Source organism: Lepisosteus platostomus, chromosome 13 (genome assembly GCF_059453375.1).
Source record: "Lepisosteus platostomus isolate fLepPlt1 chromosome 13, fLepPlt1.hap1, whole genome shotgun sequence".
Lineage (NCBI taxonomy): Eukaryota > Metazoa > Chordata > Actinopteri > Semionotiformes > Lepisosteidae > Lepisosteus > Lepisosteus platostomus.
The window spans coordinates 18,282,560-18,354,648 of NC_142623.1; the positions used below are offsets into that span (position 1 = coordinate 18,282,560).

Consider the following 72,089-nt stretch of genomic DNA (forward strand, 5'->3'; position numbering starts at 1 on the left):
GATACTGTAGGTTTAATAGGTTGACCTTAAATCCACAAATCAGCACATGACCATTACATATGGATAAGATTAGAAGAAGCCAATCTCTCTATTGCACACCACTTCAAACTCAATTTAAATTGCCATTTAAAATTTACACAAGCGAATATGATGCAACACCTTAAACAGCAGGAAATCAAGGTTTTCCCGAACAGGAGAGGTGTACACCCTTTGGAGGAAACAGGGCATCAAATATCAGAACGGTTATTATCCCAAATGTTAAACGGAAGACATAAAACTTCCTAGTCAATTTAATTTTTGCAAAACAATTAATAGGGCTCTATGTATAAGTAATTTACACCATTAGCAGTAATTTATATTAATATTACATCCATTTGGTTTCCAGCAATATTCTTCATTGTTTATTAAGCTTAATGAATTTTGAAAACTTAAATTGTACATGTACAAGGATATATTGAACACTCAATATATTGTAACAAAAATGGTAGTTTAGGTTGCCAATGAAAAGTGGGAATACTTATTTCTGTAACTGCTCAGATGATTTATTATACACAATGCAATATTTGTGAATAAGATCACTAGAGTTTAGGGGTACCAGTATTTGAGCCGGTCATTATCTGGCCTGGATTACCCGGATTGAATTGACCTGTTTAACTGAAATCAAACCAGACACAAGAAGTGAAATTAGGTCAAATTACCATATCTCCTTTATGAAAAAGCAAGTGATATATACTGTAGTACAATTATTCACACATGACTTAATGTACTCCATAACCTATACATGTATGCAATTTGACAGTTGTTGTGTTTTCCAGTACTCTTCCAGTTTGGAATCTCCTGCCGCTTATTGAGCCAGCACACTGCTATGGAACCTGTAGCACATGGGGAAAACCACACACATGCCCACAATACCTCAACAACCCTCATCTGCCCAGAGGCCCTTGTCATCCAATAGGCTACAGGCTCCACAGTGCTTTACAGAGTCAGCACCGATTGGATTAGCGATGTGTCTCACGCTGATGTCAGCGCACAGCTGAAGCTCAAGCCCAGCAGACATCATGAGTTTACACTGGGAGGATATGGAGGACAACTGGATAGCATCCAACCATGGCCGTGTAGAGCTTGCTACTCTTGGGAAAACTCTGGCACGTTTCTTTACTAACAAAGACCCAGTTACAGCTAGAGTATAGGGCTGAGCCTGTACTCTGAATGAGCATCTCTTCTGCTTGAGACTCCTTAATTTACTCCAGGATCTAAGCCTATAATGAGTTCCTTATTTGGCCGCAGGTCAGCCAGCATCAGCTAATGGCAACTCTTTCAGATAAAGTCAGTTGATGATAATGTAGTTCACTATAGCACTCTACTTAGTACAGGACTGCATAACTCATTAACGGTGACCTGGGAGTTTTGAAGAATTCCATCTGACGTAATGCAGTGCCTGCTAATTAAGAGCCATCTCGGATAATGGCATAATCCCAATGAATGACACTCAAGTACTTTTACTGCAGAAGCTTATTTCTTCAAATGAAAAAAAAAACCTTCTGAGAAATAAGCTCTTCAAAAGACAAATCACAGATTTTCATCTCTATGAATATTCGCAGAAGTGACCCCATCAAGTCAATACTGTATATTTCCAAGCAGAATAAATAATATGGTCACAGGAAAAAGATGAAAACTTGAGCATAAATGGACAAGAGTTTGGGCTGGGAGGAGCCACTAAATAAAGTAATATAGATGTTACATTACAATGGACAGAAGAATAAAGTGTTTTTATTCAATCAACAATGAACTACTGTATGTTCTAAAAAATGATTAGGCTGTAGGTTATATGTCTCTCCAGACTTTTACATTAGTGATATTTCTTACTTCTAAACATTCTGAACAATTTCTCTATGAAACCCTCATTGCAGCATTATAATCACTGCCAGCAGCTATCTTACCCTGCAACTCACAGCTGGCAGCCCACAGAAGCTCAGCAGATGTGGGCCTGGTCAGTACCTGGATGGGACAGATCCTGTGTCACGACTATAGTCCCCCCTCCTTAAGGGTGCTCCAGCCCTTTCAGTAAAGACTTCATTCTCTGCACCTGTTTCCCATTCCCTGCCCACCTTAAAAGCCAGGCGCTGACGCTCTTCCGGGCTCTGCATCTGATTTCCATATCGTGCGAGTCCGGGACCAGGAAGCGCCTGGTCCCGTTAAGGTTTTAACCTCGGTTCCCGTTCCTGTTCCCCGTCCGCCGGTTCCGACCCGGCCTTCGTGGTTTTTAATTCTTGTTCTGATGGATCTCCTGGTTTTGGACTTACTCGTGTGTTTTGGATTTTCCCTAAGGATTACTCTTGGATTGTTCGCCTCGGCCACACCTCCCCCGTGCACCAGTGCACCTTGGACACGCCCCCCTGTCTTCAGCCCCGTTTTCCTGCATGACGTTTCCCTAGTGTTTCCCCACTCCGTCGGACTGTGTCGTCCGCATAGGGTCCGGAAAGAACTGTTCGTTACATCCTGCCCGTGGTCTGTGTGCACCCTAATGCCCCAGTGCAGTGACAGGGGCACTATACTGTAAAAAGGTGTTGTCCTTTGTAAAACCTAGTTCCTGACTCTCTGTGGTCAAATCCCAGGTGTTTCTCGAAAAGAGTAGGGGTGTTATCCCGGTGTCCTGGCCAAATATACCCCCTTGGCCTTTATCAGTCCTGGCCTCCTAATAATCCCCTTGTATGATCTGGTTTCATTAGCTTGTTCTACCATTGATAGCTGTTGTGTGGGGAGTGTACTGGCACACAATGGCTGTCGTCGCATCATCCAGGTGGGGCCACACATTTGTGGTGATGGAGGGGAGTCCCCATTACTTGTAAAGCACTTTGAGTAGAAAAGCACTATAAGTGTAAGGAATTATGATTATAAAATCATAGATGATATAGAGGTATACTGTATAGCTAGGATAGTTCAGATTAACCCAACACTTCACAAATTACATTATTTTAATTCAAATCAACTAAGCTCCGATTCTGTATGAGTAATTCACTTGCTTTCTATCCCATCTTCTGAGGATCATTTTTGAGAAGCAAATCTGAAATTTCTAAACAATACCTATGATGCACCTGTTGCTGCCAGACAGCATTTACAATTAGTCAAATCACTGGAGTAGTAGAATATGAAATAGGTGACGGATGTGGTTGCCATTGCGTGTTTTCAGAAGACCGTATTCAGCTCATCCAGCAAATCATTCGCAAGCTAAATTAAATTTCTTTAGGAGTAACACCACCCAAGAATTAAGCAAATTGAAAGGTTTATAAAGTGTTTTAAGCACAGTAAATTTGGCGAACCAACCGAGGGCTAAACTCCTGGTCACAGAACAAGAAGGCTAGAAACCTCATCCAAAGGGAGGAAGGATGCAAAAGATGATTGTGAGGGAAGGGAAAGGGATTACAGATAGCATTTATTCCCCCAAATAATTTTATCAATTGTTTCCAGTTCCACAAAAAGTAATAAATGGGCATGTAATATCAATGGCCTTTAAGGGCTGTTATCAAAATATAATAGAATCAGAGATCATTCTTTAGATTGTTTCCCACATCTCATTATCTGGACCATAGGAGAGGAGATGGCATCAGGAATAATTATGAATTACTGACAGCTGAGGCTGATGGAACTCAACTGTTGGCATCCCTCCCAAACATGTCATAAAGTTCATATCTCAGGAAAAATAGAAAACTGAAGAAGTGGATATGAGCACTACTGTAATTATATAGTCTTTAATAATGCACAGTTTATTATGATACAGGTTTTTAGTTCTTTAGATATACAAGACACTGTTTTGAAAACACTTGCAGCTTCTTACTAGTAAAGGTCTAATGGGGTCTAAAACCCCTCTCGTGGTCTATGCACAACTCATGCATGCCCAGCTAGGTTGTTGGAGGGTACCACGTGCAATAACAGCACAGGGAGATGACATGCCTCCCTGGAATCTATTTTCTTGCCTTGTCAAGCTCCATTGCCTTTCCAGCCCCCTGTTAAGACTTGCTGAGCTGGAGCAGGTTTTGATATTCACTGCCAAGCAGGAGGCTTCTGTCAAACAGTACTGGCAATCATGAAGTGCCGAGTGCACCTTTTAGTATTCACAAAGGTTCTCCTCAGAGTTTAAGATTCCCCTGCAGTCTGTAGGTTATTTTTTGTCCTGTTTGCAGTTTATTAAACTCCTGCTTAAAAGACGTGGCCACAGGAAATCAATTTGGCCCCTGGAGTCCTACAGAAACTCTGTCTGTGTTTTAAACCTATCTACTACTTCTAACCGTTTGAGAGATAAAACATATTCTGAGAAATGTTTGTGGATAATGAATCATGAAATTAACCATGTTTTAAGATACCATAAAACATCCTGGAAAAAATAAGAACATAATGTAAGAAACATTACAGACAAGTGGAGACTAGTCAACCTATCGCTTGTCTGTTAGGACCTTATTGACCCAGGGATCACATTAATGCGTTAGTTGAAGGATCTTAAGCTGTCTGCTTCACCAATAGCAGTTTGATTCAGATGCTCCCAAAATTCCATGTATAACTTTCATTTTCAGTCCTAAATATTATTAATAATAATTCCTTACACTTATATAGTACTTTTCTGGACACTCCACTCAAAGCACTTTACAGGTAATCCAGACTTCCCTCCACCACAAGCAATGTGCAGTCCCACCTGGATGATGAGACTGCAGCCATAGTGCTCCAGTACTCTCACCACACACCAGCTATTAGTGGGGAGCAGAACAGACTAATGAAGCCAATTCATCAGGAGGCCATGATTGGTAAAGGCCAATGGGAAATTTGGCCAGGACACTAGGGTAACAGACAGGGATCTTCAATGACCACAGAGATTCAGGACCTCGGTTTTACGTCTCATCCGGCGCCTTTTTGACAGTATAGTGTCCCCATCACTATACTGGTACATTAAGACACACAAAGACCGCAGCGTGAGTACCCTCTACTGACCCCACTAACACCTCTTCCAGCAGCAACCTTTTTTTTTCCCCCAGGAGGTCTCCCATCCAGGTACTGAACAGACTCATACCTGCTTAACTTCACTGGGTGAACAGTTGTGAGTTACAGGGTGATATACTGTAGGTGCTAGCGTGAAATACACAACTTTTTTTAGTTTTTTGTTTCTGGGTCCCCATTCATTTTGAATCAAGCCTCCTGATACTATGCTTTGCCAAGAGCTGAAGATCCTTTAACCAGTACATACAAGGCATTTATCACCAGAAAACCTTTCTTTGAATAGAGGCCAAAGCAGTCATCTTAGTGGGTAATTCCTGTGAAATATGTACCCACCTTCTAAATGAAGTCCTACCAATTTGTATCACTTCCATTCTACAGATTTAAAGTGAAGGAGTTCTGTATGCCCATGACCTGTTGATGAAATAACTTGTACAGCAAGGAATGAACTAGAAGAGTAGCTTACTAGACCGAGGCCAGGATGTCAGATCACCTGTCTATCTTCTAATTTGCCTCCAAACACAGAGCTTGATGAGTTTTCCATGTGGTAGAAGCACAAACTCTAAGCTACCAAGAGGGACTGACAGGTAAGACTGCATGGCGGCTCACATGGCTAATTTAATCCAGATATTGAAATGTGATCACTTGCATGGTTGCATGTGGTATGGCTGTGTAGTTTCCATTCTCTCCAGCAATTAATAATAATAATAATAATAATAATTGCTTACACTTATATAGCACTTTTTCTGGACACTCCACTCAAAGCACTTTACAGGTAATGGGGACTCCCCTCCACCACCACCAATGTGCAGCATCCACCTGGATGATGCGACGGCAGCCATAGTGCGCCAGAACACTCACCACACACCAGCTATCAGTGGGGAGGAGAGCAGAGGGGGATTGTTAGGAGGCCATGATTGATTAAGGCCGATGGGGGAAGTTTGGCCAGGATGCTGGGGTTACACCCCTACTCTTTTCAAGGAACACCCTGGGATTTTTAATGACCACAGAGAGTCAGGACCTCGGTTTTACGTCTCATCCGGAGGACGGTGCCTGTTTACAACATAGTGTCCCCATCACTACACTGGGGCATTAGAACCCACATGAGCCGCAGGGTGAGCGCCCCCTGCTGGCCCCACTAACGCCTCTTCCAGCAGCAACCTTAGTTTTTCCCAGGAGGTCTCCCATCCAGGTACTGACCAGGCTCACACCTGCTTAGCTTCAGTGGGTTGCCAGTTGTGAGTTGCAGGGTGATATGGCTGCTGGCCATAGCTTGCATGGCTATCTACTAGAAAGGACTGCTTGGAGCATGCAATTACAACATTACGTGTAATGCAAGTTCTTTTTTTAAACATTTCTAAATGATCACACCTGGTGGTGCATGCTCCAAGCAGTCCTTTCTAGTAGATAGCCATGCAAGCTATCTAATAGAAATCCTGCCATCAAAGTAAAGCTTTTACAGAATTTAATATCTTAAATCCCTCCTTACCCATACAGTATACTTGATGGGATCTTTTTATTTCCCCCTATTACAGTGCAAAATGCTTTCATTATTTCATTATTTAGCTTGGTACATGCTGATGTAATTTCTTAAAATGCACTTGATGACCTCCACATTTGTGGTCTTAATAGATACACAAAGATGACAGCAATGATAATGATAATGCTTAGCAGCCTTTTTCCATTAAAGAATTATAGTTAATTATTTTAACTTCAGCTCCAAAGGAAGGGAAAAAAAAGCTTTCCATTTTGCCTTTTCAGGAAGGAATTTTCTAGGTCCAGAATGACTCTCGGTAGCCATATGGCAGCTTTACCTCTCAAGACTGAGACTTGTAACATTTGTAGAACATTAAGAAATACGCCAGAGTTCAGCACATTGCAAAGAGAACACAAAATAAGAATACAAAAGTATTACTTAACTTTCACAATTGGGTTAGCCATGAGGCCTGCAGGTCATCTTCTCCCTCTGCGATCTTCAGTAGCTTTTCTGAGCACTCCTTTCACAAAGGTCAGGCTCTCTACTGTCATGACAGCCTGCAGCCAGAACCTGTGATGATCGATCAGCCTTTTCCAACCACAGGCTTAGATCTCTGCGTTTTTCCTTTACCTGCCCATCTACCACAGCGCACACCTTGCAGCTTCAAAGACTCCAGCGCAACCCAACAACACTCTCAAGAGCCAGTGTACCGATTCAGCTCAAGGTCCATGCAGAAAAAGCCCATGGATGAGAATTTTAAAACATTCAGTTTTTCCATTCGTGATGGGATCTTCAGTCTTGCTCACAGGGAACTACCGGGAGCTGTCCAGCTGATTTCTTAATAACAGCCAGACTATTTGGTTATTTGCCTAATTGATCCATGTTAACATGCTTTCCAGGTGACTGCTATCTGACAGTTTATACAGTAGCTGCCTATAAGACATACTGCACTCCAGGAACAAGGGCGCAGACAATTGGGTTTAGGGGGACCCACCCCAGACTCTTTAGTCAATATGAAAGATTTCAAAGGGATCAGCAATAGCCCCAGTTCTCCCTGCGTTACAAGACATTTATTTGCAAATCTCAGTTTTGCTGCTTGAGAAATGTGATAACTCACAAAGTGGGGTATGTGGGGAAATGAGAACTGATGAAAGTAATGGTTATGGGACAGAGGAGTAACCGTTCCAGAATTTGCATCTGTTGTAATAGTCAAATAACCTAAAGATGTACAGCCAATGGAAAAAAATCACTTAAAAGCACCAAGGCGGCTTAAAGAAAAGGTGTCATTCTGAAAAAGAGGGTTTAGAACAATGCAAGCCAGAGGTGATGCTCTTTTGGTTTCTAGTTACAATAAAGAGATTACAATATGGCTAAATAAACTGGTTCTTTATCACACGAGCAGTTAACTTACTGCAATGAAGTCAGCTCTTTGCAGATCTCTGAAGCCAAGTATAGGGAGATGATATGGAATTTGCTTTGGGAAAATTAAGTGCAAAATCAAATGCAAGGTGAGACTTGACCTTTCCTAAGAGGAGTCTTGTATTGCCCTGTGCCAGTATTCACTTTCAAGGGGGCGTGTCTCACAGTCAGCAGCCAGCAAATCACTGATCCACAGTCAATGTGAAAAGGACAGTTTGTGAAAGAACTACCAATACACAATATGTTCCATTTGTGCCAAACAAATTATGATGTTGGTACAATGTTGGGAAAGAGGCAGATAGGCTCATGACAACATTGGGTCAACATCAGTTGACATCGACTGTATAAACAAACCAAAACTACAGTTCAAAGGTCTTAAAATGATTTAGAAATTAACCCAGAATAGTTTCAGTCATCATCAATTCTTAGGCAACTAAATTTAATACTAAGTCGGCAAATCACTGAAGTTTTCACAGGAGTTTTGCAAATCTTACATCTCAAATGCATCACAAGAAACCCCTGCTCATTTAAACAGATATATACATCAAACACTTTCCTATTCATTTATGAACTAGTGAGGCAGGCAAGAAGTGACAATGACTCCAGGATAAAACAGAAACCTTGAAAGTGCATTTTGTCACCCAAGGTACTATATGCCTGTGTTCCTAGATTATTCTGAAGGTTCTCATGTACTATTTGCATCCATCAAAAAGCAGATTCCTTGGACCAATTCACTCCTTGGAACTCTTTGTATTTCATTCATATGGGCACCCTGATTGTAGGCCTTGCATATAAGCTCTGCATTTACAATTTTCCATTCTATAAATATTAAGGAAAGAATGGGAGAAACTAAGAAAAGGAGAAAACCAAAAACTAAGGGTGAAACATACAGTAAGCTGAATATTCTTAACAGACCACAAACTTGTTCCGACTGTGAGCTGTCACATACTGTAAGTAGGCACCTTACTCCCATCTGTTGAATTCTTGATCAACCAGTCTTGTCAGCTAGATCAGTATCCATAACCAGAGCTGAGTCTGACAGACCTTGATCTAACCTATTGGCTCAAGAGACCTCAGCATATGGAAATCACAATAGCCAGCAGCAAGACAGCTTTATTCAGCCATAAATCCTGTCTAATCCCTGGCCAAACCCCTTAAGATACCGAACTAGCCTTAATTAAGCCCATGTGAGAATGTGGTTCTCAGTCCTTCAGCAGTTAACTTATTAATCAATTAATGTACCACATGTGAAATGATATACAAACAGTAGAGTCTCTAACGCCCTCTAGTGGCAGGTCAGCTGTAACTACCATCCTCATGACTGCTGGCCTGCTTCAGCCGTGTAACATTGCTACAGCAATAGAGTTGAGGCGAAACACAGGAGGGAAGCTTAAGTAACCCAGACTTGGAAATGTTTTCTGTCTAGCTGAATAAACAGACAATACATTTCTTGAAATGGTTTTAAAATTGTTAGCAATGAATGACTGTAAGAATGCACTGTATAATATTACCCATTGGTTTGGGAAAAACTCATCAATTATGAACCGTTCTGCAAGATTTATCCACTTAAGTTTAATTACAAAGAAGATTTTGTTATCATGACTCAACACAAGACATCCTTCCTGGCAGAAACAGATATATGGGACAGACTCCAATCATTTAATTAAGCAGTGAAAATAGCACATGGCTCTCATAACTAGTCCAATCTGTGCTGTGTAGGTAAATATGATTCATAGTCAGAGCCGAAGCCACATATGTTGACAGAATAAGAAAGGCTATTGTGTTCACCTTATGGTGCTAAGGATATTGTAGTAAATTGCAGGAAATTGTAAGGAACTGTGTTGGGGTTGGTGATGAGGGTCTCATTAGCGTGTTGGGGTTGGTCGAGGATAATAAGACCTTACTAAAGTGGGTTGCAGGTTCAGATTAGGACTCATATCCCGAAATCTTGGTCAAGGATAGGGGCTGGTCTTCAATATCAAACCTGTGCACGACTCTACCTTAAAATATCAACCTACCTAAGAATATTAATCATCTATGAAATTATAAAAAAGGAAGCGAAATCACTTATAACCACTGTGATCACTTGTGTTAAAAAGCGCCTCCTGTTCTCAGTTATAAGAGAACTGATTCTAAATTTGGATCATTTATAATTATTGTATGTAATTGTTTCTGTAGCATTTCAGAAGGGTAGATTGAACCTTTACCTACTATGATTGAAATGTATGAATGCTTCGAAAATGAACACCTAATCACCCCCTACTATCCTGTTTCGGTTATATTAGGTATTCAAAATAACACCCTGTTTAAGCACTTTCAGGGATATTCTTTCAATGACTTTTGGACAGGGTCTAATTAAATTCTTCTTGTGAGTCAATTTTTTCTCCCTGTCATGGCTAAACTGGACCATACAAACACATGTCTGTTGTTTTATAAGAACGGAAAGCTATGTGGTTTCTTTTACTTTAACATTGAAAAAAGGATGAACTCAAAATAAGAATCTGCATGGGCCCAAATTAAATATATTTGTCAGATCACTGATGTGAATTGTAATAAAAAAGATGCATACATGCAGACACAAACGCAAAATAAGGTGTCTTATTAGGAATTTATGCAGTTTTCCTAGTTAGGTCTGAAATTATTGGCAGCGACACTGCTTGTACAGAAAACACATCACTTTGCTGTAGGATTATAGAAACATGAACGTCTTGAGCGTTTGACGTGTTTAATGTCCTGACTATGCAGAGTGTTACATTTTGCCTCCCCTGCTGGAATCTGTCTCTGTGTGTCAAACAGGAACATTGTGCTCCCAGGTCCTGCTTGGAGCAGACTAATATGACTCAGAGCTCAGGCTGATCTGCAGTTTCAGTCAGCAGCCGGGGAGCAAGATCCCTTGCCTCTGACAACAGCTACTGGGGGGAAATTAAGCATCTAGGTGCCAGTGAAGTGCTGTTACCCAAAGCACAAATCTGTTCCTTTGAAAGCAAAGCATGAGTCAAAGCACGAGATTTTGTTGTTGTTGTGCACTCAGTGTAGAGGTGAAAATAGATGGCAAATCTGGACTGCTGTTGCACCAAACACATACTGGCTGAAGGTTTCTGATAAAGATTTTCATTCCCTCTGCAGTCCCTATTGTATTAGCACAGGCTGATTTCGGTTTGGAAGAGTGAAAGGTTTCAAGCATTGACATTAAACATGACAGAAAGGGTTACCTAAAACACCCTGTTTTTTTGGGGAAACTCTATCAAAGATAAATGAATCACAGTTCTTTTTTGTCCTTGTAGGCAACCTACTATACTTAGTCCATAGTAAATACATTTTATGCAACAATTTTCCCCTGGTAAAATCATACCCTGTTTGCTTTGTAGCTGTGATACGGCAGACTTGAGGACACAAAATGAGTCTCTTGCATTTTAAGATGCATGGTGCTCTCTGGGACCCTGCAAAATCACAAAACTGCACACATTGATCCATTAATGCAATGTATAGCTGAAGACATGATATGCAGATGTAAGCTTCAGCTTTCACAGACACTAGGAACTTTTTTACAATGGGCCACTTGTGCAGACTAGAGTTCACTAGGAACAGCAATAAAGGTAGAAATACAAACACACAAAAACTAAAAGGCAAAGGGGGTAATCTGAATAAAAAAACAGCATGAAAGATGTATATGAAGAAGAGAGTCAAATGGTGACCCAAGGGAAAAACAAAACTTCAAAGAACAATGATTTACTGTAAGTGCTTATACCTAAATGCCATAAGTGTTCCAAACATGACACAGGAAATAGAGGATACTTTATTACTAGACTGTGATGTAACTGGACTAACACATGCAACTCACAGGGAAATGAGGGTGATGAATAAGACGTTAATTGGTATTCAGCATTTGGGTGAGATAGAAAAGCTTGGAGAGGGGGGTGTAGCAAGAGACATCGAAACAGAGAATTCAGGCACAGGGACCTAACCTACAGATAGATGACTCAGAGGTCTCAGAATCTATATGAGTCAGACGTCTAAATAAACCACTCAGAAGGCATTGTGCTTGGCGCATGCTACCGGCTGCCAAATTTGATTATGCATATGATAATAATGGGCATAAATAAAGAGAGATGATGGATATATTAAATGAATATTTTGCTAAAGTGTGAAAGAAAGGAAGAAATCAACAAAATTTCTCTGGCTGAGTGAAGATAACAATTCCATATGAAATATTAATAGCATAAAAGAGTCAAAAGTGCTAGATCTCCCGGTATCGCTTAAGATAAAGACCTCCCAGGGGTCTGACGATGTACTACATGTAAGTAAGTAAGAGATGTCACTCATAGGCCATTAGTAAAACTCTCAGAAAAGTTGCTCTGTAGCCAAGGACTGGAAACTTTCTAATGTTGCACCTATCCACAAGAAGGATGACAAATCCCAACCAAAGTTCTGTTACTTCTAAGGCAATGGAAGCAATAATTAGAGCTAAACTAGATGATCCTCTGCATGGTAACAATATTTTAAGAGACAGGACATTTCTTAATAATGGATATTGGATTTCTTAACTTCCCTGTATGAACAAGCGACAGCAGTAATGAAGCTCCCCAAAAAACACGATACTGTATATTCCCATTTTCTATGTATAATATTAGTTCTGAAATTGGGCCTCTAAAGTACCCAGAGTATCCAAAGTACTGTTCCTAATTTATATCTGTTGATCTGGATTCTGGCAGCCAGTGATTTAGTTATTTAGATAATACCAAAACTGGGGGGATTAGCAAAGAAAGGGGAAGACAGACAAAATTCACGACAAGTGTAGATGGCAAAAAATACAAAATACAAATTTAAGATGGGAAACACTGAGCTTCAAGGAGCTAACCATTTAAAGGACATAGGACTTTCATTTTCTCCTCTGTGTAATGTTAGAAGCAATACAAAAGACAGAATATTAATATTTACAGTTAAATGTATAGCACTTTAATCAAGGAATGTTGTAGAAGTGTCCAAATACAATAATAAGAACTCCTTAAGAAAACTGTGCATGGCTTGATGAGATCTGTTGACCAACTGATTACTAGATACCAAATTAGATGTATTCTTAGCTAGGCTTTATCCCACTGGTAACCTTTCTTATGTGCATTTAAATAAAAGAATACAACAATTTACAACATATCTGTATTACACAGCAAGGCAGTAGTAATTACACATTTGCTTTCCTACTGTACCTGTCCAATTGCTGTGCAGATATGTCAACTGGCTTTCTTTAACCCCAAGCACAGCAATGCTTTTTACTGAGCAATTGTAATAGCTGTGTTTGGCAGTGTGTGGAGTCCTGTGATGATGCTGCTCTCATAAAGGCTACAATATGACTGTAATTACTGTAATTAGTGCAATGTTGCATGCCACCATTTTGCAGCATTCTTAATTTTCAGACAGCAGATGTGTAGGCGGGCTTTCAAAAATGAAAATAAAGATTTGGTCTTAGCCTTTGTTAAAATGCATCAAACCGCACCTGCTTCGGTGGAGTCTCAGCTTGTGGAAAAGATACAGCAGGATTACAAGCATGACCTGAGAAAAAGCAGATGCTTTTCAGAAACAGCTGGTGATTTTTGTGGCTTTTGCCTCTCTTCTTTTCGAAGTCCATAAAAATCACTTTTTTGTTATTTTTATGGACTTCTTGCTGGGCTGTCTAGGGCACAGCGTGCATCCAAACTGGTATCAACACAATGCCACAAAATGTAATGAGTGTGCCATCTGTCATGTGTCAACAGTTAGGACTTGTAATGCTGGATCCTTGTGGAGTTTGTGCAGTAGCACCTTCATATAATGTAGTTCCTACACTGTGTAAGCTGATACAGAGTGCATAAATATACTATTCTGCTGACTGGCCCCGCCCAAACCAGCATGACACATTGTGTTAATTAGGCAGGTGCAAAAGGGAAATAAAAGAAAATGAATAAACAGCTGTATAAAAACAATTTGCAGAATTGCCATGCATATTATGCATATTATGCTGTCTGATTACATATTATGCAAGCAATATGCATCCCTACATGCATATTGCTTGGGGATAATAATTAACAGTATTATAGTTTATATTTTTATAAAGGAGACTTAGAGAATCTAGTGAACAAAAAAAATATTGCTGTACCCGTTTTTATTTCCTCATTTGTGGATTCTAGTCTCGGTGCACCGAATATACATTTTATCAAGCAAATATGTTTTGGCTGTGACCAGAGGTGAAATTCCATCAAGGCAGATCTTTGCACTTTAAATGAAGACTGTAGGCAGACAAGTCTCTGTGGAAATGTCTCTTAATGAAATTAGATTACCAAGGCGCCATGTGCAATCTCAAAAATAATTGTGCCCTTCTGATCCTTTTTAAAGAAATTTCACCCTTCCAAAATAATACAATAACACACTGATAGGAAGCAGGAGAGAGGTCACTGGACTAGGCTTTATTAACATTGATCCTGAATACTGTGGCATCATGGGATTTGCAATTGACCTTTATTACATAAGTACAATGTGGGCCTGACAATAAAATGGTGTGCATGCCATTAAGTTTGACCACAAACTTTTAAAATGCTGTTTACTGCATTTCCAGTAAAAATGTTTTTATTTTACAGCAGTAAAATAGCAATATGATTTATCAAGACATGGCTGTACCCCACTCAAAGACAAACTAGTCTGTTTCTTTATGCTTTATGTAGGGTGGAGGACTAACTTCTGGTCTGCCACTAGGCGGTGTTGTGTATTAGGGATGACATCACACACCTTCACAACTGGTGCTTCCTGCCACACTGTGGCCAGAGCTCCATCTTACTGTTGGGCTTTTAGAAAGAAAGTAATAAACTTGTGTTTATATTTGATTTTTTTGTAGATTTTAAACTAGCAAACTGAGAATCTCAAAATAATAACATAATGCAAAGGACTAATTGTAAATGGTGTGCTGTGTTTGCTTATCTGTATGAAATCTGTACTAATGAGGTGAATGATTGTTAAAGGAGTGCAGGTGGGACTGATTTCCTACCAGATCAAGCTGTCAAGGTAATGGATTGATTGATGGGTATGGATGAGGCTACACTGGTTAGCTTACTCAGGAGAGTCTCCCAGTGATCTGGTGGGAGAGAGGGAAAATTGTTTTACAGCTGTAGACAGTATAAAGAAAACCCTCAACCAAACAATACACATGTACATACTGTACACAAATGAAAACCGTATTAAGCAAAGTTATAGCCACAGTTATAAATGGGAACTTAAAACCTCTTTGTTATTAAATGAGGAATTCTGTATTTGCGCTCTCAGGGGAGTAGTTGGAACTTATTACACAAAGGGTGTAAAGGGTCCTCTAGGATGGAATATATTTTACGCCAGACTGATAGACGTGGGGTAAGGGCAGAAAGATCAACACCAATGGCTTTCTGACATTCTGTAGTTTGACAGTACTCCCCAATGTTTTCTTACTCCTCAGATTCCCAAATCAGGATAAAAGGTTAAAGCAGAATCAACGAAAGACTGAAAAAAGTGAAAAGGCATGATCAATGATTTACCAACCTTATAATACTAAAATTTTTAAGTTTCCTTAAGAAAAATAGACTCCGTGGCCCTTGTTGGCAACCAGAACCGACGTTTGCCTCAAAATTGAACTTGCAGTCCAGAACAGCCTTCAGATGATATTTTTCTGCCATCTCCACTCATTCCCCCCGATGCAGGTTCGATTGGAGGTTCTTCCTGAACTCAACCGCCATGTCTGTGGTCTTAGAGACATTCACCTACAGACAGGTTTTGGAGCGGGTGTGACAGTCAACCCTCGTGACCTCCTGAGCACCGGCGGTATACAGTGATGTCAGGGGAGCTCACCACATTGCTCCTCCCGTCCTCCTTCAACCCCTTGAGTCCTTGGCGTGCCCCAAGATGTCAGAAAACCACCGATGATGCCAAATTGGGAGGGTATAGAAGTGAAAACATAAATAAAACCCGGTGAAGAGCTTGGTCCATGTAAGCCATAAAAGGAGAGTGAATTTATATACTGTATTATCCACCAAATCCCACATGGCAGGCAGGAACTTCATTGCTGATAAAAAGATTCAGAGGTTGGAGCAGAATTATCTCAGAGGCCACACATAATTTCAATATGAGAACCTTTATAACACTGCAAAGATGCCTGCAAATTTTATTCAGTGTAGTCCCTCTACTTTGCGACTTATCCTTGTGTATGTCTGTCACATCCTAGTCTAAAATGTGACAGTAAGTTATGCACAGTACCATTCAGTTTAAATATTCCCCCTGTGAGACAATTAACCTTCTCTTGCTGAGGGCATTCTGCGAGAGTTAAACTCACTCGTTGGCATTCTCTTGGAGAACAGCAGGATCACCAGTCACTCCGGGAACAAAATGTCCATATTCTTCATCATTAGCGGATATGTGCAGGCCAGGGTATTTGTATGTGCAAGAGAGAGAGAGAAAAGCAATTTATTTTACTTTGTGTCATTTTCTTGATAAAGACTTGTGGAATTAGTCTGGCTTTCTGGAGAATTCTAATTTTAGATATGGATATTTTGTTAATAAAAACCCTTATTCGAATTATAGGCACGCATTTTTTATTGCTATTTTATTCCTTATCTGCTTATTTAAAAAAACTCTCAGAAAAGGAACAGCTTTTTATGAACACTGTAAGAGTTTGCATCTCACAGCTTTGGTTGATTTATTTGTGTTTAAAAAAACATTCTGGTGATTTAAAAAAAAAGATGGCACAAACTGAATCTTTTAACTATTAAGCAGGTAAATGTGAGGTATGCAAGTTGGTCATGCGAGAGGCATATTTTAAGAAAATAAACAATACTACATAGTGCCACATACTGGAAGAGAGAAGGTAATGTGGGATATTGTCTCTTGTATTTATTCAACCACTTTGAACATTTTTTGGGGTAAGGCTGGGAGAAGCTGTAGTTTGTCTTCATCTTTTTTACCCAACAGTGACCCCCTGTGGCTCCCTAGGTATTGCAGTCTCATCAATTGGAGCTTCACCGTCATTCTAAGCAAAGCTTACTTTGCTGTAGGTGCTTCTGGACTTCGGAGATGGAATAAATAACAGATGGTGCACCCAGTGTACATTTAGGACAAAAATGTACAGTTTTCACCTCCTCCCTTTCTCCTTCTAATCTCATGGTTGCAGGAGTGCTGAAACCGTAAAGGTGAGTTGATTGACAATTCCTGACTGTGGTTGGCAGTTTGCATGAACCTTCCTTTTGCTTGGCTTGCAAATAAAACCTCTCCACCCATCATTATCCTTTCTACAATGTAAGTGACAATTCCAATAAACAAGTTGAGAAATCTGGGACCCATCACCTTTCCCAGGATGGCCTAGTGATGTGGTTGTTCACATTGCTGCTTCCTAGCATTTCTATCCCTATGGTGTTTGTGGGATCCAGTGCCCTTTCTACCCCCTTCCCTCTCCTTTCTTTCCCCAAAAAATGACTTGATAAGCTACTGTCCATTGTTGCTTCCAGAGTGTGATCCCTTGACTCCATAAGTTGGGTGCTTTATCTCATTCCACCTGGCAGGCGTGGCTCAGATGCCTCAGAATTGAATGAACATTGCATACATAGCTAGTGCATACCTTTCGCTTGGGACGTGGTTGCAGGCAGTTCTGTTCCAGATAACTGAAAGACTGAAGTATTCCAACCCTAACCCCATCCTCAACTCTCACCAATCAAACCTTAAAACTATGCCCTTGGTAGTGTTTAGATGCACTATGAAAGCAATTGTTTATGTGCTTTCAGATACAACCTGGCCCCTGAATTTAGAACATGCCAAACAAGATGGGTGTCCCAGGTTTTATGATTTCCTAAAGCAGACTCACATATCCAGAGTTGGCAGCCTTACTAAAGTTTATGAGTCAAACGTAGTAGGATTTTGCTTGATGAGACAAGCACTCAGCACAAATGCCTGTAATCCCACCTCATTTGACGTGCCTTACAGTTTCAGTGCAGTTTGAATGTTGATTAGCTCTTTTATAGTGGTAAGCCTTTACAGTGTCCCTGCAGTTCAAGCCAAGGCAGTGCAGTTCCTGTTATAAATAGTTGAGTGACATGAAAAAAAAAGATTCAAGCTGGTAGATTGCATCAATAGAAAATACTTTTAAATTATAACATTCACATGTACAAGCATACATAATGAGACAAGTGCTGTATCAAAATAAATGAAAATATTATACATCGAAGCAGAAAGCAAACAAAGCAGTTTTAACTTTAAATTATAACATCCATTAGCTTGACGATAAGACAGTATAAAACTGAACAAAATATGTTACATCAAACCATCCATGACACAAAACAAAAAGCAAATAATTTTTCTGATGTACAAGAAAATATTAACATCAATTTTTACATCCAACATTGCAAGTCGTACGGAGAGCTATTGCATGGCAATACTCATTTGCACAACCCCAGCTTTTAACAACTGTGCAATAGAGAGTTTTGAAGTGTTTCAAAAACTCTGCAAAGGTTTCTAATATTTCTTCACTGATATCATTTGGAATGCATACTCCATCTTAACTTCTGTTCCTCCATTGAAAGGTCTAAATACTCCTTGTATTTGACATTGGGCTGGACCTGTACTTCAGACTTTGAACTATGTGTTAAAATGCACTTAAAACATGTACAATAACTCAACAGGAGGCCATTTGCATGTTAAGATCTTCCACCACTGGTTCAATTAAACAGAAGGAGAGGGCTGTGCTGAGGAACATGCTGTTCAAGACTAGATCATCCCAAAGTGACCATCCCTGAACTAAAGTGGCCTCATGTGGTACCTAATTCATTATTCTTCTTAAACATTCAAATTTCACGCACAGCGCGGAAAAAGTGGATGCACGCCTCACCACAGATCAAATTTATTACCATCCTGAAGCTTATACCTGCTCTACAAGGATGCTCAGCTCATTCATTATTGAAACCTGATCAAAGTTAACTAGACATATCTTCTAGGAAGATATCAGCAACAATGTAAGCGTTTTAAGATCAGCCAGCCCCCACGTACCTTTGTAAAAAATACTGTCATTGTCAAAGACTTGTCAGTTGGCCCATTCTCTGTATACGATATATGGTGTATGCAACAGATTACTGACTGTTCGGATTGTTTAGATGTGTGTACACGGTATATGAAGAGAACACAGATCCAGCCACATCAGGGCCCGTTAAGATCCACTGGGGGAAACAAGATTCTCAGAAAGTGGGCAAGCAGTGCATATTGCAATAGATTCTCAGAAAACTCCTTGAAATTAGTCATGCTCAGGTTTGCCTAATCCAGAGTTTAGGTCTTTCCAGAAAAGTCATTCCTCAGGGCAGAGAGAGAGTGAGAGAGAGAGAGTCAATCCTGGTGCTTACATTGCAGATTTGGAGCTAGCATAGGCGCTTCTGTGACAGCTCTACCATGGAGGCTCTATCATTGCAGTATCCTAAATTATAAATCTGACGTTTCCGGCCTATGAGCACGTCCTTGAGCTGGGTGGATTGAAAGCGACCGGTCAGTACTGAGCTGGGTACCTTCCACCAGTCTTGAGTGGTGGCTGGTGAGTGTGTTATCGCCCCCTAGCCTTTAAGAAGCCAGTCCGCCAGCATTTGCAAAGCATCAAAGTACAGTAGGTCGGCGTCATCACCCCTTCACATCTGTGACTCTCCCGTGTTGCGGCTGTTCTTCAAGGACTAGAAAACAAGAAAAAAAAGAGTGAGAATGCCTTGTCAAACAGTTCGGGTCATGTCCGATATATTTCAAGTTAAATAAGTACATTCCAATACAGTGTGCAAAAAATATTGAAAAAAAAATATTAGCTGTGGACATAAAGTTTGAATCCTAATTCAAAAACCTCAAAGGAGGCAGATAGTTCTGTACCATTGGAATGCTGTAACATTTAAGCACCTGTAGAGAACAGCTCTGCTATGGGAATACAGACTGAATTCAGAGAATACAGACAGCAGACTATGTGTTGGAATGACATTGGTTTGATCAGACGACGGTTTTATGAGAAGGCTCATATTTAATTTATTAAAGGAGTAAGATTGATTTTGAATTTCAAGAAAGGAAACAAAAGTATGGAAGCCAGAAGTAAGGAGTTCTTGTGTATTCCAAGTATTACCTTGACACCTGAGAAGTGTATCACAGTGGACACCCTAAATCACCCTATATCAAAATTGTAAATTTTATTTCTTTTGAACTAAACTTTAAACTCTAGAATCTAGAATTATTGTCTGACCATCATACTGGTTTTCAGCAATAACACATCCATCCTCTAATTTGGTCCATCCATTCATTCATTTACTAACTGTTTCATCCAATTCAGGTTCATGGGGAAACCAGAGTCTATCCTGGAAAGCAAAAAGCACAAGGCAGGGTACACCCTGGACATAACACCAGTCCATCACAGGGCAGACAGACACAGGCACACACGCACTCACACCAGGGCCAGTTTTCCCAGAAGTCAATTAACCTACCATTATGTCTTTGGGTTGTAGGCGGAAACTGATCACACGGAGGAAACCCACACAAACACAGGGAGAACATACAACCTCCACGCAGACAGCACCCCAGGAACTGAACCCAGAGCACCAGCACAGTGAGGCAGCAATGTTAACCACTGCATCACTGTACCACACAGAAATAATACAATCAGGTGATAAACTGTATTATATTAAATGTCTACGTTTCAGGATGTCCTGAGTGCATGCCCCTTGCCTGAAGCCTAAAAAGGGTGATTCTCTCAAGGTGACTGTATGGTTACTGTACAAGACAGTTCCAAGTGATTAGGGTACTTCATTTGCTTTACCTGTGAGTTGGCGGAATTGTTTGTTGAGCTGCTGAATTCAGAGTACTTGGGTTTCTTTTCGGTTCTGCACACAGGAGGCAGGAATTTACGGTACTCATCCCGCACCTGCAAAACACAGCACATTACAACAGGCCTTGCCACCTTCCTGGATCTGATGTAGCGCAGAAAATGTGAAGTCTGTCCAATAGGCATGGCCCTGCACTACATTCTCTCATTCAAAAACCCTGCCAGCTAAGATCACTACGTGATATTACATAACAGTCAGAGCAGGTGACTTTCTTTCACTGTCTTTGAGAGGAATCATTAAAGCATCTGCTCCATTACCTTTTGAATCTGGAAAAAAACAAAAAGCAGGACTTGTTTGTCTTAAATGATCCTATTATCTCATTCCAATTTACACAAATTAATTATGAAGTCCTTCATAAACCTTCATTCACCACTGAATGAAAGCTCTGTCCTAACACCACCCCAGAAGATTTAACCTGTATCACCCAAGTGCCAATCGTCATTGAACGCTCTGCTTGTTGAACACCTGTAATGCATAGCATGTGTGGCCCTTGTACGTTATGTAATCTGCTGCACCATGACTGATATTTTCAAAATATCTGTGCAACATGGCCTGAACTCCTGATGTCCTGATCCTGTTGGATTTTTCTTCTCCTTAAAATATATCATTTAGGTAACCAGGATGACACTGGTACTTCAGCAGTGTGTGGTATGAGACTTGACTGCAAATACGGCTGGTATTTGTATAGTGTTTCCATGCTCAGGCAAAGCATCCCCTTTGTTTTGTTACAGCTTCCTACCATTTTGCTTCACAGTTTAATGCGCCCTGGAGTGATGTCACCATGTTTTACTGTGTTTGGACAATAGTACATTGCAGTCAGCTTTTACTAAGGTTCGTCAAGGGATGAAACTGAAAGCCTGTGTCGAAGACTGTTTGCGCGTCTCACCGGCTTGGACAACAGGCAGTGCATGACGAAGATGAGCACGCCCTGAATGCTGTTCAGGATGGTGAAGAGGTAGGACATGACAATGGTGTTCTCCTCAAACTGGAAACAGCCAAAGATCCACATGGAGCCCAAAATGCACAGCTGGGCGACGGCAGTAATAGTGAATTTCCTGCAAAAGTAGCACAGCAGCTTGTATCCAAGATCCACAGACTTTTCTTCAAAACACAGAAACCAATAACCAAGTAAACCAATATTCAAGCCTTCAGTATTCAACATGGCACTTACTTTAAAGAAATTTGAAATACCTAACAAAAGGCGTACTGTACTTAGCTTGTTTGCTTTTGTGATCTTTGCTGTCAGTTACAGATGGACCAGAACACATTCAGTGGTAAATAGTATTGATTATTAATAATAATAATTCCTTACACTTATATAGCTTACACTATATACATCCAGGTGGATGCTGCACATTGGTGGTGGTGGAGGGGAGTCCCCATTACCTGTAAAGCGCTTTGAGTGGAGTGTCCAGAAAAGCGCTATATAAGTGTAAGCAATTATTAATTATTATTATTATAGCACTTTTCTAGATGCTCCATTCAAAGAGCTTTACAGGTAACGAGGACTCCCCTCCGCCACCACCACCTGGATGATGTGACGGCAGCCATAGTGCACCAGTATGCTCACCACACACCAGCTATCAGTGGGGAGGAGAGCAGAGTGAAGAAGCCCATTCACAGATGGGAATTAGTTGGCCATGATTGATAAAGGCCAAGGGGAAATTTGGCCAGGACGCCACGGTAACACCCCTACTCTTTTTGAGAAACACCCTGGGATTTTTAATGACCACAGAGAGTCAAGATTTACATATTTTTCAAAAAGAATGGTACCTTTTTACAGTATAATGTCCCTATTACTATCCTGGGGCATTAGTACCCACACAGAGTGCAGGGTGGGCGCCCCCTACTGGCCCCACTAACACCTCTTCCAGCAGCAACCTTGACTTTCCTAGGAGGACTCCAATCCAGGTACTGGCCAGGATCACACCTGCTTCAGTGGGTTGTCAGTTGTGAGTTACAGGGTGATATAGCTGCTGGTGTACTATTTTTTTTTTGGAACTTGACACTATGGGTCCACCTACTGTGCTATAACCATAGTAGTTAACATGTACTCCATTCCAGGTTTATAGCACAATCAACTGACTAATTAATACTCTTTTTCCACTTACAATATATAATCAAGCTGTTGTTTGGACCAATGGCCTCTAGTGGAATGGATTAAAAGTGCTGATATATGACACCCTCTGACAGGATGAGTATAGAAACATATCTCCTCCAAGCAATATATGATTATTAATAATACATTTCTGTGGAACCTTTATGTTATTTCTGTGACACAAGTGCATTGACGTAATTGATAAACTGAGAATGAGGAGACTAACAACATGTGAGGTATTAATGTGTCTGATTGACACTTGCTTATTCTTTGCATTGCAAAAGAAACAGTCTGAGAGTATTTGCCTCACTGATCTTGACATTGCCATGAATCAGAGCCAAGGAACACATGGACCCTGCTAGTGGTGCAAATCAGACGTTGAATGCATTCTTCAGAGCTCTTGGTGAAACGCCAGGCACTCACTTGATCTTCTTCAGGTTGGACAGGTCTGGATTGAGACTGCTGAACTTCAATGCCAGCTTCCACACCGTGATCATGAAGAAAAAGGCGTTGATCTAAGAAGCAGCAGAAAGTGCAGTGCATGGTGTGAGACCTTCATACCACTGTTGCTTTCGCTTGCCACCTGTGGTCTTAAGATGAAATGCTAAACTTCCTAAGTATAAAATGCAGAGAGGTACTATATCTACTACATCTGTGAAATCAATACAGCTGCCAACAATCCCAGCCTCTCTGTAAATTACCTTGTGCTTTAGCGACATTCATTTTCTAAGACAGCAAATGTTGTTTATGTGCCTGGGACAATCATTTTTTTGATTGATGGAAACTTTATTGTCCACTTCTGTGGAAATTTGTCTTTGGCTTTACCCATAAAAGTACAAAACACACAAGCAAAATATAAAAGACACATAAAGTACATGAAATCATAATAACAGTATATACAGTGCCTTGCGAAAGTATTCGGCCCCCTTGAACTTTTCAACCTTTTGCCACATTTCAGGCTTCAAACATAAAAATATAAATTTTTTATTTTATGTGAAGAATCACCAACAAGTGGGACACAATTGTGAAGTGGAACGAAATCTATTGGATTTTTGAAACTTTTTTAACTAATAAAAAAATGAAAAGTGGGGCGTGCAAAATTATTCGGCCCCTTTACTTTCAGTGCAGCAAACTCACTCCAGAAGTTCAGCGAGGATCTCTGAATGATCCAATGTTGTCCTAAATGACTGATGGTGATAAATAGAATCCACCTGTGTGTAATCAAGTCTCTGTATAAATGCACCTGCTCTGTGATAGTCTCAAGGTTCTGTTGAAAGCGCAGAGAGCATCATGAAGACCAAGGAACACACCAGGCAGGTCCGTAATACTGTTGTGGAGAAGTTTAAAGCCGGATTTGGATACAAAAAGATTTCCCAAGCTTCAAACATCCCAAGGAGCACTGTGCAAGCGATCATCTTGAAATGGAAGGAGTATCAGACCACTGCAAATCTACCAAGACCTGGCCGTCCCTCTAAACTTTCAGCTCAGACAAGGAGAAGACTGATCAGAGATGCAGCCAAGAGGCCCATGATCACTCTGGATGAACTGCAGAGAACTACAGCTGAGGTGGGAGAGTCTGTCCATAGGACAACAATCAGTCTTACACTGCACAAATCTGGCCTTTATGGAAGAGTGGCAAGAAGAAAGCCATTTCTCAAAGATATCCATAAAAAGTCTCGTCTAAAGTTTGCCACAAGCCACCTGGGAGACACCCCAAACATGTGGAAGAAGGTGCTCTGGTCAGATGAAACCAAAATCGAACTTTTTGGCCACAATGCAAAACGATATGTTTGGCGTAAAAGCAACACAGCTCATCACCCTCAACACACCATCCCCACTGTCAAACATGGTGGTGGCAGCATCATGGTTTGGGCCTGCTTTTCTTCAGCAGGGACAGGGAAGATGGTTAAAATTGAGGGGAAGATGGATGCAGCCAAATACAGGACCATTCTGGATGAAAACCTGTTGGAGTCTGCAAAAGACCTGAAACTGGGACGGAGATTTATCTTCCAACAAGACAATGATCCCAAACATACAGCAAAATCTACAAAGGAATGGTTCACAAATAAACGTATCCAGGTGTTTGAATGGCCAAGTCAAATTCCAGACCTGAATCCAATCGAGAATCTGTGGAAAGAGCTGAAAACTGCTGTTCACAAACGCTCTCCATCCAACCTCACTGAGCTCGAGCTGTTTTGCAAGGAAGAATGGGCAAGAATTTCAGTCTCTCGATGTGCAAAACTGATAGAGACATACCCCAAGCGACTTGCAGCTGTAATCGCAGCAAAAGGTGGCTCTACAAAGTATTAACGCAAGGGGGCCGAATAATTTTGCACGCCCCACTTTTCATTTTTTTTATTAGTTAAAAAAGTTTCAAAAATCCAATAGATTTCGTTCCACTTCACAATTGTGTCCCACTTGTTGGTGATTCTTCACATAAAATAAAAAATTTATATCTTTATGTTTGAAGCCTGAAATGTGGCAAAAGGTTGAAAAGTTCAAGGGGGCCGAATACTTTCGCAAGGCACTGTAATGCATAAATAAATATGTAGTGGAGGGGACTATATTTACATACAGTACATTCATAAAACAGCTTTATTGCACATACTGTATAACAAAGGACGAAATGTTTTTGTTTGAATTTGGTACCCTATACCATCTTCCTGATGGGAGTATTAAGAATTGAGAATAGAGTAGATCCGTGGAATCAGCTGTGATGTTCCTTGCCATTCTGAGAACTGTATTATGATAATTTATATATATATATATTTTTATATATACACTGAGCTGGGGCTGCTGTTTCCCAATTATTTTTCCTGCCATTTTCACAATATTGGACAGTTTGGTTTTACTTTACAAGCATGGGTTTCTCTGCCAAACCGTTATATTAAATACCAGGAAATTCTTTTATATGCCCTCTCACGGACATTTTGACTATCTTTAAAGTTCTTTCGTTTTTGAGGACTGGTTCGCTTTCTTAAAAAAAACACTGTTTATATTATCAGCCTCTGATCAATATGTGCCCCTAGATATTTAAAACTTTCCACAACCTTTGCAGACTGACAACTAAGTACTTCTGGCTGCAAAGGCCCACCATCTTTACAATGATTTTAACATGGCAAAGAGGCCATTAAGTCGTTGTCACATTTATTTCCAATGCGCTGGATTGGCACCAGCTTTGAAGGATATTTAATGAATGGTGCTATAAAGTAAAACTTCACTTACCATGATAATCACACAGACGGGCCCAAAGAAACTCCAGATTAAGCCCCGATCCAGTGCCAGCCAGCAGCTACATGCAAAAAAAAAAAAGAAATGAGAAATGAGAGATGTTGGCATATCACAGACATTGTTAACAGTAATGATGCCAATGCTGTCATCCTGATTGTGCAGAACTCACTGTCTGTCCGTGCCGTAGCCCCCGGGGTAGGAGATGGCAGAGATGACCACGATGACAAGGGGGATGCCGTAGCCAAAGGCCAGCATGTGCAGCCGGTGCAGAGTGGTGTGGAAAACCAGCACCACCATCCGGTACAGCTGGATCCCCTCCAGGCACATCCAGCAGAACGACGCCAGGAAGAAGAAGTGCAGGAGCCCCGCCACCAACGCGCAGCCTCCCTGGGGGGGACACACAGATGGGGAGGGGGGTCATGCTCGAGTTGGGATAGGGGGGTCTATAGCGATCCTGACTGTGCTTGATATCAGATCTGCTCTGCATTGGCGCACGGCAAGCAGAAACCCTTTATTAACTGCGTCAATCAATCTAGCAATACACCTGAACCTGCTTTCAAACACACCCGAGACTATCCGTCCAGGCTATCAATCAAGCGCCTGCAATGGGAAATGTACTGTCTGTTGGGGTGGCAGACACTATCTATGCCAAAACATCAAACACAGAACAGCTAAAGGTACATCGATAGCTGCAGGCCTGTTGGTGTGTCTATCTTTCCATGGATGAAAGAGAATGTACGCAGTAAAGCACAGATGTTCATGATAAGTACTGAGCATGAATTTAGTAATCTCAAAATATGAATGATTAACCACACAGCAAAATCCAGGAATGGAACAGTGAGATGTGAAACCATCAGTTCAGCAGTAGAGGGCGCCCTTGACAGGTCTTTTATTGTTGAAGCTTTCTATAGTTTTCATACTCTGGAAGCCACCCAAGATACCGATGGATTACCCTGTCATTTTACGGTAGCTCTAAGCAAAGAGAAAGCGTTCACAAGAAAAAGTGCTGAGCTAGGTACTGTATCCACAGTACAATTATCTAGCTGCTGTGGTGATCTCCACACGGGGCCTGCCTGATCAAAGCCATAAGCAGGGTTGTTATGTATCAGAGTCCAAGTCCAAACACTGCAGTTCCGCTGATGAAAATGAGTAATTCTGTACTTCAACCACTGTGGACGCAACTTTAAGCACGTTCTCCCAAGGCTTTGCTATGTTGACAGTCAAGCCTGGGTCACGTCACTAGCTGACTGGGACTGTCCAAGTGGTGGCACACAACTGCTCAAGAGAGGTCCAGGATTGGAATTAGTTGCCAGGGGCTCTCTCAGCATTGTCTCTCCTGCCAGGCACTTTGAGCATGTCAAAGTAACAGCTCTGAAAGCTGGTTGTCACAGTGGAGTCCAGGAGTAACCCCTGTGCTCTACAGAAACAGAAGTCACACAACCAAGTCTTAAAATACCAAACTGTGCGAGTTGGTAATACATATGGCCCATTCCAAATGAATGCTATAATAGTGACCATGGTTATAGTCACTATTAGTCGTTAATAGCTATTGCTTGTCAAGTGTTGCATAGTAAGGCACTGAGTATTGTATGTTCAAGAAAGCAAATCTTTTGAATGTAAAGGAAAACAATGCCAAAAACATTGGTAAATTTATCACTGTAAACCTGTACAGCACAGACTGTTGTCTCTGCCCAGGGAGTGCCTGTTATCCCCTCAGAGGCCCGGCAGCCCACCTTGTTCTGGGTCCTGGAGATGCCGGCGAGAAAGACCAGGTCCGCGATGAAGAGGCTGATGCAGAGATGCAGGTGGATGGTGTTTCGTGTTCCCTGGATGGAACGGCACCAGTAGAAGGTGACGATGCACAAGAGCAGGCAGAGCAGGGACAGAGAGAGCCCCACCCAGGTGATCATTTGCAGCTCAAAGGAGTCCTGGCAGTGACAGTATGACAAGACGTCAGGGACCGTCACGTCTGTGAAACACTTCTCACCATGCTGAATTCACAAAAGTGGTTTTCCCCTAACTACCAACTCCAGTAACTGGAATGTTTCAGGGTTCTCATGTTTAGCACTGAACTGTTGTGCCAGCTCCCACAAAATGATCTCAGTTTTGATCCACCTTGGTCTGAGTTTGCAGGATTACAGTAGCCAGAATCCAGAAGGCTGGTGAACACTGAGTCACTTTCAACACAGGCTACTGGACTAATGCTTTGATTTATTTAGGTCAACTGCTGGTTTATCCAACTGGGTGCAGACTCACCTTTAGGTCATAGAGGGACATTAGGACAGCGAAACTGCTGAGATGATCGCATTCGCACACGGTGTGAGTATCATTGAAATGCTTTGCCACACAGCCCTGAGTAGACCATTCACCTTTGTTCCAGTACACACAAGTTTTATTCTCTGCTTTCTGTTGGAGAATCAAAAGTAAATTAGTCATTGTACAATCTTGTACATTACATGCCTGCCGTATAACTTTCACCATTACAGAAACAAATATTCATAGTGTATGTGCTATAATTCAGGATCTTAGAGCTAATACAGATCAGATATGATAATGAAGGATAGGTTTTTATTTGACAGGGTTTGATACTGTGGGTATTTATGCCAGAAAGTGAAATGTCATCATGTCACATTTCGAGCAACTCGACAGCTTGACAGATGAGTCTCAATACGTCCGCAGGTTGATGAGCTTGGAAAGGCTGGAAAGGAAAAGCACAGACTCAGAATTGTTGGAATGGTCTGGAAAGAACTGGAGAAGAATGGAAAAAAAATCTTTGTATGTAACAGAGATACAGAGAACCAGGATTAAAAACTGGGAAGGAGCAGAGGGAGGGAATGAAGAGGTGAACTAGCCACACATAGCCAGATTAATTTAGCTAGCTAGGACACTGGAGGTCAATCTGCATGAGGAGTAAAAAAAGATTCTGACTTAAGGAACTGCAGGCCTTGTGCTGGAAGGCCACAGTACATGCAGGCAGGAAGTTGTGTCAACATGCGTAGGCTGCAAAGAAACATGTTAAAGGTTTATTCCAGGTGTCTTCACATCTGAAGAAGGCCCCACAGCCAAAAAAAAAGTGTTTCTTTTCTTTTCAGCATGGAATAAACCTTCCTTCACAGTACATGCAGTCATGAATTTCAAATAAGCTCAGAGTGAAAACGCTGGAGAACATATTTCTTTCACTGCCAGCAGTTGAAACGTCTTGCTGTTTTCTGCTCCTCTGCTATTTAAATCTGCTTATATAACCTTGCAGCACTGTACTGTAGCTCCTCTCTGGTTTCCTAGGCCTGCCTTCAGTCTCCTTTGCACAAGGTTTTGTATCTGAGAGGGATAAGGAGGCTTACTTTCAAGTTAGAGAAGGTGATGTGGACGGACTTCTCGAGCTTTTCTGTATGCTCATTACTGACGGACACCGTCACCACTTTCGAGTTGATCTGAAAAGAGGTCCGGTCTTTTTCGCCCGTCTCACGGAAAACAGCATCAAAAGAGCTATTGACGGAGGATTCCAGATCATAATATGTAACCAAGGCAGCAGCAGCAAAACCTTAAACACAAAGAAGTCGGTCATGAATTCCTTTCTGATAGCCATGCCTGGGGATCTGAGAAAAAAGGTTTACTCATTTGCAGTTCAGTAAAAAGAGAACAAGCTCGTCTCGGGATATTTCAAAGATAGATTATGAGGTACAGCACTCCGACTTGATATATACCATGTAACAGCAGTAAACAACAACACATCTTTTTCTTTTTGTCCAGTCTAAAATGAAATAAATTATTTCTGAGTGTGCCCTTCCTCTTTCTCCTTTTCAATTTCTGTACGCAAAGAGAACATGAGGAATTGTGTCAGAGGATATTTCACCCGCACATTTGACAACAGTGCTCCACAGCAAAGAGTGGTCACTTGCATGGAGTCCTGCTGTTAGTTTTTTGCATGTGTAAATATTCATTATGAAAATACTGCCTAACATTAAGTGGATTTGTCTATCTTCAAGATTGAGCTATTTGAATGAAATGTGTTATAATGGACAGGGGTTCCTAGTCCCAGTCTTGGGGACCTCCAGACCTGCTGGTTTTCATTAAAGCAATAGTAATATTTTTCAGCAATACTAAAAAGGCAATCACCCATGTTTAGCAACTGAATACAAACTGAAGAGTTCAAGTTAAACCAGTTATTAGGTTTATTAAGGGCCAAATTATTGAATTGAGTGCTCAGATGGAACAAAAGCCAGTAGGAGTGGGGATCCCCAAACCCAGATCTGGGGAACCCCTGATACACAGCACTTAACAGCCCCAAATGATATTGTCTCTAGTTCTTTTATATCCCCAAGAGATTCACTGGAGTCATCAAAAACTTAAATGGAATAAAATTCCAGAAGAACCCAGGATTCTCTCAGACAAGTTAGTTAAATTACAGACCTATGAGTTTGTTCATAGTTCTCCACAGGTACTGCTCATTGTAAAGAAACAACTCCCGTTTCCATGAATCTGTTAATAGTATCGCAATGAATGACTCACAGGCAAATAGTGTATGTGGAGGAGGTGATTACACTTCAAGAACTGCAGTAATTTACAACATGCTCTGATAATTGAATCTCCTCTAAAGGACAGAGCACAATGAGTCAGTGAGCTAGAAACCTTGTGAGCTACATAACCACTTTTACAGGTCAACATTTATTGGTTTCACTGTATTTATTTGCTTAGTTATATAATTGCTAATTAGACCATTAGTATCCTAATTAAATATTTTTGTAACCTGGGCCACTGTTCTGCCTACCTGTTTTTAAACTTGATTTCCACACATCTACAGCCAGTATCCTTTACAAGTGGTCCAATAATAACAGAAATGATTGGACTGAGTTCAAAGCACAGAGGATAATTTTATCTATTTTTTCTATTTATCTCTTTTCCTTATCAGTGAAATCCCAGATTACCTTGGTTGTCTTGGCTGGCTACCGTTTCCCAGTGAGTGTCCAAGACAGCGTACTCTGAAGACAAGCTGATGCTTCCCGTAGGTGGATCACTGCCCCGGGACACGAGGAAATCCACTCCTGCAGGCAGATGTATACGGATGCATTCATGCTCATGAACAAATGAGGACAACTGAAATTCCAACTATTCCAAAGTCCATTTCTAGATTTTCTAGAGGCACTAAGAGTGACTGCTACAGGAGTAGTCTATATACTGTATATATAGATTGTATAGTCTACATACTGTAGATTTAGTGGTAGTTGTGGTCATGACAGTCATAGTGACTACAGCTGTGCCCATCTCAGTTTTAATCTATCCCTTGTAGACATATAGGCTAAATAGTCTATATATAGTGGTAGTCATGGTTCTCATAGTGACTACCACTATAACTACCACTGTGATAGTCTATATACTGTAGATACAGTTTACAGACTAAGTAGTCAATATACAGTATAGAGGTAGTCATAGTGTTGTTAAGGCCTACCCAAAGTCGAGACATTGATCCAGGTTTGGCTCTCTTTCATTAGAGGTGCAATCAGCATCATGGCTTGCTCGGTGGTATGAAGGAATGATGATACACTCTTCCTGTCCAGTACTCCACCAAGTAGGAGATCATCAACAATACCCAGAAACCTCTGTCAGGGAGAGAGGCACAAAGAATGAAAAGAGAGGATATGGAAGACAGCTGGGAACTGAAACGGCTTTAGTACCCAACCATGAGCATCAGATGAGAGCCCCCCAACACAGGGCCTGAAGCATGAACAATTCTTTCAATGCTCATAGCAAAGGGCTTTTGTAGTTAAGATTATTCTTTTTTTTTTCTTTGCTGTGCTCCAACAAAACCTGGCAATTTTTAGACGAATGAGGTCCAACACCATTGTGAATAAGCTCTTATATTATTTGTTTCTTTTTACTTGGATTTACATGACACTGTCTCTATGTTCACCCCATGTATTTCTGATGCAAACCCACAGACACAGACCAAATCTTCATGACATTATCAGATGTCTTCTCCTATGTCCTCATGAAGGTAAAAGTGAGGACGAAATAAAAAAGCAAAGACTGAGTGTGCGGCAAAAAGTAACTTATATCCAGGTAAGTTAAGCTCAAGGTCTACAGTGCAATATTAAGACTGCATTTAGAACACTGCATTCAGTTTTGATCACTATGCCACAAATTGAGAGACTTGAATCAAGTTCAAGGAAGAGCAGTAAGAATGTTTCCTGATCTCATGGAATTTTCATAGATGGGTGAGAAACTATTTCCCTAGATTTGTTAATTTTGAGACTTAGAAGTGCTCAGATCCAAGTATATCTAATCCTAAGGGGTAGAGACAGAGTCAACCCAGGTCAACAATTTCACACTCCATACAAAAAGGGAACGCATAAGAGATACTTCTTTACCCAAAGAGTTGTGGGTGTCTGGAACACACAGCTCAATCAGGTGGTTGAGGCCTAAACTATGGGCACTTTTAAGAAACAGATGAACAAAGTTTCAGTAAGTGAATAGAATGGGCTCCTCTCATCTGCAGTCTTTTCTAGGTCGTTGTAATGGTCATAGCCTTGGGTGAGGGCGGGTTTTGGCAAAAAACTGTTTTTCATTGTCCTTTCTACTTGATTATGGCTTTGGACTTGATTGCCCAAGAACTGAGGTTTGATCCTAACAACACTGCCAATGTGAAGTACTGAACATTAACTCCCCTCTGTCTCTTAGTCTGCCAGCTGTGCATACATTGAGTAACAGCTGAAGGAATCCTGCCTATAAACTTATCTTACCATTAGATATGTGTTGCCGTCTGGATAAGACTGATCACTTATCATCAAACATGAGTCGTTGAGGTCATTCACCACTTTTTTTAATCCAGAAGGTAGCTGAAAGACAATTACAAGAAGATATCTTGATTTTCTTTCACTGGTAGAAACGCTTCATTAAAACAAAATAAGAAATATCAAGAAAATGAAAGCACTTATAGACATTATTTCCAATAGTAAAATGCAGATTAAATTCAAGGTCTGGTTTCTAGTCTCATTTTGTTTGAACATAATAAGCTTTTTTGTGAAAACTAAAACAAAACAAGAAATAGTATTTCGCAATTAACTGAAGTGATTGGTTTTCAGAATTTTTTTCTTGGGATTCCACACAAGGCACTGCTTGCTCTTTCTAGAAACCTTCTCAGATGTACTGCACCCCAGAGAATGAACAAAAACATCCACTTTCACATACATACTTTCTCAGAAATTAATAAAAAGGCTGTTTAACTGTTTTCTTCCACAATGCTGCTCGTTCATCATACTGTAAGAGCCTCTCAAACAGTTTAAACTGCACAAGAAAATTACAACATTCAATCAAAAACAACTATTATTCCTTAAAGACAAGAAAAAAAGAACGCTGTGTTTGTGTACGGTTTACTGACATTCTGAGCACTGACGCTCAGCTGGTTGGCGAATTTTTAGAAGGGCACAGTGCCTGAAAGCATTGTGCTTCCCAGGACATTAACAACGATGAAGGAAAATGTGACACACGGTTCATTTCAAGCATTCTGTGGCAAAGTATGTCATTGTGTTCCCAGTCTGGCTGAGTAGAGAATAGACGAGTTATTTCTTCCCAGAGGAGGTTTCGCTACAGAGATGGTACTCTTGTGAGGTGCCGGCACTGTTTCGGAGTTCCTAGGTTTTTGTAAAGTAGGATGTCTGATTGTAACCTACCTTCTCTTGCCCAGCTTCGTTTTTGAACAGGTTGTTGCAATTCAGTTCTGCATGAGGAATAGTAAAAGTGAAGATTTTAGTGTCCTGCATAATGCTTTTGTGGAAAATGTTTGACATTTCCAACTCTGCAAGTGGTCAAGAGAACAGTCTTAAAGGCTTGCTTTCAGAAGCACACTACTTTGCTGTGTCAGGAGTGCTTCTCCGTTTTCCCTGATAACGTCACGACAGCACCAGACCTGGGGTCTTCACTTCCCTCCTCACACAGTTTGTTATGCATCATGATCATTTGCATGTCTAGAGGGATTGTGTTTCTCTGGGATTGAAGAGCATGTACCTCAAACTGCCGACAGAAATGACATAATGGCATGCAAAAAAACAGGATGGATTCTCGTCAATATTCTATGTAAATATAACCAGTGTTCACTGGTACAAACTAAACTTTAATTCAGTAAATTGATTCCTAAACAATATGAATACCCAGACCTATACTTCTTTTTTTTTACTTCAAACTGCATTAAGTTCTAATATTAAGGTATTAAAAATCAGTCTCACTTTTGCATTGAGATGAGCCATTTCCATAATTGATTAATCCTGGCCCACAGAAAGGGATACAGCTGTAACCGCCAGGGGTGTTATTGCAATTTGTCTGAGGTCCGCACACAGGTGGAATCATTTTACACTCGTCGATATCTGAAAAGGAACCACAGTGAGAGATTTCCACCAAATGTTCAGGTATATTCCACACCAGCTATTTTCTGCCAGGGAAAAAGAGGTTTTCTCGTGTGCCTGAGAAATCACTGGATCAAGATACAGTCATACAGTCATAAGCTGCAATGTTGCCCCAGGACAAGCTGGAGAATTAGTGGATGCATTCTTTAATTCATACCTAAAAAAACAGGGGCAGGGATGAAGAAGAGCTTGCCAAGGACAGGAGTTAATAATGACTATGATGGACGACACATGTGGAAAGAAAGTTTTGTGGGTTTTGTGCAGTTGTTGGTTGCTTTCTGACAAATCACTGAAAGAAGCAGTTTTGTGTGTTACATTTGTTCTGCCTGAATGAAGATGAAAACAAAGAGTGGGTTACCCTCCCCCTCTCCCACACCCCCAGCATACTTTGTACAGTACAAAGTAAACTGTTGTTAACATATTCCCACGACTGGAGTGATCCTGGCTCCTGAAAAAGACATGAAGGTACTGGATGTTGCAGTAGGCAACAACGACAAAAGATGAACTCCCTTATATGCTCCAGAAGAAATGTGAAAAAAAGGACACATCACATACAGTAAATGTAGCTCTATGCATTTCACAACACTGACATTTTGTTGCATCAAAGTAACAAAATATCCCTGGTTTGGGTATTGTGTTTCATTTTATACCTTCCTAGTTCCATGACTAAAATTCCCTTGCATGTTTCTTCTACTGTTGCTATACATACTGTACATGTACAGTACTATATACTGTAGGTTCTATTCCTATACAAACTGAAACTATGTCTATACATATTGAACTATTCCTACATAATCCAAAAATATATTTTCATATACATAGTGGACTGTTTCTATTCCTATATATGCTGAAAAATGTAGAGGAATCCACTTTATATCATCAGTTACAAGTACTGTGTTTTTGTCTTCTTCATTTTTATCATGTATGTTTTATTTTTATCCCAACTTATTTTTTTATGTATTATGTGTATCATGGTCATGATGCAGAGATTAAGCTAAAATGTCATTCTTAAATGTGAGCAACAAGTGTGCCAAATCTTCACACGTTGTACTGGTCATTTATGGAACACATTTTCTGCTATTCATTTTGGATTTGTAGTCCAAGCATCTGAATCCATCCACGTGCTCTAGTGTGTCAAGCTGTCTAATGAGCTGTGGTTTCTCTCTACAGTCACAGCCTTGGTATCCCTTTCTTTCTACAAAATACCAAACTAACAGCCATCTGAGTATCTTCCGCCCCCCTAAATCTGTCTCGTATTAAAAGACTTTATCTGTCATTATTCCACACTAGTATTTCTTTAGTGTATATTCAGTTGCACAACATATAAATATTCTTTGGGCTGAGCCAAGCCCTGGAAGAACTGGGATTTGATGCAGAAAACCCCCAGATTCACACACACATACTGTATCTATTCTGTCTACTGACCCCTCCTCCCCAGCTATGAAGCCTCACCTGAGCAGTTTCCTGTGGAGTTCTCAGACTGGCTGAACCCTGGATGACAGACACACCAGTAGCTGCCAGCTGAGTTAGAACAGTTGGCATTGCTGCCACAGATCAGCCCCTGTGTGCACTCATCTACATCTGCAAAGGAAACAGATTCTCTTCAAGTACTGTATGTCTCTTCTCTGTGCCACACAGTGTCTCTCTGTGCCAAGTGCTGGAGACATTTTCCTTACAACGACGTGTCATCCGGTTGTTCATTTCACGAGGAATGACAAACACCCAAGAATAAAGCATCATGGAGCGAAATTGTGGCTTAACCCGCTTGGCTGAGGGCTGGCCTCCCGGCTATAGGACTAGGAGACCAGGACCCCCATGCAGGGTGACCAAGGGGCAGCTGCAGAGGTGGAGATGGGGTGGAGGTGAGATGCAAGAGACGTGCAAGAGAGAGAGAGATAGGGATCTCGTAGGTATTTAGCGTTTTGGAGAGGAATGGATTGTCAGGAGCGATTGCTAATTACTGACAGCTGAGTCCCATTGATCTTGGTGTTTGTCATCCCTCCCGAACTTTTATTATAAACTCCATATATAATTCTATATAAATACAAATTTCACCTGACCATTGTTTATGCAGTTTGCGTTGAAACTACAGATTCTCCGCACATTCATCTATATCTGTAATGGAATCACACCCTGTTTTAAAAGAAGTTGCTTCCTTGACTCTGTTCAGTCTCAGATTTACAGTAAATTGCAGTTTATTTAGACTGTGTCACTTCTCTCTTCTTGCTCACAGAGTTCTGTGTTGCGATGCAACACTATGTACAGCACAAATCGTAGTCTTACGTAAATTTGACGTAAATTAATACCATAGTTCCTCTAAGAGGTAGCAGGTCTGAGAGCACGTAAAACTACTGCTATACTTCTTTATCTGTACTAAATATTTTAAACATACTGTAAAGGGTATTTATAATGATAAGCAATAATTGTATGATATTTTGCTGAATGCTCAATTATATGTAAGTCATTTGAAGGCTATAGGTCTAAAGTTACTGAGAAGACAGATCTCACACACATGTTCTGCACATACAAAGGAAATGTGGCACAGTATTCTTTTAAATTACATTCAGTTACCATCACATTCTGGGTGGTGTTGTACTTGTCTTCACCAGTACTTGATTTGTATCCTTTATTGCAAGTGCAGTTATAACTTCCAATTGTGTTACTACATTTAGCATTTGGACCACAAATTGTTTTGTTCTTTTGACACTCATTGATATCTGTGGAAATGACATGAAGGTGAGTGTGATATCCCTGCTGAGTTACAGCTTGGAGTCACCATGCAACACCATGCACAGCACTAATCTTGGATTCTCTTATGTAAATGTATACTATAGTCCCTTCAATATTAACAGGTCTGTGAGTCATGAAACTACTGCTATACTGTATTTCTTTTCTGTACTAAATATATTTCAGTCTTAAACTGTAAAAGGAATTTATAATGCTAATCAAAAACTGCACAATATTTTGCTGAATGCTCAACTACATACAATCATTTGAGCTGCTTTGTAAAGGACGACACTCATACAGCCCTCCCTCCCTTTCTAACCTGGGAGGAGTGTCTAAGACTTTTTGTTACACTGATGACCTTCTAAGTGAAATTCTATTGAGACAGGACTGATTTGCCTATTCATAAATCACACCCAAATGAGCTAAAGAAAGTGACGAGATGCACAACTAGGGGGTCTGGGAATAAACAAGACATGGAGTGACAGGTGACAATACCAACACGTAGTTTTAGGTAACCTTAATGCCTCCTTGTTACTCGAACTCTCCACATAAAGAAATGATTTCTGTTGATACAGAATGTAGCACAAGGTGATACTGCACCATCCACAATTTCACTTCACCCTCTGAGCTGCGTCCTGTTTCCGGAGGTGCTGAGCCCTGGATTTCAGGCACAGCTGTAGCTGCCAGCTGTGTTACAGTATATTGTGTGTGGCATTGCTGTCACATGATCTACATGTGCAGTAGAGACAGATCCTCATAAGTGCAAACTTGCATCTGACAATGAGATATTAAAATACAGATAGATCAAAGAATGCCAAGAAACAAAAAACAACGGCTAAGTGGTATAAGGAGAAGAAAAACCTGATTTCAAAAGTCAAATGAGTAAATTAGAAGGTATAAAAAAGAAGTAGCACACAACACAAACAGCCAGAAGAATTTCAGGGCTTACAGAAGGAAATGCAGCACAATAGTCTTTTAAATGAGATTCAGTTACCATCACATGTGAATTTTTGGTTGGTGTTGAACTTGTCTTCACCCGAACTTGTTTTGTATCCTTTATTGCAAGTGCAGTTATAACTTCCAATTGTGTTACTACATATAGCATTTGGACCACAAATCATTGTGTTCTCTCGACACTCATTGATATCTGTGGAAATGACATGGAGGTATGGGTTAAGACCAGGAAATGAACTGTATGCGTTCTTATTTACAGTAACAACCCAGTGTGACAGGAGTGATAGGTGTCTATTTTTCAAGCAGTGTAATGTCCCTGCTGAGTTACAGTTTTGAGTCACGAATGACCTGACTGTCAAGAATTCCAGCCTACCAGTGTTATTACACTGCAGAATAATCTATTGAACAAAGTCAGTCTTCCAGTTGCTCATGCTGACACTTGTGTACCATATCTTGACTTTAGTAAATGACTTATAGTTCATACAGTCTTGGTCCTGAACAACAAGGCATTTTAATCCTGAATTGGGAAACATATTCATGTATAGCCACATTTCTTGCTCACACTGTTCTGTCAGGTTATGCAACACCATGTACACCACTAATCTTGGACTCTCTTCTGTAAATAAATATTATTGTCCCTCCAAAATTAACAAGTCTGTGAGTCTGTGAAACTACTGCTATATTTCTTTTCTGTATTAAATATATTTCAGTCTTAAACTGTAAAAATAATTTATAATGCTAATCAAAAACTGCACAATATTTTGTTGAACGTTCAACTACATACAATCATTTGAAAGCTCTAGGTTTAAAGTTACTGAGAAGACAGATCTCACACACACGTTCTGCACATACAAAAGCAAGAGCAAAGAGTATCTCATAAAGGATTTTGAAGTAGAATGTTTACTAACATTCTGAAAAATCCCTTCTTCCCCTCCTGCTGGGGCTAAACAAACTGTTTTTGTACAAATCCTTACAACATACTGTAGAAAAGGCCTCCTCGTCTCCAGCACTGTGTATTACCACCCTGCCACTGTGGATGTCTGGGAACATGGAGCTGCTTTGTAAAGGAGGACACTCATACAGCCCTCCCTCCCTTTCTAACCTGGGAGGAGTGTCTAAGACTTTTTGTTACACTGATGACCTTCTAAGTGAAATTCTGTTGAGACAGGACTGATTTGCCTATTCATAAATCACACCCAAATGAGCTAAAGAAAGTGACGAGATGCACAACTAGGGGGTCTGGGAATAAACAAGACATGGAGTGACAGGCGACAATACCAACACGTAGTTTTAGGTAACCATAATACCTCCTTGTTACTCGAACTCTCCACATAAAGAAATTATTTCTGTTGATATAGAATGTAGCACAAGGTGACACTGCACCATCCACAATTTCACTTCACCCTCTGAGCTGCGTCCTGTTTCCAGAGGTGCCGAGCCCTGGGTTTCAGGCACAGCTGTAGCTGCCAGCTGTGTTATATTAAAAAACAACGGCTAAGTGGTATAAGGAGAAGAAAAACCAGATTTCAAAAGATAAATTAGTAAATTAGAAAGTATTTAAAAAGTGGTGACACACAACACAAAGAGCCAAATGAATTTCAGGGCTTACAGAAGGAAACACAGCACAATAGTTTTTTAAATCTGATTCACTTACCTTCACATGTGACATCCAGGTTGGTGTTGAACTTGTCTTCGCCGGTACTTGATTTGTATCCTTTATTGCAAGTGCAGTTATAACTTCCAATTGTGTTACTACATGTAGCATTTGGACCACAAATCGTTTTGTTCTCTCGACACTCATTAATTTCTGTGGAAATGACGTGAAGGTACGAGTTAAGAGTCAGACCAGGAAATGAACTGTATGCATCCTTATTGAACAACTCAGTGTGACAGAAAAGAAAGGTGACTATTGTTCACAGAGTGTGATGTTTCTGCTGAGTTACTGCTTTGAGTCACTAATGACCTGACTGTCAAGTATTCAACCATTTTAATCCTGAAGTGGGAAATATACTCATGTAAAGCTAACAGTTCTGGTATCCAATGAAAGAAAATTATTATTTCAATGCATAGTTTATCTAAAAAGCTATTGTTTACAGTTTAGCTGCAGTTAAGGGTTATTTCTTGTTTAGCCTTGTAAACATTTACCTTGGTAAATAAAGTGTAGCATTACCATGTTATTCCAATGGAATACTGCAAAACTATGGTGCAATACTGTAAAGCAAACCCGTAGGGAGACAGTATAATGCAACCTCCTTTCCAAAGTAAGCTTTAACAAGGCTTGATTCCAAGTCTGCCATGAATTAACAAGTCAACAGAAGTTCTTCAAGCAGGTTGCATTAGGGAGAGAATGATAGCACCATACTGATTTTCAATAGTGTTAATGGATTGTAGCTCGGATAACAAAGAGTATCAAGCTTTCAACAATAAAAAGTGGACAGAAACACTGGGTTGTAATGAGCTACAGAGAATTAGGTGGCACAATAAAAAGAAAAGCAGATATTTTTTAAAAATATTATTGGCTATGTTGACTCTTAGTTGAATATCATTTATCTCTTGTAACAAAGTCCCTTTAAGTAGGTAGAATCACAATGCATCACTTTCCCTGCTCTCATATTTTATTTTGTCAGATTGATTTCAACTCAAATAACTCGCAGAACACAACATACTGTATTTCTTTAGCCTCTATGGTAAAGGGAGCTGTAAATACAGTAGGTTGTGTCACGATGAAACAAGAAGACACAAAATGGCAGTGTTCTTACCTTCACATGTTTCAGTGAATGTTAAATTGGTTTTCCCAGAAGATGATCTGAACCCAGGTTCACACTGACAGAAGACACTTCCATTTGTGTTGAAGCAAAATGCATTATTAGGACAGTATTTATCTTCTCTGCACTCATCCACATCTGAGAATGAAAAAAAAATATAGATTTGCAGATCAGTGACTAATTGGAATACCAATAAGCCTTTAAAGTTCAACAGTCCAAAACAAGTTCAGGGCAGTCAGATGTCCAGCTGTGTAGGCAGGGTATCAGTGTCAAATTACAATCCATGGAAATGATGGGGTGGGGACCTATTTTATAGAGAGTCTGTTCCAAGTAATTCTAATGTGACATTGAATATATTTTTACTGTACTTCTGTAAAACATACCTGTACATGTTCCATTAGATAGCTTTGTAAATCCACTGGGACATGAAGACATAACCCCCAAAATCAGAGTGAGGCAGAGATACAGACCTAAGAAGAAGAAAAACCATACGGTCACTATAAGATACTTCAATATATTTTCACGATACAAGAATGTTAAACTTGCTGGATGCCCCTCCCATATTACTAAAAGAGTTGTTTTTTTTATCATAGCCTCCAGTTAAAATAATAAGCTTGTATTTTAACTGTTAAAGGAACAGGATTGTGAGGGAATTTATTTCACCTGCGGCCTTTGCAGGGCAGTTGTGTCCACCATGCTTTGAAACAGTTAAACTGGGGCAGAACTTTGCCCATTTCCCAAACTCTGATTGTGTAGCCTGACAGGAAACGCCCACAGAGGGAATTCATGTGATGTAAAAGGTTAAGGGAACTGACAGGATATAATGGGAAAACGTGGGAAGTAACTCTTAATGCAGGGATATCAACCTGATATACAGTACATTCCCCTAAATTTGTTAATTTCTAAAAACCTGGAACAATTTCATTTTGACCTCTTAGTCAAGGGGATTTGCTCAATTAAGTGGTTTGAAGATGATCTGAAAGGAAAATATCAATACCTGGCAATTCTCAAGGACCCCTGATTACCATTCCTAATCTAACTTGAAACTAAATTGATCAAACCTCTTGTGTTCCATGTCTTTACAAGCTAATGATTTAACGGTGATGTGTAAGACCTGTCAGTTTGTATCTACACTATCATGGCTAGCCAAGCCTGACTTAAAGACTACCCAGCATTTTCTATAGAACCTTAATACAAAATAAAGAAAGCAATACACAGGACTCATGTAAATTGTGGAATAAAGTCTATAAATCAGTACTGAAGAAGGTAAGAAGTAAGAAGGTTACTTCCATCCACCATTTTTAACTGCTTTTGCAAAATCAGTGTCACAGTGGACCCTATCCCAACAAGCAACAGGCACAGTGCCTGTCACAGACCAGACACCCAGACACAAACACACCTAGGGCAATAGATTTTGGACTGTGGGAGGAAACCAGAGCACCTGGAGGAAACCTACACAAACACAAGAAGAACATACAAACTCCACACAGACAGCACCCCAGGTCCAGAATTAACTCAGGGCCACAGCACTGCAAAGCAGCAATGCTAGTTACTGTGCCACTGTGCCTCCCAAAAAGGTTACAGTGCATGAAAAACGTTTAGAGCCTTGCATATATAAAGTTTTTTTTATCAAATATGCACAGGCTTTAAGTCAACTTATACATGTGCAGCCTCAGTTATGACCGAACAGTATTTCCAGCCAAACTAATGGATTACTTACCGATTTGCCGCTACTGATCTGTTGCATGAGCTTCAGTTTAAACAGTCCCAAAATGAATCTTCCTGTCCTCAGTTTGATTACATCATGCATGTTTCAACACACAAACTGTACAGTATATAACAGGAACTCCCAATTAGCACAGGCTAAACTGAGATCTGGCTATAGCAGCCTTTCACATTTCACTCCCTTCACTGTGGTTTGTTAGAACAGTTATTCAATCTCGCAACCAAGCAGGTACTGTAGTCCAGTGGTAGGTTTGTCAACTTGGACAGAAGCATTCATAAAATAAAATGGAATGCATCTACGCCACTTTGTGAGTTTTTATTAATCTTGACATGAAAAGGTACTTTAATTTAGAGTGCTAAAACATTTTTGAAAGGTTTCCCGTTAAAACATTGTTTGATCAATTTTCATTTCACATGTCAATCCTTACAGTATTGTATATTTCAGCGTTAGTTTTCTTTATTCTACAGTGTGCATGTATCAGTCTAAGTAATATAAATTGCAATTCTTGTGGAATCACTACAAACTGTACAAAAGCCCCCAGATGTGAAACTGCAAAGAAATGAAACTGCTATGAAATGGTGATCCACTTCCTGAGAGATACAGTATATTGTTCTGGAAAGATAATTCCTTTTGTAAGCTTTCTTTCATATGTCTACTTACAACTGCTACGTCTTGTAATTCTATTAAACCCATTTAATACGGGTCTTTGAAAACTGGTACTATAACAAAAACATTGCAAAGACTTGGTGGTATATGACTATATTACAGCTGAGCTGAGAGTTGATTCACTAGCTAAGACTGTGGACTGTGCACCTTCTGTACGGAGTTTGCATGGTGCGTCTGCATGTATGGTCTCAATAATTTATTTCTAGGTTTACAGTATGTTTCTATTACAACATCACTCCTTATTTATAGCCATGTTTGGTAGTACTGTTTCACTGTACTGTATATTATTGTCAGCCGTGGGTTGTAAAATCTTACAAAATCCAAAACAAAGTGAAGTACAGGAGATTTTCAGCCACCGATAACAAATGTGAAAACACTGCGCTGGTGGACACAGTTACAGGTTTTCCAGGCACGTTTCTCATACACGGAATTCTAACATCCCAGTCCTCAATTCACCAATTGTTATCTGATCTCTGCAACCAAAGTAAATTCCGAAACCAGTTGTGTCTAAAACATCAAGGCATCGCATTGGATTTAGAGTTATTTTTTATCACAATCTGTCCTTTGAAGGGCACATGAGCAAAGATAATGTACTGTACCACTGGGTCATAACAACACTCCCATCTGCTCTTGGATGAACAGTACCTGTTCCAGAAGGATATAGAAATGCCAATACGCATGTAGCACTTTTTCGGGAAAAAAATACTCAAAACGTTCTTATTAAGTTGCCGAATGCAACTTCATAAACTTGAATTTTAATCAGACCAAACCCTTACAGATATACAGTATCTCACAAGTGTAATTGTCTTGCAATGGGTCCTCGTGGAGTTCAGACATTCAAATTCTATTTTAAAAATTTGGATGAGCTTGTGGCGGAGCGGTGGCTAAGGATCTGTGTCTGTGAGCGGAAGGTGACTGGTTCAAATCCTGCAGCCCGCAGAGAAATCCTACTTCTTTGGGCCCCTGAGCAAGGCCCTTAACCCCAACTGCTCCAGGGGTGCTGTATAGATGGCTGACCCTGAACTCTGACACCAAGCTACTTTCCCCACCTGTGTGTCTCATCGAGAGCAAACAAAGGTATGTGAAAAGACAATTCCTAATGCAAGAAATTGTATATGGCTAATAAAGTGATCTTATCTTTTGTATCACCATACACTACTCTCAACAGTCTTCAGCTTGCCAAGAGACGCACCAATTAAATAGCAGAGAACCCTTGGTAGCTGGGCAATTTGCTTTCTGCCACTAATAATGGTAAGGTCTTCTTAAGTACACGGGTTGCATTCAGAAGTGCAATTGTGCGATTCAGCCTCCTACACTACAACCCTCATCTCAGCCTCAGTTTAAGGCGATCCCGTTTGAAGAATAAGACAGGACTGTGGCAGCAAATATTTCAAAACCTTTGCCGACGCCCACAGGCAATTTAATCTGCCCTTGCTGGGCCCAGAGTTACAGCACTGAATCCTCTGGGAGATTATTAATATTTTGAAAAGCGGGTGCATCTTTATGTTACTGTAAACTGCATAAGAAAACTGCTCTAGCAGACATCTGTAATAGAGTTAAGGCAAGGCATTCTTACGGTGTGTGCTGGTTTTCTCAAGAGTGGATCAATTACAAAGAAGTAACCACCCAGCTTCCGAAAATACTAAATTTTACGCTGTTTCAAAGCAATTCTCGCAGTCCAGGACAAAGAGTTTAAAACGTGATCCAATTCTTCTTGCCCTGCGATTAGGAGGGACTCACAGTTTTACAAAACAGCTTTAAAACAGACACGAAAGCCTTCAAAAAAGTATTTTATATAAAAACGGTTTTCTTTTTAAAAGATTCTGGAAGTCCTTATGTTTAAAACTAACAAGAACTCATTCTTTCAGTATGCAAACTGTATAACATGAAAGGTATATTCAGCCAGGTTGTGTAGTGAAAATAATGTACTGTAGCAAGCGACAGATAACGTTTGTGAATTTTCATAATGATCTTTTCATATTTAGTTATAGCTGCTGCCCTAGTGTTCCGTTTTTGCTAAACACTCAGTTTCAGTAATTCTTCAAAACCCAGAAACCTCCCTCCAAGACCACCTATCAATAAGCGTTGATCTCGTTTCGTTTAGAGATATCCATTTCCCAGATTACAGTCACCCAACGTACTGTAGAAACACAGGCTAACTGGCAAGCAAATCAGTAGCTCTTATTTTAGTTATTTGCCGGCGCTTTTCCAAGATACGCGGCCAGAAACCAGAGATTTTGAAAGTAATCCTCCACGCGACGTGCTGACTTTCCTCAAAACCTCAGCTGGGATACCAGAAACCGGTACATCGCACCCACTCCCTCCCCTATCGGACAACAGCGCTAGTAAACATAGACCTACACTCCCGTCAAGGTTTAGCACAAGGAGTAACTGGTAACTAAAAAGAATTTGGATACTCTACAAATAAAACGATTCGTATTTTCTTTTTCAAGCAGCTTGCTTCACAACATCGCCATCTCTTGCAAACTGACAGCAACACAAACACCTTCAATAATTTAATACACCACGGCACCCACGATCAGTTGAGTCTTGAAACTACACAGACACCCATAACACCGATCTATCATTGAATATATTAAACAGACCTTATATTCAGTCGTAATATTGAAAACTGTTGCTAGCTTAAAATAAGTATTGTGTCAGGGAATTATGTGATTTTGCACAATATAATATCATCTGTATCCGAAAATGTTTAATGGATGTTAAAATAGAATGGATTATGATTGAATTTAAGCGGAGAAAGCATGTAAAAAACTATGCGATTCAACCGCTTTCAAATGGCACCACTCTCCTGTCAAAAATCTGCATCCACACATTCAAGTGAAAGTGCTTAACGATACTGAATTAGTTTACCGGCAGGATTTATACTAAGAATGGGGCTTTTCCAAACACTAATATTGAAACCTCGCTTTAAAGGGTACTTTTAAAAGTCAGAAAATTGTTTAAAAAGCATCTTAATTAAATTAAAATAAACGCCAAGAGAAATCTGAAAGTATTATTAAGCAAGACTCACCCAGCATAAACAGTTTATTAACTGATCCCATGATTGAAGAGGTAACAACAACTTGAAAGATGTTGAAAACCCGGATTTGGTAAAAGCCTTCTGATTTATTCCCAATTCAGGATTCCAGATTTCCAGCTTTAAAAGAAAATTCAGGACTCGTAATTTCCCAGTTTTCCTATCAACACATTTAAAAAATAGAACTCCACTTCAAATACAACTCCACTGTCCCTTCAGTAGATCTTTACAGATAGAGCTTAATACAGTATGACTCAGTCTCTCAAAAAGTTTCAACACAAGCCTTCTTATCGTACTGTGAAATTTCTCTGCTAATAATCCACCACAGCAGAGTCAACGGTGACAGTCGACGTGAGTTCTTAAACTACAAGCAAGTTTGTTCCTGTGAGCCTGTGACTTTCTCGTGTACTGTGTCACTCTGGGCAGCGATACAGCAGTTATTCAGCAGTCTCAGCTGCTAAGACACACCCTTGGGGAAACTACTGAACTCCGACCGGCCAAGAGCATGGCGCTACTGCCCTGTTTTTACTGTTTAACTCACTCTTCTGTCCTGCGCTGAACACAGCGAAACTCCAATTGGACAATTTCACGGCCAAGGAGAATGTCTACTGACCTTGGTCGCTAAAAATGTGTTCAGATGCTAACATATCTGTTCTGAACACAGACACGGACGTCAACGATTTTCAAAATTGATAGCTAGGGAAAGCTCACAAAGCACGTACCTTGCATTTTGTTAAAAGAAGGGTAACATCATGTGTTAGTTTAACTTCCCTGAACCCATCGACTTTGCAATCGTGACTTGCTTGGTATTTACTACAGTATACTGTAAGCAGCGAGGAATCACGGTCTAAATCTTCTTAGTTTTCTTGCTTGTGTGAAAATACTTTTTTGTGACTTTTTCCCCTTTCAAAGTTCTCTTTTCCCCCTTAAATTAATCAAGGTAATGCACATCTGTCAGATGTTCTTACTACATTTGTTTTGTAGCTCTATTAACCTTCATAACTACAGAAACACATCTGCTTCGAACACACATTTAGGACTAAGGAAACAGCTGGCAGGGGACATTAAATGAAATGTAAAAGTAAAAAAATAAAATAATTTATAATTAAAATAAAAAATATATCATTATAAATAAAAAAAACGTCTGCTTATGCAGTCAAAGGTGGAAAATTAAACAAAGTCCAAATTACTTTCTCAGAATCAACAGTGAGACATGAATTAGACTCAAGGGGAGAAGGGGAAGTGCAGTCAAAATTGAGAACATGGTATACATTTTTACGCAAAGAGTTGGGGATGTGTGGAACAAGGTGCTTTGTCTTCTTTCAAGAAAGAGCTGAATAAGATCCCTGGAGCAATCAGCTTCTAAAAACCAAGGATGTTAAGTCAAAGTTAGCTATATTAAAAGTGACAAGTAATAGGGCACAAAAGTGACAAGAGAACACAACGTTTCGGGCGTGGAGCCTTCTTCAGCTGTGAGAGAGACAGGGCAGTAGGCAAAGGTAAAGTAGCGGGAGAACAAAGGTTGGGAGGGAGGAGGAGTGAGAGGCGGGAGCAGGGGACAGAAAGAGAGGCCAATCTCTCACACCTGAAGAAGGCTCCACGGCCGAAACGTTGTGTTCTCTTTCTTCTTTTTTTCAGCATGGAATAAACCTATTACTTGTTCCTTTGCAGCCTATGCATGCTGATGCAGCTACCCACCTATATTAAAAGTGTACAATACACTAAAAATCTAAACATTGAACACTTCAATTTGGCTGTATGGTATCACACCAGAATGATGACCCTTCACCAAAAAAGTCTTCATGGATCCAAAAAAGCCTCAGTTTTATTATTATGAAATTGCTCCTTTCATTAACAGTGTACAAAAAAAAATTCCCTGGAAGTTTGGGAAAGCCTCAGTTTGCTTCCCAGAATGAGGCCAGGAAGCGCAGGTTTGGTGCAATGGCTGCCGTTACCTCATTTAGGTGTGGCTATGCATCGGTGGTGGTGGAGGGGAGTCCCCATTACCGGTAAAGTGCTTTGAGTGGTTTCCAGAAAAGTGGGGTTTAGTTATTCCTCCTCCATTTTACATCTCCCTGCAGTACAGAAGCTAAGGGAACTTCACATGAAAAGGTATGTATAAAATATAGGTTGTTATTATTGCTGAAGGCTGGCCTCAATATCACACATAGTTCCTTGGCATCTGACAATACTAGACATTACATATTTAACCAGGTTTTCCCTCTTTCAATCTGAATCATAAAAATTATTTACAGATGGTTTCCAAATTGTTATACCCTCTTCATTCAGACATTCAACCCATGAGAAAACATCGTATTCTCAAAGAGTCTATTACGGCCAGCTCTGTAGTAGTTTTATCTATCCGTTCATCATTTTACTGAGCCGAATGTGTTAGCGCTGTTAGAAAATGAGACAGAAACTAACATCTAAAGTTTCAAAATAGATCAGTCTGAATCTGGCAGTAGCTAAACGGTTTTTAAGTTATTTATACTTACCTACAGTACGTCGGAGCTTACCAAATAGATTGTGCCACTTTTATTAGCACCTTGTATAGAACAGTGACTTAAGAACTGTTTCTGAAACGGTTTGAGCTTTACAATATATATTATAAAATGCTTCATGTTCTGAGTTTTAAATCCATTTTCTGCTAGATTCTACTTGAGTCTTCTAGTTTGTGTTTCACTGTTGATTGAGAAGTCCTCAGTGTAGACTTTGCCCATGCTTTTTGAAAACGTTCAAGTAGGGAGCTGTGTCAGCATGCGTAGACTACAAAGGAACAAGTAAAGGTTTGTTGCTGAAAAGAAAAGAAAGGAGACACAACATTTTTGGTTGTGGAGCCTTCTTCAGGCTGTGGAGCCTTCTTCCCACCTAAAGAAGAAGCTGAAAGGTTGTTTCTTTTCTTTTCAGCATGGAATAATGCATTTTGGAAGTTTATTTAAATCAGGTTTCATAGTCTATCATTTCAAGCCTAAAAGGGTGCAGTTCTTCTGGTGTAGTACTTTAGTGCAGAACATTTAAGCCTAAAATTCACATACAACTGTTAGATCATGTCATTCACTGCTGGAATTTCAACCTAAACATTTTAGATCCATTTTTAAAATCTACTTAAATTGCTCTTTTGTTTTGGCGAACATATTTTTATTAATCATACTTTGCCGGAACAGCACATGAGAATAGAATACAGCATCCACCACAAGAGAAATTATTCCCCTATGTCACAAAGTCATCCCACCCCGCCAAGCCTCCTGTCAAAATAAACCAAAATGAAGACAAAAACAGAAATCAGTGAGAACAGAACTCTAACCCATCACATCAGCAGTAGCGCTTCAAGCCTACTCCAACCCTTCCCTGGAGCCATGGATCCAAGCAGTAGGAAGCCCCATATAAATAACATCAGGAAAGGCCAAGATCCCGTGATGACAGGGAAGGGACAGCCCCAGTGAGGGCAGCCACCCAAATCTGTTTCTGCTGCTGCTGCGAAAGACCAAGACTTGAGTCATCATACAGCCAGTTCGCCGGAAGAGGGCAGGGAATATATTTTTAGGCAGGATAGGGGGTGCAGAAGAAGAAAGTGTCTCCAAAAACTATTGTATCCAGGCATTCATCTAAAAACATTCCGATACCACTTTGCAAACGGAGTGCCAGCTTTGCTGTTGGAAGATAGGTGCTCAGCCTGCTTTTCTCTAGAGCTGTCTCCAAGAAAAAAACAAAACAAAACTGAATCATTTTTAACAGCACTGTAGTTTAGTGAATGAAAATACATTAAGGCCAGGCTAGATTGAATGTCAGTGATTTACTGTGCCTCACTACTAGACAACTAAGATAACCATAATACTTCCTTTGACTGAATAACATTTGGAATTTCAAAATGAAACAAAGTGTCCTGTTGTTATTTAACATGTTTCTGAAAATGTGTGATTACTCTGTTTCCTGTAGTTCATTTTGACAGCTGTTATTATGTACACCTAAAATGTTATTTCTCTCATATCTATCCTTTTTATTGACACTGTGTTTTGGTGATGCTATTCAAACTAAGATCTTCCTTTTAATAACTAGACATTTTCTGTTTGTCATTTTGTGATTTTGATGATGTGTTTCATATTGTCAGGCTTAAAATATTACAATGTTTTTCCTCATTGTAGCATCAAGAATCCATTATTAATGCTATTAAAAATAAAGTTAAGGCTTATGTTCTGTTACCCTACTGTTAAGAGTGTTCTGTTACTGAGTACTGTTAAGAGTGCTCTAAACTTGTTTTTATTTACTTATATTACCCCCTACTTTGAAATAAATTGCACCCTAATCCTTATTGATATGTCTATTATACAGCTTTAATTAAGCGTTCTTAAGATTACTTAAATATATGGAATCAGTACTATACTTGCCTTGATATTGAGAATTTTTTTAAGACTTATTTAGCAAGCTGGTTAAGACACAGTATGTAATTGTAAAAAGCATAAGAACATAAGCAGGGTTTTGAACATTACCCACATCTAGCTTATTTGATATGCACGTGCACAAGTCCAGAAGAATACTCTATCATGAACGCAAGGATACAATGCTGGACAGGCAATACGTCTTAATAAAATCTGAATCTGATCTGAAGATCATCTGGATAGACTCTAGAATACCATGATGACAGAAGCAAATCTAGAAGAATATGGGGTGGTGGCTCTGTGGCTAAGGATCTGCCCCTGTGGCTGGAAGGTTTGTATCCCTCAGCTGGCAAAGGAATCCTACTCCGTTGGGCCCCTGAGCAAGGCCATTAACCCCAACTGCTCCAGGGGCGCTGCATAAATGGCTGACCCTGCACTCAGACCCCAAGCTTCTCTCCTTGTCTGTGTGTCTCATGGAGAGCAAGTTGGGGTATGCGAAAAGACAAATTCCTAATACAAGAAATGTGTATGGCTAATAAAGTGATCTCTCTCTTATACCACCCATCTCCACTGCAGAAAAATTGTAGGAGGAGTCAGCTGGAACCTGCTGTTAAGGTGTCTTCTAGTTCTTAATTTTCTAACATGAAAAGACACATGCTCTTGCATTCTCACTGTGCTGAGATTGAGACAGCCCACTGAAGCTCAGCAGGTTTGGGAAAAACTAAGGTTGCTGCTGGAAGAGGTGTTAGTGGGGCCAGCAGGGGACGCTCACCCTGCGGGCTGTATGAGCCCTAAAGCCCCAGTATAGTGATGGGGACACTATACTGTAAAAAGATGCTGTCCTTCAGATGGGATGTAAAACCGAGTTCCTGACTGTCTGGGAAAAATCCCAGGGCATTTCTCGAAAAGAGTAGGGGTGTTACCCCGGCATCCTGGTCAAATTCGTCACTGGGTTTTGCCAGTCATGGACTCCTAATAATTCCCATCTATGAATTGGCTTCATTACTCTGTTCTCCTCTCCACTGATAGCTGGTGTGTGGTGAGAGTACTGGTGCACTTTGGCTCCAGTCGCATCCAGGTGGGGCTGCATGTTGGTAAAGCGATTTGAGTGGAGTGTCCAGAAACGTGCTACATATTTAAGTGTAATCAATTATTAATTATTATAATAATTATTATTATCTCTACATGTCCCTATGTAGCATTCTCAATGGACGCAGCAACACACAAAGCATCACTGTTGGAATACACTGCTCAGTATGACTGTAAGCACTGTGGTTGCATTTACAAGTAGATTTGAAAATGTTCTGCAGGGCCTGTGCTGCCAATAAGGAACATTATCCATGATTGTGGTTTCTGAACAAACGTTCCACTTGTTTTATTGAGTTTCCAGCAAAGAGCAATTTCTGTTGCTGGACATTAAATGTACTGCTGACTTTCCAAAAAAGTCTGAAGGAAGCCATTGCATTGATGTATGAAATATTAGCACATACTCAAAAGTATATGATGAGTTAACAGTGTTAGTCAGAACAATTTAATTAGCAAGTGACACTTTATTTAGTTTACATTTGTTACTAGGAGACATTGAATAGGAAGTGAATCAGTGAAACAGATTGAAGGACACTCAGTGGAAATAAACCACACACCATCATTGTGGCAGAAACAGGCAAACATGAATGAAAAGAAGAATATTCTTTTTGCCTAGAGAAACAAAGTTTCACTGATCTTTGAACATTAATGGTGTTGAACAGAAAATTCAAAACACATTACAAGCACATGCAAAAACAGGGATTATTTTCACTGGTATCTTTAAACATTAATTGTGTATAACAGAAAATACAAATCACATTTCATTACATGCAAAAACAGAAGTTAATATACAGTAGGTAAGAGTTTCAGAAGGTGAAAGCTATTGCTTAATAACACAGGTGCACCTATGCACCAGGTATTGCATATTTGACTGCATTTATTTTTGGGTTTCCTGTTCATCTGTGTGGACATGGGTATGTATTTGACCTTGGAGGATATTTTACAAGGGAGCTGGGAAAGAGGTAAAGACCTGGACCATCCCATTGAGTTTCGAAGTGCAATCTGGTCACTGTGTCAGTGGTCACTCAAGCCCAGTGTGGTCTGACATTGTCACAGTGCTATGCAAAGTGCTAGGGCCACCTGAAGCCTTGTGTTTGAATAAAAGGTCCATCATGCAGTGCGCCTTATAATTTGGGTGGCGACAGTAAAACTGGTGAAAGGTTGGGAGCCATGATATAATACATGGCTACTTGATATGATACAAGAGCTCCACAGCACTCCTGCAGCTTTCTGTGAACATGAAATTTAAAGATATTGCTCAAACATCATTATAACAGTACAAGGTAGCTAAGATTTAAACAATAAAACTAGTTTTCAGATTATTTCTAACCATTATTGAAATCCATGGCTGAGAATAAAGCAGTGGCAGGTTCACTGGGAATGAAGATTGACTGCTGATGAGGGCCAGTTGCTGATTAGATGATTTACATATGTTTTACAAGTGGAGCCCAACTGGTAAAGACACTCAGGAGCTGGGATTATGTCAATAAGTCACTAAATGACTGTCACTAGGATTCCCCAGGTACCAGGCCAGAATCATCAGAGCACCATGGAGGGTAGGGTGTGATTAGTCTGCCAGCTGCTGCTCTTGGCATGAACAATGACCTGAGTGATCTCCCAGGTGCTTGCAGGTTTGCAGTGCTGTCAGTGAGGGACACACCTCTCTTTCAATCAGTGCTCATCCTGCAGCAGCGGGCTGTGCTGCCTGTGATGTTTTAAATGATGATTGGCTCAAAGGTGGTTGGGTGGAGTCTGTCTGCACTTCCTCTTCCCCCCTTGGGTGTGGTTGTGGGGTTTACAGCCTTGATCAGAGATACAAATAATACAGGCTTTGCATAAAAAAACAAACAAATGGCTAGTCTAAATAAAAAACTGTTCACATGGGGTATCAGATTGGTTAAAAACATATTTAACGTGCCCAGTTGTGGTTCTGTGGCTAAGGATCTGGGTTGGAAGGTGGCCAATTCAAATCCCGCAGCCGGCTCCAGGGGTGCTGTACAATGGCTGACCCTGCGGTCTGACCCCAAGCTTCTCTCTGTTTGTGTGTCTGTGTGTCTCATGGAGCGCAAGCTGGGGTATGGAAAAAAGACACATTCCTAATGCAAATCTTATTTTATCTTATCTTATTTAACTTACAAATGCAGCTACCTCTGCATTTGTGATAAAACTTCCTCATCAATATCCTTCTATTTTGGTCAGGAGAAAGCAGTGATAGCAGATTAGAATGGAAAAAAGATAGAATCATCCTCAACCTCTGTGCTGTTTGGAAATTGGAGAATCTGCGAGTACTGTACGTTCAGACGGGTGCATTGTTATGTCTACATGCCAAATGTTTCCAACGTCATGCCGAGGTTATCAGATGTAAGAAATACAGCACTCCAGTGACAACGTGCTGTTCCTGATACATTTGCTGACAGAGGATGTGGTGTGCTAAGTCAGTGCTGCCTACGATGGTTTCTGGTGTGGCTGTGAAGAAACAAAATGTACTGAACAAAGCTCAGCCTGACAGCCTCAGAGGTCAATAGCCTTGACAGTTCAGGCCTGTGACTTCTATTTCTACATTTTGGTCTAAAAGGATCAAGTGGATCCTCTGTGATTCTTACAGCAAGCACAATGAAAAAAAATAAAATGCAAGGCAGTGGAAAGTCCCCACAAAAATAGGAAAACGAAACGTGAATTTCCCCCTGGAGGGAACGTAACCCTTAATTCTTACATTTGTGTAATTTAAAGGTCATCACTGTCGCATCATTGCAAGAAGCCTGGAAGTCAGGCTACGTCACCGACTCTGTGGGCTGTGGTGCACTGACTCTTCGTGTAGCTGCGAGAGGAGTGAAAGTTGACCTCAGAAATGTACAAGCCAGCCCTTCACAGATGAGCCTCCTTTGTGGACCCATTTGCTGAGGTGGGTGAACTGGATCATTCGAGCTATTTTGCTCAAGTCTTGGATCTCTCTCTTCGGAAAATGGACTCTGAATCTTCACTTCAGCCCTTCTGTTGGACTCATTCAAGATGACAGGAAGTACATTAATCTGCTTCCGACCTACTTCCTATGTGAGGCATCTGCTCATTGGAATAACATGGTCCCAATCTGTAGAGGCACCTGCTCATTGGAATAACATGGTCACAATCTGTTGAGGCACCTGCTCATTGGAATAACATGGTCCCAATCTGTTGAGGCACCTGCTCATTGGAATAACATTGTCCCAATCTGTAGCAGCTAAAGGCCCAGATCTGAGGATTTACAGTGGGGTGGGTGGCCTGTGCATTTCTGAAGATGTGCAAAGGAGTACGGATTGATGGCAACACCTCTGCTTTGCTACCAGAACAGAATTGCACAGGAAACTTTAAAAAAGCTCTACAAGGAAACGAGTGGGATGAAGACAGCTCTTTGGCTCGGGGATGGCATCAGTATTGCTTGTGGAAAAAGCTGTGTGGTTCCACATTTGACCCACAAAAGGCAGAACAAGCAAAAACCCTCTCTTAGGTCAAGATCCACTTCCTCCTTCTTCACTCATTAAAGGCTAAACTTCCTTCCGTTGAGCACAGTTTACGCACACCAAACCTGTGATGACACCCAGACTGCCTGACAAAAAAGAAAATAAAAAACATGCAAACCTAATTGGAAACAAACATAGCCTCAACCATTTTTGGGGGTTTTTTAATGTGTGTTTTAAAAATGTGCTCCCTCTCTCATATAAGAATTTGGTGTAATGTACCTGACTTTAGAACTCACTGCAATTGTAAATATGACTTTGAGTGTAAAATGTCTTGTTAGGGGGGATTTTATTTTTAATTTGGTCTGAAAGACAGATATTCTATCTTTTGTTTGAATTTATGTCTCTTATTGTACAGTATTAACAGGAAAATTTAATAAGGTTTGGACCTATATAAATATTTGTTTCTGGACAGAATATGTGAGACAGAGAGGTTGACTGATTCTCATTAAAAAGAGAAAGAGTGATGATTCAAATACTAAGTGATTTGGGCCAATTTCAGTGGCTGCTTTGATTAATATGAAGAATATGAAGCATGTCCAAAATATATTAATGTGTTAGGAACAGAGAAGTTGTACTTTGTACTTCAGGACATCAGGATAGAAAACATAGCTTTATGACTGATGGTGGAGATTGAATTATTTTGGGTTTGTTCATTAACTATGAACACCAATCCCTCTTTTGTGAAAATATATTTCAGTTCTTGTTTGCAAACAAGCAGGTAAAATTATCTTTGTAGATCTTGTATTATTTTCTTTCTAAATGTTTATTACAAAAACAATTGTCTTCAAAACTGTTACTTACATGTTTGGCCTGAATATTATAGAGCATGGTCCCTGTTGCATTCCACAGTTCATTTTAATTTAGTCTATCTGATTTAATAAAGCATTTTGAATCTCCATCTAAGTAAAACCCTGTGCTTCTTCACAGTTTAGTGTCACATTTACAAATTGGTTCTGTTAATAATAACCTTTATTTTATATATTGTATGTTCAAAATTGACAAAAAGGGGAAGAATTGAATGGCTTTTCATCATATAATGTTTTTGCTTACTATACACTTTCCAGGGATGTTCTGGCAGAAAACAACAATATCCTACATGCGTTTTGTGTTTCTCAGATACGTGTGCATTTTTGGAAAGAGACACAAAAAGTTATGCAAATAGAGAACATACAGTAAATAAACACAGCTTAACTTCATCCCTTCAAAATACTAGTCTGATTTACAGTTGCTGTTCTTCTAAAATGCTAAAATAACAGAATGAGCACAGATTGGGATTTGTTTCATTTTATTTTTGGGTCAGTTCTGTTCTGTGATCGGTTAAAATCTTTCTGTATTTTTTTTTGTAGTTTAAGATAAAACAGTAAACGGTCAACTGCCAAACCAAAATTGGGAGTAAAAGAAAGGACATGACTGAAATAGCTTGTTCGATTTTAGAAGAAAGAATTCTAGAATTAGTCAAAAATAACATTTCAATAGCATATAAGTAAACTTTTCCAGCTTTTGTTATGGAAAAAATTGACAATGTGTTGTGGTTGTGTCCTACGTAAATAGACTGGAGCCGAATGGAACATGTACAGTATATATTGTGTGTTGAGGGAGGATATGTATTTTTACTGCCATCCCTGTAGCATAATGGAGCATGTGTTCTCATGCGGGATGTTTGTCCATGTTTGTACTGCTCAGCTGTCCGTTTTTTTTTCGGAGCGTCATGCTGTTGAAAGCTCTTTGCTATTCAAATTGAGACTCCTGTTGATTTTCCTGGCAGCTTTCCAGTGACAAAACCTTGGCCTAGCCAAGCTGAAGCTTTTTTATTGTCTGATCATTAAATGTCCGTGGTAACGTCATCCCGTGCTCTACATTTCAGCTTTACAGCTGCAACTTAAAATGCGAGTGCAGGAAAGGGAATTTGTCCTGTGATTTTGGCATAGGAATATAAGGAAAGATACAGTACAGACGAGAGGAGACCAGTTGACCCATCTGTGTCTATTTGTTAATTAGTAGGTGATTGATTCATGCATCTTTTCCAGCTATTTCTTGAAGGAAACCCAGGGTTTCAGCTTCAACAACATAGCTGGATCGCTTGTTCTGTACTTCCGTAACCCATTGGGCAAAATCTCCTGTTTTCAGTTTTAACTGCATTTCCCTGTAGTGTTCACTTGTGTGGAATTCCTGGGAATTCCATGGCATCATCCAAGTCCCCTGATTGTTAGGAAACAGTAGTGAGGACCCTATGCAGAAAACCAGAATGATCTCCAGAGGCGTAGTTGATATAACAATCCGAGGTCTGAAAGCTATAGGTTAACAAGCCGGTGCAAAAGTACAAAACCAGAAGCAGAACCGTAAACCAAGAGGAAGCCGAAAGTTGAAACCAAAATGGAAGTAGCTCTAGCCAGAAAAACCCAAATACTGAGCACAGGGGAGAGTGTGAAGCAGCATTAAATAGGCTGGGGTAAATTATTATTATTATTATTGCTATTATTATTATTATTATTATTATTATTATTATTATTATTATTATTATTACTGTTATTATTATTATTATTATTATTATTATTATTATTATTAATAATAATTGCTTACACTCATTCTGGACACTCCACTCAAAGCGCTTTGCAGGTAATGGGGACTCCCCTCCACCACCACTAACATGTAGCATCCACCTGGAATCCGAGGTGGAATGAAGAGTCCTCCGGGGGCATGATGTAACACTGATGTCTGAGGGTAGAAACACTTAACTCTATGAATGAGTAATGTATCTTCCATCTGCTTTAGGGGGCCCTGGCATCTGGTGAGGTAAAAGTTAATCAACAACACATAATCAAATCTTCTCGAGATCTGACAGACAGAAGCGACTGAGGAGGCTTAGCAGGAATGGGGCCAGAGAACGCAGCAGGTACACATAAGTTGTTTGTGAAAACAAATTGAAATGTCATCTCAATTGCAGAGCAATGTGAACCCATATGATGAGCCTTTTCATACAGTTAGTGATTCTTAGAGGATATTCTCTTGGAAGATCCACAGCCAATGTTCACTTGGTTATAGAACTTCACAGACCTTTACGTCTAGCCATAACATCTTAAAAATATTAAGTACTGATATTGAACCCCTATATAAAATTCACATGATGACGATCCTGAAGTCATGATCAATTTTTTATATGACAAAATCTAAGATGGTACTGCATGTACCTGTAGTAGTGCAAGTGTAACTAAAAAATACTTGACACACAACTGTGATTATTTTTAAAGCTGTTTTTGCATCATGTTACACTCATCTCATGCTTCAACTTCAGTGTGTAATATTTGTTATGTGCAAAATAATGGTTCATAGCTCAAGAAGTACAGTATAGGTAAAAGAGCCTTGAAAGTCTGAATCAACATTTCTTTGGCAAACCGTGCAATTTTCAAGGATGGTATGATGAACTGTCTGGTGCTGAGAAGAAACCACTGACTTTAAAGCTTCTTGTAGTACTTGGAAGAAGGCCGCTAGATATTGTATTGAGACATATGCTAATATTATTTTGGGATATGTAGGATTTTTCTTCCCATTAATAAGATCATTAACTGATAAAATACCTTAAGTCCTGGCTTCATTTTATGATTCAGTATAATCATTGGCAGGAGAAAAACATAAAATTAATCATAATTAATCATGAACAGGAGAAACAAATATTTTCATTTTTAACAATCTTATGGTTTTAATCTCTTCAGAACAGATATTAATTTAAATAAACTACATTATGCACTTGATATTGTAGACCTTGTGGTTGAATTGTGTATAGCAGTTCTTTTTGCTAAAAGAAGGGTTCCCTTTTCTTATTCCTCTTCTTACAGGATGAATAAATATACTGTATTCAACATTCCCCGGTATAAAGAGTCCCCGGTTTTTCATGGCAAACCAGTTCCCCGGTTTTTCATGGCAAACCAGTTCACATTACTAAACTGGAGATTATCAGTGTTTGTCATTGACTCACCACAGTATTGCATTAAGATTTTAGATTTGGGTCTGTGGTGTTCCTGAAATAGCCAAGGAAGTTCTCCATAACTTTAATATCTGTAGAGTTACACATGGGTCAGTTTTGGTGCTTAGAAATGGAAATGTTTTTGACCATGGGGTTGTGAATCAGTAACTTACTTAACAAGTAACTTAACTTAGCAAGTTTAAATTGGAGATCCATACTCCCAGGGTTCTGAAAATATGCAAGTGTGAGAGCCCCTGATACAAAATGTGAAAAGCTAAAAAAGAAATATTAAATTGGATATGCAGTTTCAATGGGTTAATAGTAAGCTTAGTTTGCAAGATCTGAATGCTAAAGAATGCTTCATAAACTAGGTTGCTAAACTGCCCTATTGTGTATTTCAAATTGCAATATAGTTATGAATGCTGTGTGCCTCTGATATCATCAATTCTACACTGTAAAGTGAAATCTTATTCATTTCTTAGAAAAGGAAGGTTTGATATTCTTTTCCTGACATTAATGATTAACCCTGTATGATAATATAACATCTTCCTATCTTCTTAACAATATAACTTTAAGTGTGATGAAACCAACTTCATCCTTTAGAATCTTTCATTCACATTGATCAGAGTAGCAGTAGAAAAATAGTAAATAGCAGTAGCGAATGTGTTACATTTTCCAACCATATCTAACTGACTCGGTGTCGGCTGTTTTTTTCATCATAATATTATTTACTATTATCTACTTGCACTACAGAATACAGAAGTATCAGAATTACTGTACCATTTAGTGTTAGTTTAAAACAAACTGGCTAAGAATGTCAGTAGCAGACCAATTTGAAATTGTCTTTCTGCACAAAATAAAAAGAACAGAACACAGAATTTAATATTTTTGCTCTGTTTGCTTTTGTGTTTTTGTTTCTGTGATTTATTTTTCATAGCTGAGTTCATATAAATTAGGTCAGGATTGATTGTCAAGATATTGACCACTTTCTGAATTACAGAAGCCCATCAGGACAGACAAAGCTCCTCACTTCACATCTCCACATTTTTTAAACTTTTTATCATAATAACTTGCCAAACAGTCTGATGGTTGAGTCCAATGATGAAAATTTCTGCAAGCTGGAAAAAAAAGTGACAGCAAAAAATATTTGGCTAACAAAAGGCTAAATTAAAAAACAAGGTTTGGGAAAAGTATTTATTTTCATTTTCCATTGAAAGATAATCCAATGCTTAATCCAATTAAAACAAACAAATCCAATTAAAACAAAGAAAAGTTCAAAGACATTTTGTGAATGTTTTCCTCTATTATCGACAAGCAACCAATAAACTAACTTAACGTCTTTCTCCAATGTTTGATTTCACATTAAGCTTCACTTTACAGCCAACTGTAAAAGCATGATGCCAGTATTTCCTTTTTCAGTAGATCATGGGTAACATAAATGACATTAAAGGTGACAATCATTGGTAATTAAAACAATATTTGTTTACCTTATAGGTATCATTTTTCAAAAAGCACTAGAATACAACTTACGAAGCCAGCCTTTCATTCTACTTTGAGATACTATCAACGATTAGGAAATACGAACAGATCCCAGCAAGTATTGTGTCTGACTCTGAGGTTTGACAGTCTTGGGATTTAATCAGGCTCCAACTTGCTTGATTTAAGGGTTGACAACCTGGCCCATGTGTTCCAAGTATACAGTTGGTTCGACAAGCGTGCTTGAGCAAAGAACTTTGAGAAAGTCCTGTATTAAGGTCACAGGCCAACACCAGAAGAAGGCTCCACAGCCGATACATTGTGTTTCTTTTCTTCTCTTTTCAGCATGGAATAAACCTTTACTCGTTCCTTTGCGGCCTACGCATGCTGATGCAGCTCCCTACTTGAACTACATTCAGTATGCTGTTGTAGAACATTAAAAGGAAAGTATGGACAATAAGTGTTTTGTTAAAGCCTTATCATTTATTGACTAAGACAGGGAAAATTGCAGTTTGTAAGCTGCTAAAAAAAACAAACAGTTCAAGTCCTAAAAACCAGTAAAATTAGGCTGGCCCTCTGCACCCACAACAGCAGTTTGAGTTTGATCAGTCATGAAAGGAGTCAGTTTTTTATCAGTTACGTCACTACGCCACACTCAGCCCTCCTTTGTTTAGAAAGGGAAAACTGCTTGGTATTCACACTAGGGCTTACTCATGCTAGTCCAGTAAAAGGCAGGCATTCTGCTTCACTGAATGGCTTTAGCAGACTTCCGCCTTCTCCACGTAGGGTAGGAAACCCATCTGGATTTTCGCCTTGAAATGTGAGCTTGTTTACTCATGACCCGACAGCAGCCAGTACACAGGGGCTGACGTTTCAGTGCCATTTGTAGAACATAAGTACCTTCTGAGGGATGTGGAACCACAAGAAGCAAGGACACAATGTCAAAGCCTTTAAACCAAATGGTGCACCAGGTAATAAGGGCAATGTGATGCTTAGCAGTGATTGCTCACATAAAGGAACTGTAATGAATTTGTGCTGAGCTTCATCTCAGGGGAGCGAGAGTAAAATAGAGAAAGGCTTGGGGATAATGCAGAGGGCAGGTCCTAAGCTGTTTTTGCTCCTTGAGATGTCAGGCTTGTGCCTGACTCTCTTGTGTTAGGGGAATTCCAGGTTTAGTCACTCTCCTGTTTCCTCTTGCTGGGCTGATGGACTCTGGAAGCCTGCCAGCTTCACTGTTCCCCTCCCATCAAGAAAGCATAACAGCCTTTTTACCTCCTTCTGTGTATTGTCCTTGTGCTCTATAAAGCACTCAAAACAGCTCATTAGTACAGGAAAAGAGCTACAGATGGGATCAAAGTTGTAGTATCTCCAAAAGCCCTGGTCTTTACATTAGGTGTGTCAAAATCATTTGCTATGACAGGCCAGGTTTCAGTAAAATTTACTTGAAGTGCACTATACATACCATGCACTGCTGAAGTACTAGGCACGCAAGTGCACTTATTTATAGTGTTTGTATTTTTGGTGTTTGTTTTAAACGTGCCCTTTAAAATGTACATCTTCGTTAGATTCAATTTTAGCAAAACATAGTTATTACCCTATAAGTATGGCATACTTTGGTTAATAATTATGGGTTTATTGTGGTTAATAAATTTAAGCATTACTAACCATTATTTAAGTATAAACCATAGAAACCATACTGTATACAAGGAGGGCACTTCCCCTGGCTGGGACTGCAGTTGGGAACAGCACAGGACCCTGTGTGTCCAAGACTGGTACAGGAACATCACCCGGGGCACTGGTGTGTATGTGGGCTGTGAGCTGGACAAATGGGCTTGGCGGGCCGGATCCGGACCATGGACTATTTGTGACACCCTTGCACTCTAGTATAATCTCTTACACTTACCCAGACAGCACCCTCCCTGGAAGTATAAATAGGTCAGAATGTGACCATCCTTCATTGGGAAATTCTGCTCTCACAAAATCTACCACAGAATCGCTTGTCACCCACATGATCAGGTACAGCACACTACTAACATTTTATCTGACTAATACTATATGTTGCTGTTTCAGTTTCAAAATCATTTTCTCCCAGATGAATAACTGATTCCAAGATAGATAAGCAATTCTGTGGAAAATCCCATGTCCATAAATTTCGCAGGGAGTACAGAGTGCATAAACGGCCTCTTTTATTGTCCTAACAATGGCATTCACATTCAGTTATCCAGATGAACAGTTTTACAACCAGATGGAAATTGTGTGATTTTAGAAAAGGAGGACAAGGCAACATGCTTCATTTTCTGCTGGTGTCCTATTTCTCAAGCGATCTAGGCCAGTGGTGTCAAACTCATTTTCTATGGTATGCATGATTAAATAAACATCCTTCAATTCCAATTATCAAAATACTAGGTTGTATTATTTATCTGAAATGTTTCAAAACTTTGTCTTTTCACCAATACCATATTATAATAACAAGGCAATTTTTGCTATGTTATCAAATCTCTTTTTGTGATAAAAAAATCACACAGCACAGTTTCAGCTAGAACAGTATCTAACTCCCCAAACAACTCCTTGTCAAATGCGATCTGTGACATAATCAAACAGGGGCAATAAGATTGGACAGAGCTCTGAATATACATAGGGTATGGTGGGTATGTGAGACTGGCACAGTCATATCTCCAAGGGTGCCCACTTTGTGGGCTGTTCAAGCTCAGACAAGACACAGATTGAGCCCAGGTTGATGGCTCTGATCACAGGTGTCACACTGTGTATGCAATCGCACTGGCCAGATCCAGCACAATGGTCAAACATTTGATATCCCTGATGCCAGTACCATTTATTTCTTTAATATCCTCTGGACAAGTTAATATAGCATATGATGTGCTGTGGTAGAATTTGCACAGTCTGTTCAAGTGTTGATCTTTGAGATTGTGCGTGAAGGACATGTACCTATGTGTTGAAGAGCTTTCTTTTTTATTTCTGTGAAAGATATGAGTTTGATCACAATGATACTGAGTGCAAAATAGAAAACTAAATCTGCTGACTCCGTGACACTGAACACAAAATTTTTTTCTGCTTTGCAATTCTGTTTTTTCCCCATCTTGAGTGATGTTTCATGTCTAAAGATCTCTCTTTGAATAAATGAAAATGTTTTTTCCATTATTTTCAGTTGCATGTGCAAGCAGAGCTTTTTAAAGTTTTTTTCTACACTTTGTACCTTTTCTATGTATGCACTCTTGTGTGAGTTGCAGGGAATGTTTATTTTAAGCTGTCATCTGGAATTTAAGATAGCTGGCAACGCAGCAACAGTTTTGCAATAGGATACTGGCAAGAGTAATTAGGTTTCTTAGTTCTTGCATAAAAAAGTCAAGTCCTGTGGCAATACCGCATTTTCACAAATGAATGGAACTAATAAAAATGGAAAAAATAGGAATCTTCCTTTTCCATAATCTGCCCACTGCTTATTTTTCTGCCTTGCCTAAATAGCATCAAACAATGCTATCTTAACATTTTTCCTTAAGCTTTTTATTGCAAAGTGCGTTACATAATGGAACATCCCCACTTCACTCACCACTGGAAAGCAGCTCTCATTTGGGTGACACATGTCAGACGTTATGAACTAACAGCCCCATTACACAGCCGATTAGTTAGAGAAGTGAAAAATCTCCCAACTAACCGAATTAAGGAGGATCTAACAATAGGCAATACAGTGCTATGGGATTTAGAACAAATCAGGTATTTAGAACCTATGATGGCATCTCCTACAGGCACAGTGTCTAGGGCCCTGGTTTGGATTTTTTTTCCCTGGAAGTAAGAGTGAGAGTCTGCCTACAGGTCTACAAGTCCAGTTTTCCATAGCTTCTGGCTATGGGCCAAAACGTGGAAGGGCTGCTGTCAAGTAGATTTAATCTACTTTTATTTTGCAGTTGATTATCTAAATGGTCATTGCTAGCTCAGGACTATTACTACAAACATGTATCAAGAAAGCAAATCAAATAATTTAACCATGTACGGAAGCACTCCATTCTGTCCTCAAATCCCTCCAGCTCTATAAAATAAATAGGATGAAATCATTGCTTATCAAAAATCAAACTCATTGTTTTCAAGACTCTTTGAATATAGATGAGACAATATTAACATGGCCAAATGCCAGAAAAATGCTGTTTTTTGTCTCTGGTTCTGCACTAAATCATATATTTAAAGAACAATTGTCTCAGCACTTGTAACAATGGAGCCAAGAGCTTCCTATGTGACCCAGCTGTCTCAACGACTTCCCCTGCTAACAAAGGGGACAGCCGTGTGACTGTGTACCAAGTAGGTGCCAAAAACATCAAGATACCATCATCGGCACACAAGGGGATTGTTAGTAGACCAAGTTCTGACAAAGTCATTTCTAAAAAACAATCAAATATTTTAGTTTGTGGTTGTATTAGGCTGATAGCACTAGCATCTGAAATTCCCTGTTAATCTGGGAGGCTATCAATGAGATCAGGATTATTTTGTAGATTTCCTAAAGGTACTGTATTTGTGTCAGCTTTTTTCTCTGCCATTGCATTTAAAAGGCCTATCAGTAAGAGATGGTTAACTCATGTCATATAATTATGATACAGCTGATCTCTGTCCTACCAGATTGCTTTACAAAAGGGAATACAAATATGTAATAGGCAGTTTAAAAAGAACAGTACTATTGGTGAAAAATTGCTTTTGGTAAAAAAATATACAGTTGTTTTTTCCAGAATTTTCTAGGTAAATGAATCGTTAAAGAGGACGTGAAGGGTAACTATACTTGTAGGGACAAAATAGTGTATAAAGGAGATGCAGAAATACTCGATGTGATACTTCGCTGACGAATCTCATGATTCATTACTAATGAAGGTGTCACAAAGACTGCAGGTCTGAAGGGTTAAAAAACACGCTCAGTATGTCTGTTTTGAAAATTGAATTGAAATGTATTGCAAACACCAACTGTTAGAAACTGTAACCCTATTTGTAGATGGTTCTGTACTTGAGCTTCAGTTTAAATTGAAAAACCTTAGGGTGATATTAGATTCTGGCTTAACATTCGACCCACATGTGCAACATATTGTCAAAACATAATTTTTTCACCTCAGAAATATTGCTAGACTCCGCCCTACAGTATGTTATCGCTAACTGTGACTGAAAAGCTGATCAACACATTTAAGATAAGATCACTTTATTAGCCATATACAATTTCTTGCATTAGAAATTTGTCTTTTCATGTACCCTAGCTTGCTCTCAATGAGACACAAAGGCAGGGAGAGAGAAGCTTGGGGTCAGAGCGCAGGGTCAGCCATTTATATGGCACCCCTGGAACAGCTGGGGTGAAGGGCCTTGCTCAGGGGCCCAATGGAGTAGGATTCCACTGCCAGCTGCAGGATTTGAAGCGGCAACCTTCCAGCCACAGACACAGATCCTTAGTCACAGAGCCACCACCCCACCCGCTTTGTGCTTTCCCGAATTGACTACTGTAATGCTCTATTCGCTGGGATATCAAATCTACAGTATATCCAAAATTTGGCAGCCAGAATCCTGACCAGGTCTAGTGCAAGTGTTCACATTACTCCTATCCTGGAGTCCTTGCAATGGCTTCCTGTCAAATTCCATGTGGACTTTAAAATCCTCATGCTCACCTATAAGGCTCTGCATGGCTTAGCACCTTTGAGAAGTCACCTTTAAAGGCACTATATAAAATAAAGTTTATTATTATTATAGAAGGAGGTCATTTCATCAGTTCTCTGATTTACCACAGGCATCCTGCACTAATTTCTGTTCTCTGCCATGTGAAAAGCACATCACACCCTCATCATAGCCTATTTACACATTCACAAGTCAATGACAGACATATTTGATAAAAGTAATTCTATCAACCCTTTTAAATGAAGCTTTGATGTTACTCAGCCATTCAGTGTGAAGTGGTTAAACACCTCTTGCCCTTTAAGAACCATGGAATTGTAATGTGAACTGGACTAGCACTGCAGTCTTTTGCAAAAAGTAAGATGGGTTACAGATTGAAAGACCCATCAGTTCTTCTGAATTTCTCTAGCTGCAGAATCAGATCGTGACTACAGTAACCGGAAAAACACAAAGTAGCAACATTTATTTCCTTTACAAACTCCTGAACAATTATAATCTAAACAAGGAATTGTATTAAATATTTATGACTGATAATTCCATGCATGCCTTAATAAGGTCAACGAACACGTCCTGCATTGCTATATTAGCTTTTGTACATATCCTTAATCCCAGCTATTTAAACATACATAAAAATATTATGTAGTAAATAAAGTATCTGTGCTGCATAGGGGAAGCTATCTTTGAAAAAAAATCTGAAATGCGCATCAGGAGGTTTTAATATCTTTAAATGATATTTTACAGTACATGTGGTTTTGTAACTGATTCTAAATGTTTAGAGGCACATTCAGCACAATAACAGTATCTGTCTGAAAAAATTAAGAAATGATCTCTGTGCTTTTCAGTTCTAGAATGTGGAGGCTGATGTTTCAAATATTACAAATGCATGCAACATTTTCGTTTAAGATAAAGCTGACACTGACACATAAAAACAGATTACCACAGAAACTCTTTTGCTGTGCATGTCTGAAAAAAAATCACGAGTGACAAACGTCTAAATGTGCTAAATGTCTTATACCAGCTGTGTTCTCAAGCAGCCAAACAATTCAATAAAATATTTACTAAGGCAACCTGACACTATAATAGACCAGTGTGTGAAAGAAGGAAGGAGGGAAAACTGTCTCACCCCTTTGGAGAGATATGGGGGTGACTACACAGCATACACATATATATTTTGTGCCATCATGCAAAGTACAGTATGTTGAAACACCTGTGTAAAAACACAGTAAAAGCACAAACCCGTATACAAAGGAAAAGTTTCAGAAGGGAAGCAATAAGTATTTAGTGGCAAAACAGAGTGTGTGGCACCCAAATTTCAAGTCAATTCTTTGTATTACTGTATATTCAGTAAGCATAATAGACACAGGTATCATTGTGCATGTATGATGTTTCGATAAATAAGCAGACACATCTCTAACAGCTACAGTGCAGAGAACTTCCAACATAATTATGGGAATTACATTTTCTTACCATGATACCCTTATTTAATCAAAACTGGCGTTTTCTTAAGTATAGGTTTATATTTACCTATTCAATACTTTATAAGATAGTGTAATAGTGTAAACAGAAAACAAGTTGGTAATCAGTGTATGTGAAATAATAAGTGAACCTCTAATTTACTTAGCTCAATAAATGGAGCAATTCAAATCACACGGTTACATAATTTGGGTAGACAATTTGAGTTTTGTCTTCACCATACAGATTAATGAAAACAACATTCTACACCCCAAAGAGATTTCAGAGGACTTCAGAAAAAGAGTGATTGGAGCCCATCAGTGTAGAGAGGGTTTCAAAACCATTTCAAAAACATTCACGACGCCATCCATCCCCTGTCAGACAGTCCACAAATAAAAAATATGCTAGACCACAGCAAACCACCCGGTCCTGTTCGTTATGCCAAGATCTTCCCAAGAGCAAATCTGATCTAGGATGTTACACAACCCAAAGTAACATCTAAGGATGTGCAGGCCTCTCTCACTGTGGCTAATGCCAGAGTTCAGGCCTCGACCATCAGGAAAAGACTGAATGGGAATGGTTTTCATGGAAAGATAACTAGAAAGAAACTCTTTCTAAAAAGAAAACTGCTATTCATCTCAAATTTGGTAAGAAAAACCTGGACAATCCACAAGATGACTGGAGGTATGTTCTCCGAACAGACAAGTCAAAAGCTAAACGGTGAGAATTGTACAGAAGAGACTATAATGAGAATTGTTTTGGATGGCAAAACCCCCTGTCTTCCAACAGCATAACCTCATGCCAACCGTCAAAGCATGATGGTATCATGGACTGGGGCACCTTTGCTGCCTGGACCTCTTGCTATCGTTGATAGAACCATGAATTTGCCTTTGAATCAGCAAAATCTGGAGTAGAAAGTCATGCCATTCTTTTTTTCAGCTGATGGTGAGTCAATTTGGGTTGAGTTCACTTTTTATCTAAGAGTTCACTTTTTATTCACATGAAGATACTTAAGTATTGATCATTTTGTTGAAAAATCCCAATATATGTCCTTTTGCTATATACAGTTTTTAATCAGGTTATTTCAATAGTTTATTAAAACTTTTATTACAATATCATTTTTAAGTGTTAGGTTTAGAATGTAAGAGAATGTGGACCAACATAAGGGGTTCATAGTCTTTGTCTAAGTATTCTACCCCAAAATAATTCAAACCTTAGAGACTAAATAAGGCTAGTACTGGGACAGGAAAATATGCTATTATAAATACTAATAATGTTTTAATAATTATAACATTATGCTATTGGACAAATAGGTGTGACTCCTCCTTCTGTGCTAGGAATTCCAGGACATCTCGCAAGAATATGCTGTCAAAGATCACAAACCATTTCTCTTCTTCTCTCTCATTAATGTCACCAGCATACTTTTGGATTAAAAAGAGTTTAACATCAGTCTCATGGCATTGCACAGAACAGGTTATGAATATGCTGTGCCTCCTTTCAGTACTTCTGCTTTCAAATTTCTGTGGTTTGTATGACCCTGCCAGCACTTCTTTCGGTTAATTTTTCTCTCAGATTTTTCAGTAGGTTCTGCTTTCGTGTTCTACAACCTCATCAGCGCAGTCCAAACCACTGGCTCCGAATATTTGCCTATAGATAATGCTCTGCGATACACGAGCTTGATTCTAACGGGTTGATGTAACAACAGAAAAGGTTTGTGCAGCAGTCACAACAGAGAAAATACCCCACCCCCAGTAAGAACAAGACAGATGTTTTCTAAATATATTTAAGGGGTTACACAGAGACCCCTTTTCTATTAAGCTAGAAAATATTAGCTTAATACTAACACTGCTGGAGGCTTTGAGTAAATTGTTGATGCTTTTAAGACATTGTACAACTAAGACTTTTACATTGTAGTGTTTGGGCTGCATATTTCTAAACCATAAGTAATACCATTATAATCCACTTTGCCGCTTTGTATTTGAATGTAATTTGGAACACTGTCATCCACCATCTGTCACCATTCTGGGACTTTTTTATTGTAACATACGGTATGACTGGCTTGTTCTCTAGGTGGGTTAGTCAGAGTAAGACCAACTGGCTGTAGGTCCACTGTCAGGTAGAAGAGTAGTATATGAAATAAATGGAAGTAGATTTCATGTGCTTTGTGAAAAAGTGGTTGATTTAAATCAAGAACAGAAAAAGTTTGGCCAGTGGTTACAGAAAAGAAACTAGCACAGTGACTGCCAGCACTGGAGACTAGGGAACTGGGACAATTAAGATTCTTACTCATTACTCATTGTAATTACTCATTACTCATTCTTACACTAAAAAAACTCAGCCCCCTTCCACTCTCATTATTATACATTTTACATTTAAGTTGTGTCTATGATCAGCCAGCATTTTGTGATAAAAAAACATATTTGATTTTAAAGGTCATTTTATAATTTTAATCCAATAGCTACTGTACCTTTAATCCCAAAAGAAGGCTAGTTTTATTTTTTATAAGGTGACCTTTTGTATGATTAATTGGGCTTTAATTTTTTAGCCTTTAATGGGCTATTTGAGTACAAGAACTAGAGTTCTAGAATTCTAGTGCTCATTCCCATCAGTAGATTTAGCAAGTTACTTCTTTTTGTATAAATTATCCTGCCTCTGCTTTGCTGGAGCAAATTAGCTCTTTTATGGGATGTTGCCTTGGATTGCTGGTTAAACACTGAAAAAAAAGTAGTGATCTCCATTACTGAGAGCAGTAAGTACATGAAATGACATGATGCAACTGTGGCTGCACTTCTCTCCCTCTTCTGCTCTTTAGAAAGATGATATTTTTGTCGCAAAGCATAAGAGAAACCACTTCCTTCACAACGTGGGTGACACATCTTAAAAAAACACAATCTAAACTACACCTCCTAGTTCCTTTATTAACACCAACAAATGAAAGCTGAAATGGAGCAACAGAACAGCATGTGTGGTTTTAAGAGCATGTTTACTTTTATCAAACAGCGCCATTTTACTTTTATTATAAATCTGTACTCTATTATTAATGTGCTAACATGATACCATCAGGTTTCGTAACACTAAATACTTTGCATTATATATCAGATGTTGGTGACTAATTTTTTGTAATGTATTTGACCGAAACTTTAAACATGCTTTATAGTGTACACATTTTACACAGCTCTTATTTTAGTAGAAAAATCAGAGTACAAAGCCTCACCAGAGAGCTCAACAGCAGTGCCGCACCCATGATGATCTAGATAGGAGAGCTTGCCACACTGCTGCCTATTTACTTACACTCTCTCCCTCTTAACCTGAATTAAAAACAACTAGATCTTATCAAAATAGAACATTTCTCTAAATCACAGAATTCGGTAATTGATTTGCACCAAATAATAGCTGTGAATATGCAACACAACAACTTTGAGCAAAATAATGACAGGCTAATCATAAGCATCTTATTGACATCACTGCAGGCTCACAGCTGAATTACCCTGTTTCCATGATTGCTGACAGTTTGAATATACAGTATGCAATATTCTGAGGTATGAAAAATAATATAAAAAGGGTCTGAATGTACTACCCACATGAAGTTACATGACACTTGTGTCAGAGTATTGGCATACAGTAAGTGGAGGTGAACGCAGAGGAAATGGTGACACCACAGGTACCCTGCTCATGGTCAGGAGAGGATGTGAGCACAGCTGCCTTCCTCAAAAGAATAAGCCCCAAGGGGACAACTCTGTGCACCCAAACAAAGCTAAGGCCTTTGAAAGGTAGAAAGAAACCGGAGCACCATCCAAGACCCCGCACAAACATCACAGACAAGCACAAGCACCAAACCACATTGGGCCTGCCAGGGAACAGTGCTAACCTCAATGCCACCCATTTTCTTAGCAGCAGATCTGAAGATTGGCATGTGCAAAAAAACACAGAAAAAGAAATGAATGAATGGGCACATTTTTGGCCACGTCTGCAGTGAGCACAAGCCTGTTTAAATTTGGAAAAAGGAACTGAGTTGGCAATCCACAATAGTATTTATATGGGGATCTGGTACATCTGTGATTACATGGTTCCTGACATTCTTAGTTATACTGCAGCAGCATGTGTGTATAGGAAAACGTCCTGTGTTTGTGTTAACTTCTCAATTTCGTAAGTTGTTTTACCTGAGCAGTGTGCCTTTTCAAAGATATACTGTATGAGATACTGTATATGAGGATTTTCATTTTGGATTTTTGATG

General features: G+C 39.6%; 1 protein-coding gene and 1 long non-coding RNA gene across 5 annotated transcripts; both read right to left on the reverse strand.

The window, feature by feature from the left end:
• Positions 1-17,980: 17,980 nt before the first annotated feature.
• adgre5a (adhesion G protein-coupled receptor E5a) lies at positions 17,981-46,849 on the reverse strand. Of its 4 annotated transcripts, XM_088603690.1 has the most exons (20): positions 46,349-46,849; positions 41,306-41,392; positions 40,917-41,060; positions 39,812-39,964; positions 38,198-38,350; positions 35,929-36,057; positions 34,300-34,437; positions 33,748-33,794; positions 32,818-32,913; positions 31,527-31,677; positions 31,006-31,122; positions 29,422-29,621; positions 28,337-28,486; positions 27,814-28,008; positions 26,250-26,467; positions 26,075-26,141; positions 23,273-23,364; positions 21,638-21,806; positions 20,685-20,789; positions 17,981-19,566 (listed from the first exon to the last, which is right to left on the reverse strand). In XM_088603690.1, exons 1-20 carry the CDS (start codon positions 46,377-46,379, stop codon positions 19,525-19,527), a joined length of 2,484 nt encoding a protein of 827 aa, XP_088459816.1. In that variant the 5' UTR covers positions 46,380-46,849; the 3' UTR covers positions 17,981-19,524. The 4 variants fall into 4 exon arrangements, with proteins under 4 accessions (XP_088459816.1, XP_088459818.1, XP_088459817.1 ...); XM_088603692.1 differs by lacking the exon at positions 38,198-38,350 and having other exon boundaries at positions 46,349-46,847; XM_088603691.1 differs by lacking the exon at positions 35,929-36,057 and having other exon boundaries at positions 46,349-46,847.
• Positions 46,850-54,801: 7,952 nt separating this feature from the next.
• LOC148650157 (uncharacterized) lies at positions 54,802-55,090 on the reverse strand. Its single transcript, XR_015926041.1, has 3 exons — positions 54,997-55,090; positions 54,917-54,956; positions 54,802-54,876 (listed from the first exon to the last, which is right to left on the reverse strand). It is a non-coding gene; the product is annotated as an uncharacterized LOC148650157 (long non-coding RNA).
• Between the last annotated feature and the right edge of the window lie 16,999 nt (positions 55,091-72,089).

Bases quoted from the DNA above. Each gene is read 5' to 3' on its own strand.
- adgre5a (XM_088603690.1), bottom strand. From the start codon at position 46,379: ATGGGATCAGTTAATAAACTGTTTATGCTGG. The intron at 38,351-39,811 runs GTAAGTGAATCA...TCATTTCCACAG, and splicing joins CCTGGATGTCACATGTGAAG to ATATCAATGAGTGTCGAGAG. The intron at 28,487-29,421 runs GTAAGCCTCCTT...ATTCTCCAACAG, and splicing joins TCACCTTCTCTAACTTGAAA to AAAGCAGAGAATAAAACTTG.